At 38.8% G+C, this 60,948-nt stretch overlaps 1 protein-coding gene and 1 pseudogene across 4 annotated transcripts; one reads left to right on the top strand and one right to left on the bottom strand.

Moving 5' to 3' along the window:
* Positions 1-614: 614 nt before the first annotated feature.
* UBXN2B (UBX domain protein 2B) lies at positions 615-40,696 on the bottom strand. Of its 4 annotated transcripts, XR_010577299.1 has the most exons (9): positions 40,580-40,696; positions 35,120-35,223; positions 21,518-21,668; positions 18,977-19,060; positions 17,733-17,842; positions 17,292-17,382; positions 12,491-12,628; positions 5,995-6,156; positions 615-4,718 (listed from the first exon to the last, which is right to left on the bottom strand). XR_010577299.1 is itself a non-coding variant. In XM_005563369.4 (8 exons), exons 1-8 carry the CDS (start codon positions 40,661-40,663, stop codon positions 4,556-4,558), a joined length of 996 nt encoding a protein of 331 aa, XP_005563426.1. In that variant the 5' UTR covers positions 40,664-40,696; the 3' UTR covers positions 615-4,555. The 4 variants fall into 4 exon arrangements, 3 of the variants coding, with proteins under 3 accessions (XP_005563426.1, XP_073854936.1, XP_045254226.1); XM_005563369.4 differs by lacking the exon at positions 17,292-17,382; XM_045398291.3 differs by lacking the exons at positions 615-4,718; positions 5,995-6,156; positions 12,491-12,628 and adding an exon at positions 16,717-16,827.
* On the top strand, positions 25,162-27,503 carry LOC102131707 (tyrosine-protein phosphatase non-receptor type 11-like; annotated as a pseudogene).
* Positions 40,697-60,948: the final 20,252 nt, after the last annotated feature.

Raw genomic sequence — 60,948 nt, 5'->3', positions numbered from 1 at the left:
TGTGCAAGTGTGACACAGCCTCAGCAGGTCCTGATGACATGAGCCCAAGGTGGTCGGGGCACAGCTTGGTTTTAGACATTTTAGGGAGACACGAGACATCAATTAATACATGTAAGGTGAACACTGGATCAATACAGAAAGGCAGGACAACTCGAAGTGTGGGAGAGGGCTTCCAGGGCATAGGTAGATAAGAGAAACGGTTGCATTCTTTTGAGTTTCTGATTAGCCTTTCCAAAGGAGGCAATCAGACAGGCCTTTATCTCAGTGAGCAGAGGGATAACTGAATAGAATGAATAGGAGGCAGGTGTGCGCTAAGCAGTTCCCAGCTTGACTTTTCCCTTTGCTGAGTGATTCTGGAGTCCCAAGATGTACCTTCCCTTCACAGTGGTGACAAGGTTTTCAGAAATTCATTGTGGCAAAAAAGCAGCAGCTGAGCCTTTTTATTTGGGTAGAATAAAAACAGAAACAGTAACAGGAAATTCACCAGTTCCTTCTCTGTCCCTGAAAAAGGTGCACCAAGGGAAATTAAACCACAGGAAATGTTATTCATGTTAAAACAATCTATTCAGCCACTCAAAACTACAAATCAAAGAAAATTGGAAAAACCTTTCCAATGAGTTTCAGTGAAAACACTCTTTATTAGTAAGCAGACATTTCACACTTTCTGATTACATACATCATGCAAAATGACTTCACACATGGTTGTCTGTTCATTGTGACATCTTTTTTGAGATGATTATAAATTTAAGATGACTGCAGTAGTAAAAATAATTCATGAAAATGACTCTCAATGAAGCAAAACACTACATAGCACACATGAAATACTGTTCATCCCTCCTGGATGTTTAATTCTCTCCTAATGTAAATCTCTATTTTGGAAGACTATTATATACAAAAATGGCAGTTGTTTTTGTATGTGCATCTGTAGGCACTCAAATGATAAAAACAAGAAAATTTCAAATAATTTTACAAGGTTTAGTTGTTTTTCCTGTTTTGTTAATCCAAAACAGGACAATGCCCTTTGATTTACAATGTTCAATTCTTTTAAGAAATCATTTTCTTCGGAAGATGATTTTGATCCATGAAAAAGTTGTTTTACCCCTGGTAATCTTTTTAAAATGGGGCTGGCTGTTACATTATGCAAGTTGTTTTCAATGAGTGAAAAGGAGTAGAGCTTATTTTGAGAATTCCTCTCAATTATGGCTCTGAGAAAACTTCTCTGCAGTGGTGGGCTCACCACTTTCATCCTGTGGTAGTTCTGGTAGCACTCCCAGTATCAAAACCCTAGCACAGGTAAATTCACCTCTTTAAAATAAGTAGTGACCCTGGAGAAAGATGAATTCCAAATCTAGTAGCATATTCAAGTCATATGGCAGAGAAATAGGCATAAAAGACTTTTTTAGGTACTTGGGGTGCTGCTGTAACAAATACCTAAAAATGGAAAAGTGGCTCTGGAATTGGGCAGTAGGTAGAGGCTGGAAGAATTCTGAGGAGCATGCCAGAAAGAAGCTAAATTGCCTTAAACAGACTGTTAGTAGAAATATGGAATGTTAATGCTAGAGCGGCCTTGAAGGAAGAAAGGAGTATAATAGACAATACCTCAATTGCCCTACAGTATCTAAATCATCATGAATAGACTGTTGGTAGAAAATGAGGAATATGTTATTGGAAAACTGGAGGAAAGGGGTCCTCATTACATAGCAGCAAAAAGCTAAGCTGAATTGTGTCCTGCAGTTATGTGTAAAGCAGAACTTTTAAGTGATGACTTCAATATTTAGCCGAAGATATTTCCAAGCAAGCTGTGGAAGGTACAGCCTGCTGTCTTCTTGCTGATTATAGTAAAATGTGGAAGGAGGTAGATAAATTAAGGGAAGAATGTTAAATATAAAGAAACAAGGACTTGATGATTTGGGAAATTCGTGGCCTGTTCAAATGGCAAAAGCCACTAAAACTAAGAGATTTAGTCAGGCCAGCCTTCTCTAGAGAAAGTGATGAAGGTATGGCTGTATAACCTTTTGCTAATACTTCAGAAACATCAAAAGGTCTGAGTACCAGGTCACACAAAAGGCTCTTTGAAGACATTAAGGGTGTGAATCATAGATCCTCTCAGCTATTTCACAAAAAGCCAAAAATAGAGAGAGGATTTTCTAGGAAAGATATGTGAGGAGCCTCCTATCTAAATGAGTGCATCCCCATGACATATGTAAGAGACCCACAAGTTTCCTGACAATGTTATAGCAGCAGAAGCACCACCATTTTTAACAGAAAGCTGTAGAGAGTATAAAAGAAACTGAGAAGCTGATACACAGTTGCAAATGTGTGCTACCTTTTGTGAAAAAGATGACTCTGAGACAGTCACAAGCCCAGAGAAATGAGCAGTGAGCTGAAGATTACTCCTAGACCTTGAAACTTAAAGGAGGATGCCTGGCTGGTTTTGTAAATTGATTGCTGCTCATGGCTCCTTTTTTCATCCAAATTTCTGCTTTTTGAACAGGAATGTGTATAACTGTTACTGTATGCCTGTCATGCCAGCATACTTGGGAGCAGATAACTTGTTTTCTAGGTTCACAAGTGCACAGATGGAGAGGAATTATGCCCCAGAAATCACACCCCGATCCTCTCAAACTTAATTTAGATGGCTTTAATGTGAGATTTGAGACTTTTGATTGGTGAGACTCAGATAAGATTTTGGATTTAGAGTTGATACTGTAATAATGGTTTGTGACTTTTGAGCACCTATGAGTGAGGTAAATTTATTTGTGATGAATCTGAATCTTTAACACAGGGGTGGAGCTGGGGGTGGGGGCGAACTGTAGTAGGCAAGAATAATGTTCTACGTAAAATGTTAATGTCCTAATCTCCAAACCTATATGTAACCTTAGATGGTAAAAGAGATTTTGCAGACATAATTAAGGTTACTATGGATTTCAAGATGAGGAGATAAGCCTAGATTATCCAGTGGGCCTAATTTAATCATTAGTCCTGCAGAGAACCTCTCCAGGCTGGTGTCAGAGAGATGTGATAACAGAAGGGTCATAGAGATGAAACAGTGCTGGTTTTTAAGATGGAAGGAGGCCACAAGCCAAGGAATGCGGATGTCCTCTAGAAGGTGGAACGACAAGGAAATGATTCTCCTATAGAGCCTCGTAAAGGAATGCAACCCTGCCAACAAATTGATCTTAGCACCGCGAAACCCATTTGGACTCCTAACCTATAGAATTGTTAAGATAATAAATTTGTGCTATTTTAAGCCACATTTTGTAACTTGTTATGGTGGCAATGGAAAAACTAACCAGGAGTGATAACTAAGGATGAAATGGTGTCTGGGAAGAAGGAGAAGCTTCTGGCTTCAGCAGAAATGCAAACATTTATGCTGGTAATTCTTTAGATCTAGTCTATACGACAGAACTTACATTCCTATATTTCTACACTAGTCTTGTTCTGGAGAAGACATTCTAGGTTGAGCACATAAGAATAGTGTTTAGTGTATATAGTGAGTTTCCTAGAAAAATGTGTTGAATGAACAAATGAATGTGATCAAGGCAAGCTCTGGGAGGAACTGTAATTACTTGATTTTAAAATGTTGTTGCTGTTTACCATATCTTCTTAAGAACTGCTGACATTTAGGCTAGGCGTGGTGGCTCATGCCTGTAATCCCAGCACTTTGGGAGGCTGAGATGTGTGTATCACCTGAGGTCGGGAGTTTGAGACCAGCCTGACCAGCATGGAGAAATCCCGTCTCTACTAAAGCTACAAAAATTAGCCAGGCATGGTGGCGCATGCCTGTAATCCCAGCTACTCGGGAGGCTGAGGCAGGAGAATCTTTTAAACCTGGGAGGTGGAGGTTGTGGTGAGCGGAGATCATGCCATTGCACTCCAGCCTGGGCAACGAGAGCAAAACTCCATCTCAAAAAACAAAACAAAAAAAAGAATTGCTGACGTTTTATGTGTTTCTGTTTAAGTTCGCAACAGTCATAATTCTGTAAAATACAAGGCAAAACTGTAGTTTCTGATACTAGTAATATATCTAAATCAGTAAGTAAAAAGGATGTGTAAAATCTTAATAGGAGAAATAATTATTGTATGATCAAACAATTTCAAAATCAAAATAGACACGTTTCAGTATATATTACAGACAAATTTTCAACGTTATTTGATCAAAAGATTTCTTAATGGCTGTTGGTCAATGCTGCATCAAGAAACTTTAGTGCAAATTTTACCAAACGCATTTATCAAAAAGGGGTTTTGTTCATTCTTTTCTGCAAACAAATGTTACATTAACACTAAGCATGTAACAAACTGATTTGCCTAGAAATCCAAAAACTATCAACATAAAGCCAGTCTTTCAACTAAAAACTCAAACATACTTATCTCAAGGTCTATTCCTAATCCAAATTTGTCTATATTCAGGTTGGAAGACAGAATAACAATAAAACCAAAATCTATCTGTAAAAATAATAAAAATAATTTGGTTGTTTTTAGTGCTGGAAGTATTGTTCTTATTAATATGGCACATCATCTATTCCCACATGCTACTGCATGGACAGGAACAATATTATTTTAGTTGCTGGAGTAACACAGTGTTAAGAATATCCGCTTCTAGCAGTGTCAGGCTTTCATCTGTTAGCTCTTTATTTGGAAATGAAGTCACAAGAATAAAGTCAAGAGCCGCAAATTCAGGACGAGACTGTACAATAAAGTTCCGGACATCCAGGATCCTGAAGAAATGAGATAAAAAAAATTTGTAATATAAAAAACCATATTTTCATGTAAACTTAAAATTGAATCATAATAAAAATCACAAAATTTTAATCTTCATATAAAGGTGTTGTAACTTTCTTTAATGTATAGTATTTCAATTGAAGGATTTATCTTAGGCTTCAGTTAAAATGTAAAGTAACTTTAGTGTGTACTTAACATTTACTTTTCCTGTAAAATGGAAACAATCTTCAGGTAAGTTATGCATAAAGTAAGTGTACTAATGTTATTTTAAAAGTGCAGGTCCGGCTGGGCACGATGGCTCACACCTGTAATTCCAGCACTTTGGGAGGATGAGGTGGGTGGATCACTTGAGACCAGGAGTTCAAGACTAGCCTGGCTAACATGGTGAAAACCCCGTCTCTACTAAAACTAGAAAAAATTAGCTGGGCATGGTGGTGGCTGCCTGTAATCCCAGCTACTCAGGAGGCTGAAGTATGAGAATTGCTTGACTCTGGAAGGCGGAGTTTGTAGTGCACTGAGATCCCACCACTGCACTCTGGGGAGACAGAGTAAGACTCTGCCTCCAAAAAAAAAAAGTACAGGTCCTACTTTTTTCAGAGTATAAAATATGTTAGCAGCATAGGACCTGAAAAAGGTAACTATGATTGGCCTGTGGCAAGGTGAGTTTAAAACTATGAAATGTGTTGTCGTAGGAATAATTTTAAAAAATTACTCTCACATAAACACAGTAATTCAACCGAAATCATAAATATACCTCGTAGGGTCTTACTTCAATGGACAAATCAAATGTTGATGTATAAATCAATATTAAAGAAAAATTTAAAACTATCTGAAGTTCTTGAAAATAGTACAATTAAACTTGATTTACAATATACATTTATATTATGTATTTGCTATACAGAAAATCCCAATCAAAATTATCACAAATTTTTAAATGAATAAAGTCCCCAAAGGTTTTACTATGTTAAATTAAATCTGACTCTACTTCATATAGTTTTAATAACAACGTAAAACTGTAGCTCTTATTTTTGTATGATATCTGATATCACATTAGTATTTGGATAGTTTATAGAGACTGTTTAAATACCATATATTTCATTTCTTATACACAGCTATTGTCCTTTTAAGAATGTTTCTTCTGTCGAAAAGTTACTTCAAAAGTAAACCTAAAGAATATCATATTCTTCATTACTCATGTCACATACAGTTTACTTAGATAAGCAACCCAGCGTATAGAACAGCAAACAGGACACTGGTGGTAAAGAAGCTTACCTGTGTGTACTATTGAATCTTTGTATCAAACGACTCCCATCTGCTAACCTGATTTGAATTTTTGTTGTTGGCACTGAATCATCAATAAGAACAACTGCATTAAGTATTGATTTATCCTCCTCTTCTGGAGAGGAAGGTGTACTGACTATTTCAGGTGTAAGACTAAAAAAGAAGAATCAAAGAATTAGAACACAAATCTGAGTATGTAAAATATGACAAACTGAAGAAAGCAGATAAACACTTAGAACATGGCTTCATTTGAGTCTCCTATACTTCTTTCAACCTCTTTCATTATGTTAAAGTTATTTTGGATCCTATGATTCCTATTTGGTTTACCTAATCTCTCTTAAAAGCCTAACTTTGTATCCTTTCCTCATTTAACTGTTTGCAATTTCATCACATTTAGCAAACCAGTTTTATTTAGAAACATAAGCAACTCTGAGTTAGTGTCAAAGAATGACTAAGAGCAGACAGACATGGTTTCACATCCCAGCTACGTCAATTGTGTGAAGTTGAGTAAGTACATCAATCATTTTGAATCCAGTTCTATCATTTATAAAATGAGGGAATAATACTATGTTATGAAGGTATATTATACCAGTAAGTCCTTAATATTGTGCCTAGAACACAGTGTTTCAATAGGTGCCAGCTATTGTGTACATACTATCAGCACTAAATTCACTTAATTTAAACTTGGCTAATATTACTTAAAAACATCTGATTCAAGCACTGCTTTGCAAAACAGAAATAACTTCTAAGTACTAGTGAGGAATAAAATGTTATTACATGACAATAAATTCGTAATGAAGCTTGACAGAACATCTTACCATTTGAACTTGGTTACTAGTGACCCTAGCATTGCTGTCTTAGCCCTCCTAACATGAGCAGGATGATCAGCCAGTATATACCAAAAGTGAATGTCAAAAATAGAGGAGTGCTCTTTTGGTTAAATAATTAAAAGAAATTTAGCCCAATTTTCTCAGTCATCTTAAGGGATTTTTGATAACCTTCAAGTTTTTTCTCTTGAACACTGAGATTTAGATGGTTTCCTATAAATTATTTTCTTCTGGAAGAAAGACACACATGTATCTAATTATTACTAGTATAAAAGTTCTATGAGCATTTGGGCTTTAGTCCAATCTAAATCATCATGACTCTTACTCCCATTCAAAAAGTTTCTCTTTCAAGAGTACACAGTAAAGTGATAAAATTATCTGGTACTAACTGCTGACACTTTCTTTAGCTATTTCCTGATGATAATTTTAGAACTGATTTGAGGATACATAAAAATATACAAAAGGTTAAAATTATGACTTACAATAAATGATCAGATATTAAGGAATTTCTTTTTAATTTGGAATTGAGGGCCAAGAGTCCAGTGTTCCTTACACGAGGGGGATGAAAATACAAGAGAAAAGACACGAGACACTGAATGCAAAGGACCTCTTTACCTCTGCCACACTGATAACCAGGTATACACATTATCATCGTCACTACCACCATTACCACATCTGCCACATACATTGTTTCATTTACATCAGCCTGGAAAGCAGTGTTAACAGCATGGTTCCCGGAGCTGGATTACCTGGTTTCAGTCCCAACTCTGCACTTATTCTGTGACACCAGGCAAGTCACTTACCCTTATTGTGCCTGACAGACAACAGCAGCAGTGTTGTAAAGATGAAGTTAATGAGGACACATAAGCACTTCAAATGGTGCTTTTATATAGTCGGCACTACTAAAAGTTGGCTATTAGCATTATAATTATCCTAACAACTCTGGGGAAAAAAAAAAGTTACCCCCAATATTCCTATTGGTAAGGGAGAGAGTTGAGGTTTATCTTGGGCTCTTTCCACACATCAGGTTGCCTCCCTGTTGTTTTCGTAATCTACTGCTTTCTGTTTAAGGCAGATTCTGACCAGGTGTGCTTTTTCTCAAAACAGAAAATACAGGATGGGGAAGCTAGGTAAGAAAATGTGTGTATGTCACAATGAAACTATTGTATATGGAATAACAACATTTGAGAACTGGAACGGATGGACTTTCAACATAATTTAGGCCAACCATATCATTTCATCCAAGAGAAACTGAGTCACAGAGAGACTAAAAGATATGTTCAGAACTACACAGATAGATAGCTGGACAAGCTGGTAGTGTGGTATTAAAAAATCAGCCTAAAAAGTAATGTTATTTTACTTTATTTTTCTGAGATGCAGTGTTGCTAGGTTGCCCAGGCTGGAGTGCAGTTGTGTGATCTCAGCTCACTGCAACCTCTGCCTCCTGAGTTCCAAGTGATTCTCCTGTCTCAGCCTCCCAAGTAGCTGGGAGTGATTAAAGGTGCCTGTCACCACATGTGGCCTTTTTTTTCTTTTTCTTTTTTTGTATTTTTAGTAGAGATGGGGTTTTGCCATGTTGGCCAGGCTGGTCTTGAATTCCTGATCTCAAGTCATCTGCCCGCCTCGGCATCCCAAAATGCTGGGATTACAGGTGTGAGCCACTGTGCCCAGGCGAGTTATGTTAATTCTAATATTTAGCTGTCAAAATCACATCTGTTTGCTATTTAAAACTTTCTCTGTATCATTCAATTGATCAAGCCATAGTAAAACTTTTACATTAAAAAGAAATTTTTTTTTTTTTTTTTGAGATGGAGTCTCGCTCTGTCGCCCAGGCTGGAGTACAGTGGCCGGATCTCAGCTCACTGCAAGCTCCGCCTCCCGGGTTCACGCCATTCTCCTGCCTCAGCCTCCCGAGTAGCTGAGACTACAGGCGCCCGCCACCTCGCCCGGCTAGCTTTTTGTATTTTTTAGTAGAGACGGGGTTTCACCCTGTTAGCCAGGATGGTCTCGATCTCCTGACCTCATGATCCACCCGTCTCGGCCTCCCAAAGTGCTGGGATTACAGGCTTGAGCCACCGTGCCCGGCCAGAAAATTTTTTAAGAAAGAAAAGAGAAATTAATTGGTACAACAAGGTTTCCAGGCAAATGGCAGGAAAGGATGTAGGTTGTAATTCCCTGAGACAGGAGGAGAAACACCCTCTTCTTTAAACTTATGGCGGGAGAGGAGAATGGAAATGATCATTAATAAGCTTGAAGGCTGGAGGGGAACACGATAAGAATGTGAATTCCTGTCAGGTTCTATTTTCTCAGTGAAGCTGGAGGCAAAGAGATTTGCTGAGAGTGAGCGGCAGGGGTCAAGGAGGGGGTTTAGGAAAGCAGCTCAGGCCTGTGAGACTGGCGAGGTACAGCACTGCCTGCTCAGCACAGCTGAGACTGTCCCCAGAAGTACTGAGCCGCACTGGCTGACGACCCAGTCAGGCTTCAGTCAGGCCACAGCTGTTGAAGAGCTGGGATAAGGAAAGGCTTTGAAGTTTTAGAGAAGAGAGCCCTCAGGGTCTAGGGCCCCAGATGAAGACAAATCTCAGGTGAGTGAGAGTGTTAAGCAAAATCTTTTGAAGAGAACAGTAGGACAAACAGGCAGTGACTGTTGTGCAGAGAGATCAGCTTTAAATCATGATTTTTATCATTATACGCGCCAGCTCAAAAGCCTACCAAGAATGCCTGCTTGCTAGTCCTCCCTATTAAAAATGACTCCGTGATTTTGTAGGTCTTTTACTTGTTAGGCACTACTCTAGCTCACCAAGCTAATTTTTATTCAATAACACAGTTTGTTCTGCAATTGCAAATTTGCAGTTTTACACCTATGGTTTGCCTTCTTCTATTATGTGAGGGTACTATGTAATATTTTTACAGCATTTTGGTTTCCACCATAATTGTATATCACATAAAAAGATCTAGTTTCCATCTATGTAACATTCTGTGTGTAATCAGACTGCCATCTATGGAAGACAATAGATTATTTTCATTTCTGTTTTACTTGCTTCTTTTTATTTCCTGCTCGGTAAATAATTGTCTTGAACTCTTGAGAACCAAGCCATTTTAGAAAGTTACTTTCTAAATGAAGGTTAATTATTGAACTTTTAATATCTTTCTTAATGTAAATTTTTAATATAAAATGTTCTATGTAATTCTTCACTTTAGAATACATTTGCTTATTCGACATTTGGGTTTGTGTACACACAGGCTCACATCATCATGCTATCTCCTTCTATTAGAAGCTGAAAATTCTAAAGATTACATCTCTCAGACTCTCTGGCAGCTAGGATTTCATGATTCTACCCTTCCACCAGGCAAACAAACATATACTTGTTTGGTGGAAGTAAGCACTGCAAAGTCGAAAGTCTGTAGCTCTTCTGGTAACTAAGGTGGTAGAAGCATTTATTTCTTCTATGATGGAATGTTCTAGTATCTAGTCCCTAGTTCCATGGGCACTGAGCACCTGACTGGGGGACATAGGTGTTGTCTCTGGAACACTCTTCTATGGTGTTTGTTTCTCCTGGCTAAGGAAAGCTTGGTTTGCTTGTCTCTTCTATAAACTACACAAGATCCTCTAAGAAACCTATTACTACTGGCAAGTAGATTCTGTTTTCCATAATCAAAATCTTGATCAATATGGCTAGTAAATTAACATGGCATTATTACCACTGATCTCTGTCACTTTCTTCCATCAGTTTCTCCTTTGTTTTCTGTTATTTTCTCTATTTGCTTTATAAGGAAAATGACTGGCCTTTGTGAGATACTATCATCAGATAATATTCTTATTTTCATGAGTTTAATAATCACTGACTCTTCTCAGTTGCCTTCCCTTTATGCTACCTTCTTCAATTCCAAGTCTAGATTTACTGTAGGTCTACCAACAAGGATGTGCAGTCTAACATTAATTCTTGGTCATACATTTAAATAACAGAGAAGGAATATGTATATAGCAAAGAGATGTCTAGGCATTTTATCCGCATTCTAATTAAAAATCATAATCTCAATAAATATCAAATAAAAATGTGAAGTGCTAGAAAATTAAAAAGTATATATATATATATATATATGTTGATCACAACAAGAGGAGTAAAAACATAGTATTATACAATTCGAGAGAAGCCTGGCCAGAAGCCTGTAACCCAGGCACTTTGGCAGGCCAAAGCAGAAGAACAGCTTGAGGCCAGGACTTCAAGACCAGCCTGGGCAAATTGTAAGACACGTGTCTCTACAAAACCTAGAAATGAAAAAAAATTAGCTGGGCTCAGCAGTGCCTGTAGTCCCAGCTAGTCAGGAGAGTGGGGTAGGAAGCTTGCTTGAGCCCAGGAGGTCAAGTCTGCAGTGAACTATGACTGCACCACTGTACTCCAGTCTGGGCAACAGAGCAAGACCCCATCTCAAAAAAAAAAAAAAAAGAAAGAGAAGCCTGACATGTGTTGGTAGGAAAGAGAGATGAGGGAGAAAATTTCCAAGTAAACTTGTGAATGAAAATTGAAGAGTTTGTGTCCCAAGAAAAACAGGTCAACATAAATTCCTGTATTTCCACTATGTCCCCAGCACCAGTCTCTATCAGAAGAGAATACAGAAAGGGAGACTAGAGATAGCAAAGTATAAAGAAGCAATACTGAATTCTTTCCTATCTTGAAATATGAGGGGAGAACAGACAACTAGTGTGTACCAGGCAAACTGAAGGGGGCTTGGAAGGGAAGGAAATCACATGAAGAGAAGCAAAGGATGTACCAAAGCATACACCAGAAACATCACCAATGCGGCAATTCCACATCACCTGCAATAATGTGTGGACAAGTAGAGGGTAACTTTTACCAACATATTTTACAATTTCTAAGATTACATTAAGCCATGGCTTAAAGGAAACCACTCATACATTCTGCCATGTGCATTGGTTTTTAAATTGTGCTCTTCAGTGCTAAGGTTCTTCGGAAATGTCTCAGACACAATGCCTTCCTTCACCAACAATCAGAGGAGCTCAGATTTTACATACTTGGCTTCCATGACTTGAAAAAAGAGTTTGGCTGTTTAAAAACTATTGAAAATCACAAAGCTAAGCACACTGCTCCTGCTGCAAAAGCTTGGTCATTACTGATGGCAGACATGCATGCTTAAGTTGTGATGTAAGGTATCCATTATTTTATCTCATCAACAACCCTTTACAATTCTCTCCTTTGAAACCAGGTAATCTGAAAGAGGCATACAATATAGTGGTAAAAAGCACAAACTCTGAAGTCAGAGTGCCTGGGTTTGAATCCCACAAACTAGTCATTTCTTAGCTCAATAATCTTGGGCAAATTGTTGCATCTACAAAATGAAGTAATAACAGTATCTACATCAAAGAGCTGTTGTAAAGATTAACTAACACATGTATAGGGCTTAGAGGACCAGGAACATGGTAACTGCAATCTAAGTATTAATATTAATTATAGTATTAATATCACAATTAATATCATAATGATATAATGGTATAATAATATAACACTATTAACAGATTTATATATCTAATGTGCATGGTTCATATTTTTGCTTTTACTTCATAGGTCATTTGCTTTTCTTATTCTCAAAGAAAAATTCATGTTCAACAAAGGTGTTTTTCTCATTTTAGGATTTTTTACCTTCCAAGTTTTTGCCCTTCTCCACTAAAAGCCTTGAACCTCAATCTAGGTTTTATGTATTCTTGATCTTGATGATCCTCCATATCCAAATTCACTTGGCCACCATGAACAAGGCGCTGAAGCTCCAGAGGAATCTCTCTTTTAAAAAGGGGGAAAAAAGTTATCATTAAGTTTTTCAAGAATTAAATTACACTGTTGAGATTACTGTAATTATTTCATGAGCTATACTGGAAAACAGAAATTTTTGCTTAAATTATAACACAAAAATTTCCATGATGACTGATTAGTCCTTGTAGATCTTTTTAAAAGTCACTTCATATTACTCCTTACTGGTTCTCAACACAGGGATGCTTTGGTAGTCACAATTATCTTGGAGAGCTTCTGGCATTCAGAAAGTTAAATTTTAAGACAGCAATATATATGTAAATCAGCACCAGAAAATTCCTATGAAGATAAAAAGGTAATGTGGATATTTATTAATAAACTCCTTGGAGAAAGTTCTGAAAATTGATATGGGTGTTTTTGTTTGTTGGGTGTATTAGTCCATTTGCATTGCTATAAAGAAATACCCGAGGCTGGGTAATTTATAAAGCAAAGAGGTTTACTTTGGCTCATGGTTCTGCAGGCTGTAAAAGAAACATAGTACCAGAATCTGCTTCTGGTGAGACCTCGGGAAACTTACAATCACAGTGGAAGGCAAAAGGGCACCCAGCATATCACACGGCAAGAGCAGAAGCAAGAGAGAGACGGAGGTTCCCGGCTATTAACCAGCTCTTGAGTGAACTACCGGGGTGAAAACTCATTACCATGGGGATGGCAGCAAGCCATTCATGAGGGATCTGCCTTCATGACCCAAAATCTCCCACCAGCCCCACCTCAAGAGTGGAGGTCACACTTCAACATGAGATTTGGAGGGGACAAAACATCCAAACCATATAATTACACCACTGGCCCCCCAAATTTCACGTCCTTCTCACATCACAAAATACAATCATCCCTTCTCAATAGTCCCCCAAAGTCTTAACTCGTTCCAGCATTAACTCAAAAGTCCAAAATCTCATCTGAGATTTAAGCCATGTTCTTTCTACCTACAATCCTGTAAGATAAAAAATAACCCATTTACTTCTACTATAGAATGGTGGTATAGGCATTGGCTAAACATTCCCATTCCAAAAGAGAGATCTGCCAAAAGAAAGAGGCAACAGGCCCCATACAAGTCTGAAACCTGGCAAGGCAGACATTAAATCTTAAAGCTCCAAAATAATCCTTGACTCCATGTCCCACATACAGGGAATATTGGTGCAAGAGGTGGGTTTCCAAGGCTTTGGGCAGCTCTGGCCCTGTGGCTTCTCTCATGGGTTGGAGGTGAGTACCTGTGGCGTTTCCAGGCTCAGGCTGCTGGTGGCTCCACCATTCTTGGGTCTGGAGAGTGGCACCTCCCTTCCAACAGTTCCACTAGGCAGTGTGCCAGTGGGGACTCTGTCTGGGGGCTAAAACCTCACATTTCCCTTTGGCATGGACCTCTGAAATCTAGGTGCAGCCTCCCATGCCTCTTTCACTTGTGCATTCTGTGTGCCTGTAGGCTTAACCCCATGTGGAAGCCACCAAGGCTTACAGTAGTGGCTTGTGCCCTTCAGAGTGAGTGGAGGCCCAAGCTATACCTGGGGCTTTTTGAGCTGCGGCCGCTGGGATAACGGGAACAGTGTCCAGAGGCTGCACAGGGCAGCTGGGCCCTGGGTTTGTCCTCCAAAAACTACTTTTCTCCTAGGACCCTGGGCCTGTGATGGGGGATGAGGGGGTTGCCTTAAAGGTCTCTGAAATGCCTTCAAGGCTTTCTTCCCATCATGTTGGTTAGTAGCACTAAGCTAGGCTCTCTTCTATTTATGCAAATCTCTCTATCAAGTGGTTGCTCCACAGCCTGCTTGTATTCTTCTCCTGAAAACACTTTTTCCTTCTCTACTACATAGCCAGGGTGGGAATTTTCCAAACTTCAACTGGCTCTGCTTCTCTTTTAAATACGAGTTTCAACTTTAAGCCATTTATTTGCTCCTATGTCTGACCATAGGTTGTTAGAAGCTGCCAAAAAGCCTCTTGAATGTTCTGCTGCTTAGAAATTTCTTCCACCAGGGCTGGGCATGGTGGCTCACGCCTGTAATCCCAGCACTTTGGGAGGCCAAGGCAGGTGGATCACAAGGTCAGGAGTTCAAGATCAGCCTGGCCAAGATGGTGAAACCCATCTCTACTAAATACAAAAATTAGCCAGGTGTGGTGGCGAGCACCTGTAATTCCAGCTACTTGGGAGGCTGAGGCAGTAGAATTGCTTGAACCTGGGAGGTGGAGCTTGCAGTGAGCCGTGATCGCGCCACTGCACTCCCGCCTGGGTGACAGAGCATGACTTGTCTCAAAAAGAAAAGAAAAAGAAAAGAAAACAGAGAAATTTCTTCCACCAGATACCCTAGATCATTGCTCTTAAGTTTAACCTTCCACAAAGCCTTAGGGTATGGACACAATGCAGACAAATCCTTTGCTAGGGTGTAACAAAGCTGACCTTTACTCCAGTTCCCAATACCCTCCTCATTTCTATCTGAGAACTCATCAGGCCTTCACTATCTATATTTCTATCAGTACTTTAGTCACAACCACTTGAGAGGTCTCTAAGAAGTACCAAATTTTCCTTTGTCTTCCTGTCTTCTTCAAGGACATCCAAACTCTTCCAACTACTGCCTATTAACCAGTTCCAAAGATGCTTCCACATCTTCAGGTATTTTTAGAGCAATGCCCTACTCCTTGGTACCAATGTTCTGTATTAGTCTGTTTGCACTGCTATGAAGGAATACTCGAGGCTGGGTAATTTATAAAGCAAAAAGGTTTATTTTGGCTCACGGTTCTGCAGGCTGTATAAGTAGCATGGTACCAGATTCTGCTGCTGGTGAAGCCTCAGGGAACTTACAATTGTGGTAGAAGGCAAAGGGGGATCTGGTGTATGACACAGCAAGAGTGGAAGCAAGAGAGAAAGGGAGGTTCCAGGCTCTTTTAAACAATCAGGTCTCACTTGAACTGCCAGAACAAGAACTCATTCATTACCATGGGGATGGCACCAAGCCATTTGTGAGGGATCCACCCCATGATCCAAACACCTCCCACAGGCCCACCCCCAACATTGGAGGTCACATTTCAACATGATTTGGGGAGGACAAAACATCTAAACCATCTAAACATCATGGGGTGATCTGAGAACACTGCTGTCATTCAGTGTCAAGGTAGGGGATGTCAGATGCACTGCAACAGGGGATCTGTCTTATGTGAGAAAGACTCGTCTTGGGTTCCAAAGAATCATGATGTGCCCTCCAGGGAGTCACGTGGATAATACTGTCTGATCCTAAAACCTAAGTCTATCTCATATACAAGCAAAACACATTTTTTAGGCTACTGTATTAATATGCTTTGAAATCTTCAGGAATGTACAACCATGTAAAGTGAGGGAACACTGTACTTTGTTTTGTGTGGACCTTTACCGAGTCCTTGAACGCAAGCTACTTGCAGTAATTAAGCTGACAACCTCATATACTTCATTTTTCTGTTTTTATACCTGTCACATTTACATGGGAAGTGCTAGACTGCATAGAGGTACAAACTAACTGTTTCTTATGTGTGCTGTGCGGTCATATCGGGGCATTTATATATTAAAACATGTATCATTTTATAATAAATTATTTCTTCAATGTATTTAAGGTAGAATATTAATTTCTTTTGGAAAATCATGTACATAGATTATATTACCTATGAGTTCTTTGAGGATAGTGTAGATGGTTTTACAAAATATTTCTTATAAAAAGGAGACAACGGGTCTTACATAGCTGAGAACCACTACCTGACATTACTCATTTTCTTTAAGGAGTCTTTTCTAAAACTCTTCTTGATCATAATTTATATCTGCAGATATGGTGTGGCTCAAATTTTAAAATTCTTTTAATACACCACATTTGTTTAAACATTAGCCTACAAAGTTTATGGTTTATTTTCATTTAACAATAAATTAGTTTTTATTTAATAGCACATTCATTCTCAATATGTTGTTTCCACTATCTTGAAATTAGTATCAATTTCTATAATTATGTTGGTCTTCACGTAGCCAATGAAAACTTCCCCCACTTAGTTGCTTGCAGCTCTTCCCAGTGATTCTGCAGGTTTTCAAGTCCACAGCACTGACTTAAACCATTATATCCTGTATTTGCCACCCCCATATAGCGCCTCCTAGGACAGTTTCCCACCTTTTCCAATGACTTCAGCATACTTCTTACGGCATTTGTTGCCTTTGCTTGGTATCCTGACAGTATCTGTATAAAATTTAAATTCAAAATTCATGCTAATTAGTCTTCTAAAACACCTTTCCTTTGGAGTTCCTCTACTACTTCAACTCCAGTGAATTTAACCTCCACTCCATGTCAGCCACTCATCCTGGACATATTTCAACATTTGGAAATGCTCCACGTGCTATTCCTTTATGGAGTATAACCCTGTATATATAACTCCGGTTATATACAGTATAACTCTGATCCTTTCCTACGACTTAATTTCCCAGTTTATGCTCAACTTTATGTCTTTAGTTGTATATCTACTTAGAAAAAAACCCCACTTTCAGCTAGTTTAATCATAACACAGAAAAGCTTTTATTATCATAGCAAAATCACTTGATTCCTCATCCTTTAGCAAGAAGAGTTGGTAAGTTACAATATTCTTTGGATGGGTCAGAGCACTGAATATCTGAGTTTACTTTTACAAATTGTAACTTCAAACTAACCTTTTGAAATCTTCTGCCAGCAGTAATGCCACATTAAAAGATTTCTAACATAAGTTGCTGAATTTCAGGCATACATGCAATGAGAGTCACCCTGTCAACAGTAAGCAGGACAGTGGCTTAGTGGGTGGGTAGCTACATACTAATTAATTCACTGATTATCACATTAAGATGTTTCTTCTTGGAGCTGGGTTCATAGTTTCATCACATTTTAAAATGGGCCAATGTCCAATGCCCCTGGCCCACAAAGTTAAGAACCAGTGACTTACAGATAGCAGTATATCCTTTATAAAACTTAAGAATACCTATACCCCCAGCAACCACTTATTTAATATATTCCAGGAACTACTTCTTGAAAACCTGTAGTGCACTAATAATTAGTAGTCTGTTAAGAAAGTAAGTCCCACTCTACATAACAAATAGAATACAAATAATACATCTTACCCTCTCTTAACAGACTCCAGAAATTGAGCATTTGTTGGTTCATTGTAAGGTCTCAATTCTCCATCATCTAAACTGAAACCATTGCTCCACAGTTTAAGCAAAATCTGAACCTTTTGGGCATAGGAAAAAAAAAAAAAAAATATATATATATATTTTCACATATATATATAAGAATACATCTCCCCCCAAACAATTTTAAGTTCCAAATGTGATATCGCAAAATGTATTTACTTAATTTAAAATAGGGAGTTATTTCCATTATTCATAGTGAAAGACATTAATGAAACCACATGCATTTGTTTAGCTAGTTTGCATTCAGTTTAACAAATTGACAATGGTTGCAAATACCAAAGGTCCCACAGTTGGACCCTGGCCTTGAAGTACTATGGGTGGATGGTTCACTAGAAAATGAAAGCAATGAGAAGAGCTGCACCCCACGATTCCCACCATTTGCCTTCATCTGCACCCATACTCTTCTTTACTACAGAGCTTAAATATCCATGACAAGGGGAACAGAATTTCCAGTGACCTTCCAAGAAACTGTAAATGTCTACAATAAAATTAAAACTCCAAAATTTCAAAAGGCCACAGAAACAAAGAATGACTTTAGGTGTTCTACATTTATACCTCACCTCATTTTAGATTATGAGAATATGTCATTTATAATAATAACTATGTATTTGTTCATTTTTCTTTTTTTAATTGATTTTTTATTTTAAAGAGCCAAGGTCTCACTATGTTGCCCAGGGTGGTCTTGAACTCCTGGGTTCAAGCAACCTGCTCCCCTCAGTCTCCCAAAGTGCTAGGATTATAGGCGTGAGCCACTGTGCCTGGCCCAAGTTCATTTTTTTAAACACTTTTTTTTTCTTTATTTTTGAAAGAGATAGGGTCTGGCTATGTTTTCCGGGCTGGCCTTGAACTTCTGGGCTCAAGTGATCCTCCTACCTCAGCCTCTGGAGTAGTTGGGACTCCAGATGCACGTCATCACGCCTGGCTGCAAATTCATTTGGACAATGAATCACATATTCTTTCAACAAATAGTTACATATCTCTAAGTGCAAGGCATAATTGTGATACAAAACATAAAAATCAGACTGAAACTCACACATCATTGGTCCTTTTAACCCCTGTTTTAAAAAGTAACAAAAATATTATATTTTTATTATCAACTCTTAATTTTAAAACCAAGTTTTAGTAACTAGAAGCAACTATTTATACTTTTTCATTTTGATTATTGTACCTACATCTTGCAGCTGATTTTCTCCATAGATATATTCAGACCGCTTACAAAAGGAATTACCCAATCTGTATCCTCCACCTGTAAATGACTAAAATACACAGCAAATGAGTTAAAATTCACAAAGGATTATTCAGCAAAAAGTTATTATGTGATATATATTTTAAAGCTACATGAATTCTAATTAGCCAAAGTGGCTCATATTGGGGAACCTTCAAGAACCAAAACTGCCATAAGACTTGACTAAAAGATAATTTCAAACCATTGACGAATAATGAAATGAAAACCAAAATTTAAGTTTCATTAGAGCAGTGGTTCTTAACAATGGATGTCAAAATGATCATAGAAGCTTTTTTAAAAGACACGTTTCTAGGCGTATCCCAAATCTATTGAACCATAATACCTGAAGCCATCAGATAGTTTAGATAACCTCCCCAAATGATTTTGAAGGAGAAATTCCAGGATGAGAAATGCTACTTACAAGAATGTATGAAATTATACCACAAAAGACACATAACTGTTGGTCTTTAGTATATCAATATTGTGTCAGATGATAACAATTATAAAAGCTCATGCCGGTAATCCCAGCACTTTGGGAGGAGGAGGCAGGCGGATCCCAAGGTCAGGAAATGGAGACCATCCTGGCTAACACGGTGAAACCCCATCTCTACTAAAAACACAAAAAATTAGCCGGGCGTGGTGGCAGGCACCTGTAATCCCAGCTACTCCAGAGGCTGAGGCAGGAGAATGGCGTGAACCCGGGAGACGGAGCTTGCAGTGAGCGGAGATTGCGCCACCGCACTCCAGCCTGGGCAACAGAGCGAGACTCTGTCTAAAAAAGAAAAAAAAAAAAAAAAAAAAAAAGAAAGAAATTTAGAAAGGTACAAAAGCAATTCAATGAAGAAAGGAGTGCCTTTCAAGAATTGATGCTGGAGCAACTGGATATCCATAAGTAAAACAATAAACTCTGGTGTCAACCTCACACCTTATATAAAAAATTCAAATAGATCATAGCTTTAAATGTAAAGCTGTAACATTTTTCTAGATAACAAGGGAGAAAATATTTGGGACCTACAGTTAAGTGAAAAGTTCTTAGACAATACAGAAAAAGCATGATCCATAAAACAACAACAAAAAGGAATAAATTGGACTTTATCCAAGTTTATTTCCTTTGCTTAGTGAAAAACCCTGCTAAGAGGATAAAAATACAAATGACATTCTGAGAGAAAATATTTGCACACCATTTAACTGACAAAGAACCCATATCCATTAAAATATACAAAGAATTCTCAAAATTTGACAATAACAAAATAATCCAATTAGAGAATGGGAAAAATTAATGAAGAGATATTTCCTTGAAAAGAATAATACAGATAATGGCAAGGAAGCACATGAAGAGATGTTCATCCCTAGCCATTAGGAAAACGCAAATTAACATCCTTAGTTATTAGAGAAATCAAATAAAACCACAGTGTGTTATCACCACACACCCATCAAAATGGCTAAAATTAAAAATAGTGACAACACCAAATGCTGAAAAGGATGCAGCGAAGCTTGCTCTCTCATATATGTGGGAATACAAAATGGCACAACCACTCTGGAAAATAGTCTGGCTGTTTCTTAAACTAAACATACACTTAATGTATGACCTACCAATTGCACTTCTGAGCATTTATCCCAGAGAAATAAAACCACATGTAAGTAAAAAAACCTGTACCCAATTGCTCACAGCAGCTTTATTTGTAACAGTCAAAAGCTGGAAACTAAAATATCCCTCAATAAATGAATGGTTAAACTGTGGTATATCTAGAGCATAAAATGCTACTCAGGAAAAAGGAACAAAGTTGTGATATAAGCAATAACTCTGATAGATTTCAAGGGCATTATGCTGAGTGAAAAAAGCTATTCCAAAAGGTCACATACTGTATGACTCCATTTGTATGACATAGGAGTTTCACCATGTTGGCCACGCTGGTCTTGAACTGTGATCTGCCCATCTCGGCCTCCCAAAGTGCTAGGATTACAGGCATGAGCCACCACACCTGGCCAGTGTAACATTCTTAACATGATAAAATTATAGAGATGAAAACCCAATTGACCGGTATTGGCTAGAGGTTAGGGATGGTAGGAGAGATGGGGTGTGAGTGCAAATGGGTAGGCTATGAAGGAGAGCTTCAGTTGGGTGATTACACATGTGATAAAAGGACACAGACACAGAGAAATGCCAAATTCCTGGCTTTCATATTATACTATAATCATGTAAAATGTAACCGTTGGGGGAAACTAGGTGAAAGGTAGGTGAAACCTCCCTGTATTCTTTTTGCAAATGCCTGTGACTCTACTAATTATTTCGTAATTAAAAGGTAAATTAAAAAGTTGTTCAGAAATGTAAGAAATTGTCTCAACTTTCAATCATTAATAGAAATAATTTTATAAAAATGAAACAAATATTTAAAACAAATATACAATTAGAAAAACAATGTTTGTAAATAATATAAAAATGAAAGAGGAGGTAAAATACAGAAACAGTGTATTTAGTTTCACTGACCTTAGATTTATCATCACCTGAAGCTCTTGTGGCTTCATTCAGAGGGACAGCCCCATGTTCCCTTGCCTCTCTGAAAAGTTCATTCACAATTTTCCCAGTTGAAGGTCGAACTATATTTAATCCACTGTATTCATGTTCACTTGAGTAAAACCTTTAAACATTTTAGTTCATCAATAAAAACTTAGGATAACAGACATAAACTAAAGTAAAAAGCTACATAGTCTTATGAAAATAAAAGTATTTTATTTAAAAAGAGACATTCTTTTGACTTCTAAGAGAATATTTAATTTTTAAAATGGGATTAAGGAAAAGAATAGGAAATAGATCACATATTTTCTCACTGAGTTTGCAGAGATTGATTCTAAGGGCAAGTTCAGGCTCCAGTGTGATAACTGGCTTGCCTGCTGATCCCTCAGCCTTCTGTAACTGCTTATCACATACATCTCATTCACTAATTCAGCACTTCTGATGTAGAAGGGAAAGCAGTGTCAACAATCAAAAGATAGTCCCTTCTCCCTAAGAAGGCCACACTCAGTAGAGACCTAGTTAGTGACGAGATCTCTAGCTTTAGATAGCATAAACAGCTAATTCTAAACTAAAGGGTTATCTATAGAGGATTTATTTTTCAGAGATTTTTGGATTTAAAAGAGACCTACTCCCTTATAACCCCCTGTGTTTGTTAAAAGTAAATAATTTAGACTAATTTTTTGGCGACCAATTTCTACTTTGACTCCAACTTTATAAATGGTCCTAGGAAATATAAAAATTACCTTTACATAAGATTAATAACCTCCTTTCATCTTTCAAGATTTTTTCTATCAAGAATATCAGAAACTATAACCAATGAAGTATCAACATGGAGACTTCCAGGGTAAGAAGACAATCAAACATCATTTGTTAAAATACTTACAATTCTCCAATTCAGTCCTAAATTCACATTGAACTGACACACAGAACAAAACAACGGGGGGAAATTATATCTGCCTTGGAGACTAGGAATGGAATTCACCTTCAAGGCTTTCTCCTAAATTAGAATATATGCAAAACTGAATAAGATAGAGGAAAGAACAGACCAGCTCTCACTTTGCAGTAAAGGAAGGAAAAGATCCATCAGGATGGAGAACAAGAAGACACCAGGAGAACCCTACTCAACCCTACGAACTGCAGAAGGTGGAGGTGGGGCTTCATCCTGCCAGTGCTCTGGAGAAGTACACTGGGTCCAAATTTATCTAGAGCAGGAGCCTATGGAAGCCTTCCTCCCAAGCTTACACTCAAGGGTCCAGGGTAGCAAGCAAGGTTGAACACTGCCCTAGTTGGCTTTTAAGACAAGCCTTAGTGTTAGAAGCAAATTATTTTAGGTAGCTACGACAAACACAGAAAAGCAAAGCAAAGCAACGCTTCCTGCTGCAGCTGTCTGCTGCTGTAACACTCCTCCTCTCTCTGGAGTGCCCTGGAAACGAGGAACGGAAGTCACCTTCAAGGCTTTCCACATCTCTAATCTGGCAAAGTGAATAATCATTCCTTTTTATTTCAGTCTTAGTGAGAAAGACCTTACTGCAAAAATCAGTCATAGCAAATGATTTCCTATCTCCTTTATGGTTAATGGTTTTTATTATTTGAAATCTTTGCCTACTCTAAGGTCACAAAGATATTATATTTTCTTCCAGAAATTTTATTGTTTTAACTTTCCCATATGCAACTGACATTTGTAGGTGGTATAAGGTAGAGGGCAAGAACTGTTTTTCATCCATATAAATGTCCATTTGTCCCAGTACCACATAATGAAATTCTGTCCCTCACTGGTTTGCAGTGTCATAAATCAAGTTGCTATTTATGTGTGTCTATGATTCTGAGTTCTCTTATTTTGGTCCATGGTCTACTGTCAGTTCTTACTCTCTTAACTATTTCAGCTTTACAATAAGTCTTTGCATACAGCAGTGTAAGTCCTCAACTTTAATTCTTCTTGAATATTTGGGGCAACGATATTTATTGATTGCTGAAGTAATTCTCTATACTCATTCAAACTAACTTATTAAATATAAATGAAAAGGAATAAAAGATGCCTAGTACAGAACTGGCACTTAGCTGGGCCTTAAAAGGATTTAGGACATTAGGACTTAGATAAGCACAGAAGGGACAAAATTCTAGGAATGAAGAAGAACAGGTACATAGGAGGAAAAAATCAAAATGACCAGAGGAATCAGAAAAAGAACCAGAGTCTTTCATAGTTTACTTTGTATGCAATTATATCATTGCACATAATGAGCATTATTTTATTTATTTCCAATCTGTATACTTTTGTTTTTCTCATGTCATTGTGCTGACTAAAACCTCCACTACAAGTTGAATGAAAATGGTGATAGGGGTTACTCACTGATAATGTTCCCAACTTTAGAAGAGCTGGGCGGTTTCAATCTTTTTTAGCTCCTAATGATGACTACCCAAACCTTAAACATATTGACTGTGACTGGTGCCCATATTTCCCGTGCATTTACTCCCTGCGGTAAGATTTTTGCTCCCATTTTGCTACTGAATCTCAAGGTTTGCTACTGAATTCTCAAAGGTTCTGAGTTATCTTCTCATTGCCAAACACAAAAGACTTTCCTCAGTTATTACCCCACTTTCTGAAACATTTGATCCTTTTGAGCCTATCCTTCTTCTCCCTTCCGTTGTTTCATAGTTGAACCCTCTCCTGGACTTCCATCATACCAAAATTGCTTGTTTCTTTGCCCAATGGGATCCAACATCTCCTTCTCTATTTTACTGAATTTCTTCCTCCTCCTCTTACATAAATATGCCTATATCCTTGACTTCAATTCCCCTCTATTTAAGCTCATTTGATCATCAAAATATTTATCCACCGCCAAAGATAACCTTTTCTATACAGATGACTCTCAAATATATGCTTTTACTACTCACTTATGGTCCAGTGTTGAATTTAAAAGCACCTGCCAGATAGTTCTACTTTAATCAAGTTCATCTCCAAAACTGAAGCTATTTCTACACATAAGCCCTCCCATTAACAATTACACTTTTTCCTGTATCCCAAATTTAAAACATTTTTCTCTCTTTCCCATTGGCTTACTCCCTATATCCCATGTCATTACATTTCTATAATAAACACCTTGAAAATATCCTGCATTAATTTCACCCTTTTCTCTCCATTCCACTGACACTACCTCAATCCAAAATTTATTTATATATTTTTTGAGACAACATATGGCTCTACTGCCCAGGCTGGAGTGCAGTGGCGTGATCTTGGCTCACTACAACTTCCACCTCTTGGACTCAAGCTGTCCTGCCACCTCAGCCTCCAGAGTAGTTGGGACTACAGGTGTGCACCACCACGCCTGGCTATTTTTTGTAGAGACGAGGTTTAAGCCCTGTTGACCAGGCTGGTCTTGAACTCGTGAGCTCAAGCCATGTGCACTGCTTCAGCCTCCCTAAGTGCTGAGATGACAGGCGTGAGCCACCGTCCTTGGCCTTGAATCCAAAATTGTTTACCTCATTCCTTAGTTTACCTCAATTGTTTCTGTCTTGATTTCTTTCCCTCTTTATCCTGTTCTCCCATCATCATTAACTTTATATAGTATTGCCAGTCCTATTTTCCTAAATGAATAGTAACAGCTAACATTTATCAAGGGATGACTATGTGTTTAGTTAACCCTCCTAACAATGGTATTATTCCTGTTTTACAGGTAAGAAAACTAAGACTGAAGAAGTTTAAATAACTTGCCAATTGGCAAAACCTTATGAGAAGACAGAGAAAAAAAAAATTACAGGGAGGAGGAGCGAGTCAGCCCCGGGGGGCAACTGCAGTCTCCAGGATCCCCAGGCTTGGAGTGAGGTCTGTGCACAGCCGGCTGGCTCTGTCCCACGTCTGGTCCTGAGCGGGTCTCCCTCGGGCCAGCCTGATGTGACCGAGCCCAGCGGAGCCTGAGCAAGGAGTGGGTCCGTTACAGAGCCGGAGGGCAGGAGGAACACGATATCGCAAAGATGATTTCACTCAAATATCACTGGGGTGGAGGCAGAAAACCTACTGCTGACAAGAGGAGCTGATGGCAGTTTTTTGGCAAGGGCTAGTGAAAGTAACCCTGGAGACTACACACTTTCTGTTAGAAGAAATGGAGCTGTCACCCACATCAAGATTCAGAACACTGGGTCAGGCGCGTTGGTTCATGCCTGTAATCCCAGCACTTTGGGAGGCCAACGCGAGCGGATCACAAGGTCAGGAGATCAAGACCATCCTGGCTAACATGGTGAAATTCCATCTGTACTAAAAATACAAAAAATTATCTGGGCATGGTGGCAGGCGTCTGTAGTTCCAGCTACTCAGGAGGCTGAGGCAGGAGAATAGCATGAACCCAGGAGGCGGAGCTTACAGTGAGCTGAGATTGCGTCACTGCACTCCAGCCCGGGCGACAGAGCGAGACTCCATCTCAAAAATAAATAAATAAATAAACAAGTAAATAAAAAGATTCAGAACACCGGTGATTTCCATGACCTGTATGGAGGGGAGAAATTTGCCACTTTCGCTGAGTTGGTCCAGTATTACATAGAACATCACAGGCAATTAAAAGAGAAGAATGGAGATATTATTGAGCTTGAATATCCTCTGAACTGTGCAGATCCTACCTCTGAAAGGTGGTTTCATGGACACCTCTCTGAGAAAGAAGCAGAGAAATTATTAACTGAAAAAGGAAAACATGGTAGTTTTCTTGTATGAGAGAGCCAGAGCCACCTTGGAGATTTTGTTCTCTCTGTGCGCACCGGTGATGACAAAGGGGAGAGCAATAACAGCAAGACTAAAGTGACCCATGTTATGATCTGCTGTCAGGAACTGAAATACAACGTTGGTGGAGGACAATGGTTTGATTCCTTGACAGATGTTGTAGCCCCTTAACACGACTCGTATAAGTGCTGCCGAAATAGAAAGCAGAGTTTGAGAACTAAGCAAATTAGCTGAGACCACAGATAAAGTCAAACAAGGCTTTTGAGAAGAATTTGAGACACTACAACAACAGGAGTGCAAACTTCTCTACAGCTGAAAGAGGGTCAAAGGCAAGAAGACAAAAACAAAAACAGATATAAAAACATCCTGCCCTTTGATCATACCAGGATTGTCCTACACGATGGTGATCCCAATGAGCCTATTTCAGATGACATCAATGCAAATATCATCATGCCTGAATTTGAAACCAAGTGTAACAATTCAAAGCCCACAAAGAGTTACATTGCCACACAAGGCTGCCTGCAAAACACGGTGAACGACTTTTGGCAGACGGTGTTCCAAGAAAACTCCTGAGTGATTGTCATGATAATGAAAGAAGTGGAGAGAGGAAAGAGTAAATGTGTCAAATACTGGCCTGATGAGTATGCTCTAAAAGAATATGGCATCATGCGTGTTAGGAATGTCAAAGAAAGCGCCGCTCATGAATATATGCTAAGAGAACTTAAACTTTCAAAGGTTGGACAGGGGAATATGGAGAGAACGGTCTGGCAATACCACTTTCGGACCTGGGCAGACCACGGAGTGCCCATTGACCCCGGCAGCATGCTGGACTTCCTGGACGAGGTGCACCATAAGCGGGAGAGCATCATGGATGCAGGGCTGGTCGTGGTGTACTGCAGTGCTGGAATTGGCTGGACAGGGACATACATTGTGATTGATATTCTGATTGACATCATCAGAGAGAAAGGTGTTGACTGCGACACTGACGTTCCCAAAACCATCCAGATGGTGCGGTCTCAGAGGTCAGGGATGGTCCAGACAGAAGCATAGTACCGATTTATCTATATGGCAGTCCAGCATTATACTGAAACACTACAGCGCAGGATTGAAGAAGAGCAGAAAAGCAAGAAGAAAGGGCACGAATATACAAATATTAAGTATTCTTTAGCGGACCAGACGAATGGAGATCAGAGCCCCCTTCCGCCTTGTACTCCAATGCCACGCTGTGGAGAAACGAGAGAAGACAGCGCATGAAAGTCCATGAAAGAGAAGACAGTCCATGAAAACGTGGGCCTGATGCAACAGCAGAAGAGTTTCAGATGAGAAAACCTGCCAAAACTTCAACACAGAAATAGATGTGGACTTTCACCCTCTCCCTAAAAAGATCAAACTTTCACAAGAAAGTTTATGTGAAGACCGAATTTGGATTTGGAAAGCTTGCATTGTGGTTGACTACCTTTTGATAAGCAAAATTTGAAACCATTTAAAGATCACTGTATTTTAACTCAACGATACCTGCTTCCCAATTACTCATTTCCTCAGACAAGAAGAATCATCTCTACAATGTAGATAACATTTTATAGAATTTTGTTTTAGATTGAGGAAGCAGTTAAATTGTGTGCTATATTTTGCAGATTATGGGGATTCAAATTCTAGTAATAGGCTTTTTTTTTCTTTTTATAACCTTAACCAGTTTAATTTTTTTTTCCTCATTGTGGCGGATAAGATGAAATGATTTGGGAAAATTAAGTAACAATGTCCTAGAAAAGTGAGAACAATCTCATTTACCGTCATGCATCCAATAGTGGATAATTCATTTTGATGGCTTCTATTTTTGGTTAAGCCACTGCCTGAGACTGTCAGAAGTTGACTGGTCTACCTTTGCATTGGCATTAAAGAGTGATAGAAAAAGAATCACAGATATTTATGAATTAAGAGGTGTGGCTTTTTTTTTTCCCCCCCAGCCGATGACCAATTATAGTTAGGCTGTTGACTGAGAAAGTTGTGGTGGGAAAACGTTTGCTATATTTTCTTTGCATCTGAGTAACTGTCTTCTACTTAGGAAAAAGGTATCTATGAAAAACCAGTGTTTTTGGTTGTCAAATGTTGCTGACAAACTTACCCTAAAACTTTAGTGTCTTAAAAAAAAAAACCAACTCCCAGCCAGGCACAGTGGCTCACGCCTGTAATCCCAGCACTTTGGGAGGCTCAGGCGGGTGGATCACGAAGTCAGGAGATCGAGATCATCCTGGTAAACACAGTGAAACCCTGTCTCTACTAAAAGTACAAAAAATTAGCTGGGCGCTTGTAGTCCCAGCTACTCAGGAGGCTGAGGCAGGAGAATGGCATGAACCCAGGAGGCAGAGCTTGCAGCGAGCTGAGATCACGCCACTGCACTCTGGCCTGGGCGACAGTGTGAGACTCTGTGTCAAAAACAAAAAAAACTGCACCCCCAACTGTTTTCAATCTGAGTTGAGCTCAGCTGGGCTGTTCTCCTGCCAGCCTGCAGGTTGTCACTCATGTGGTCAGCAGGTTGGCGCAGAGACTGGGATGGCTGGGCTTCTCTCTCTGCCTGCAGTGCTGAGTCTCTCCTTCTTTGTGTAGTATCTTTCAGTGGCCTGGCTGGCAGGTAGCTAGACCTCTGACATGCAGCTCAGAGCTCCCAAGAACTCAAAAGCGGAAGTGGCCAGGCCTCCTGAAGACTGAAGTCCAGAATTGTCGCAGCTTCCCTTCTATTGCCCTCTATTGATGATAATGATGATGATGATTTTTTCTAATCAGAAGAGAGCTGGAGTATGCCCTCTACTTACTAAACAAGTCACGTGCCCAGCCCAGATTCAAAAAAAGAGTGTGAAGTGGAGGTGCAGTTAATTGGGGGGCCACTAGTCTAACAGACAGTCACAACCAGTGCCATGGAAAACCAAGGATATTAGCAAAAGTAGAAGTTGCTAGTGACCTTGGGAAGCCGAAGCTGCTTACAGTAGCTGAGACAAGCTGAAAGTCAGACTGAGAAATAAGGCTTCAAGAAGCTTCCTGAATGATTTCTGCCGATCCTGAGCCTATTTTTGGAACCAGCACTTGTAGAAACTGATCTTGTGAGGATGGATGTGTTTAGGGACACAGGGCTTTTGAGAGCAGCACCACCCACTGGGGCACCCCCAGACTTGGGAAATGTGACTCTTTCTTGATGCCACTGGTTTTTAGTCAGGCCACAGTGAGAAGGAACAGCCCTAACAGGCCTCCAGCAAGGTTGAAAGAACTCATTTTTGTTTTACCCAAACGGTAAGATTTGCTAATGTTCCACCTTAAGTGCCTTCTCCAAAGACATCCCTCTTTGCCTCATGTGTTGAATCATCATTCAGTGCGGCTATTTCAATGAAAACATCATTGGTTGACTTTTGTGACAGTAATGAAATGCTATGGCATCTTTGCCGTGAAGTTATAGTCTCCTTGGATTCTTCTGACTTTGGCTCCTGAAAGGAAGGCCCAGATCCAGCCTTGGTAGTAGTTCCTTTCTGAGGTCTCTCAGTCTCTTAAGACTCTGAGTTAGTTTGGCTGCTATTCTCACTGACAAAATGTATACCAGCCCCTACTCCCGCACCCCAATATTCACTGAACTTTGAATTGCTTCAGGACACAGGTGTGGCCTAAAGGTATTCCCTTATTAGGGAAATGTCATGACTGCTGTCTTCCAGTCAAACTTGTAAAGAAAAAGATTCCAGTTCAGTACCTGCAGCAAGAAGCTTGAATCCTGGTCTTTTCATTGCATTGTGACACTGACCTCATTCTCCATTTTGCTTTGGTTTTGTTTTGACTTGACTTTGCGGGTAAAGTCCTTCACCAGTACACAAGAGTTTGATTGTACAAATATATCTCCTGCATTAACATCTCTGCCTGCTGCTTAAGATCAGTTGCTTTTATACTCATAATGGAAATACTGATCTTGGCCAGCTTTGTTTGTTATATTGATTTCATTTAGATTTCCCTCCACGAGGTCAGCAAACTATCATGTTCTTATGTAAACTCAGGCCAAGGCCAGAGTTATCATAGTCCCTAGGTTGCTAAGGCTAATCATGTGTTTGGTAAAAGGTGATTGCAAGTTCTCAGATGAGGTTACTTTACATGGGATGGAATCAGGCAGAGAGGCTGGGATGATGGAGAAAGCTCAAGGTGCAGGTTTAAAAAAAAGTTGTGGATATTCAAGTTCCAAAGAGGTGGTTTCTGAAGAAGTCAAGAGAGCTCAGGGCCAGAGCAGTCAGTGATGGGTGAATCAGGTTATTTGGAAAGTTGGTGTGACAAATACATGGATGCCGTCTACTTGTAGGTAGCTGGTAGGTATTAAATATCCACAATATTCCAGAGCTCACTGAGGATTTTTAAATTATAAGCATAGGATTTTATATTTTGGGGTAAAAGAGTTATCTGCCACAAGGTATTGGGGTTTAAAAAAAAGACATTTCACAGTCTTAATAACTTAAAAAAAAAAAAAAAAACTAAACTAAAAGGCGCTTCATGTCTAGTGCGTGGCCCTCCTGAAACTTACAGTCATCTCTCCCACTGAAATCAAGGTCTTTTCAAATGTGGCTAAATGGGGATGAGAAAACGTATAGGACTTTCTTGGTGTGTGTGCACTCTTTAAAGAGCCCAGTTGCTTCGGGGAAACAGTCATGAAAATGGTCAAGACAGTTTTTAGAGATTATTTTATTGGGGATTTTAAGAACTAATAATTTCTTGAGTTATTTTTAGTACAGGGGAATGTGGGAAGGTTTGCAACTGTAAAGTGTTTTGTTGTAGCTTAGTATCTATAAGGGAAACATAGACTGTAGACATAACTACAAAGCCAGTGCAGTTTTTATTTTCTGTATGTTGTTGGGGGAATCAAGTTTTACATATAGCAAGCACATGGCCTCCCTGATGTCAGAATGCCTTTGTTAGGATCTGTATTTGCCCTTAATTTTGTTGAAATATTTTTTCCTTCTTCCTCTTAAAAAGTTCCAAAATATAGTTTATTGTATCTTTCATCATTAAAAATTTGTTCCTTTTTCACTACAGGCAGTTCACACGAGGCAAAAACTAATGAACAGTTGGTTTTAGTGGGTCGTGTAACTTTGCTGTATATCAAACTAATTTTGACAGTTTTTATCCTAAGCCTCAAATCATGTAATTAATAATTTGCCTGTTTATGACCTAATTGTGATTCTTTTATTAATAAAAGCTAATGGGAAAAGAATCCCTGATTAAGCTGATGACTAGACCTACAATTAATTTTCCTGCAGTATATGAAGTACTGTACCAGAGTAAAAGATACGTAATATTTTATTGATAAATCTATCCTTTAAAAGGAATACGTTTTAGGATGTTATCATTTTGATGTGAATCATGTAAATGTTGATAATATGCTGTTTATTATACATTTAATGTTTCAAGAGATTCACTTAATTGCCTTTTTGCCCACGTATATTATGTAGCCTATTTGCAACTGCTTTTTAAAAAATGACATTAAAAGAATACTTTATGTAGAGAAACATTAGTGGATGTTAATTGTCTCCCCACCTGTATTTATGGGTGTTAGAGCAACTGCTTTGCTAGTTGCAAAGCTGTATTGTCAGAGTAAAAGTGTATTTGTAAACTGTATGGGAACTAAAAATTAGGAATAAAACCATTTTCTTATATGAAAACAAAAAAATTACAACTGAGATATGTCTATCTCGAGTCAAAGCTTTTAACACACTGTACTATAGTTTTGTCATTAAATTTTTATTAAAAGAGGAACTGACTTTCCACTGCCTTCTACACAGCTGCAACTTATCTTCTTGGTCTTCAAGGTTGTATCCAGAACTGGCTACATAATTTGTGGCACCCAGTGCAAAGTGAAAATGTGAGTCCCCTTGTTCAAAACCAATTAAGAATTTCAAAACAGTAACAGCAAAGCATTACTCCAAGCACAGGGCCCTTCTAAGCATGGGGCCTTGTGCAATAGCACAGGTCACGTGCCTATGAAAGCCTTCCTGGCTGCACCCCCATCTATCCAACCTTATTTGCTACTAAAGTTCTGCTGGTTCCTTTTCTGGTTCCTCTGGTCATTTTGACTATGTGACTCTCTGTTCCTGGAATTTTTGTCCCTTGTCTTCTGTGCTTATCTAACTCCTAATATCTTAAATCCTCTTAAGGCCCAGCTAAGTATCAACTCTGTGCTAGGCATCTTATCCACTTTATTTCATTTAATTCTCAAAGCGATACTACTATATAATGACTTGTAGAGGACATATCTAAGTTCTGATTGTGATATGTAACTTTTCATGAATGAATATGTCAAAACAGGCATCAGACTGTATCCTAAGGGTCTTTCTGTAGATTACGTAACTCCTCCTGTGAATTAAAAACACAGACCATCTTATGTCCAGAGTTTCAGATAATGAAACTATCTTGGCTTAAAGTGACAATGAGACAATAACTGTTTTGATTTCAAATATAGACCAAAGGAGGTGGACCATGAAAACAAGCACTGTTTTCTATACCAAACAGATTCGTAGAAATACAATGAAACTGGGAAAATTTCGATATTGAATATGAAATCAAAGGAAGTGTACACTTAGCATTAGAAAAAATCATACTTAGAAAAAAAGATTGCGAACAATTTGCTATACATTGTATTATAAACAGATTCAACACAGTTTACGTCTCAACCTGTATATTTTAAGGAAGCTCAGTTCTTTCGATAGATAAATTATCCTAGAGATCAAATGTGAGGCACAAAATCCTTAAAAACTGGATTACTGAATTATACCTATTAATGATGACATTGTTTCAGACAGCATAAAAGAAAACCCTTCACTGAAATATCTTAGTGATTATATTTGAATAGCAAGGAAAATATTAATGCAGCAATCTTATAAGAACTTGAATATTAATTCATCCAATTTATGTTCAAACGGGGGAAACAGTGGCCAAATGGTGAGTAAAATGTAAGTACACAGATACATATTAAATACTTTCAAGACTTGGGAAAACATACAAATTAAAGCAGCAGCTAAAAACACAGTATTTTGTATGTATAAAGAATTAAAGAATAGGATGTTCAAACAGTGTCAAGATACCAACCTGCTGATTACAAAGGACAAACAGTATTCTACAATGGAGTGCTGTGGTGGTCAGCACCTTGACCAAATGAACATATCACTAATGGTGGAAAATCCTGAAATTATGACCCCTGTTGTCATGTAATAAATAGCAGACAATATCACTTATCTAGCATCCTTGACAGAAACTCTAATAAAAATCGAATCATGAGGAAACAGTGATCTAGAATGTTAGAAATTTTATAAGACATCTGGCCTAGACTCTCTAAAAAAGTCAACATAATAAATTTTAGATTATGCAGCTGAGCTAAAAACAACAATAAAAAGGTGGGGGGAATTCTCTGTATTCAGAAATTCAAAACAGGAATAATTAAATGCAATGCAATGTCCTTGGTTGAATCCTAAATCCAAAGAAAAAGCTGTAAGAGATATGTGACTACAGACTATACATTAAATGGCATCATAGAATTACTATTCTTTTTTTTTTTTTTTTTTTTGAGACAGAGTCCTCCTCCATCATTGAGGCAGGAGTGCAGTGGCACCATCTCGGCTCTCTGCAACTTCTGCCTCCCAAGTTCAGGTGATTCCTTTGCCTCAGCCTCCCGAGTAGCTGGAATTATAGGCCCACATCACCATGCCCAGCTAATTTCTGTATTTTTAGGAGAGATGGGGTTTTGCCATGTTGGCCAGGCTGGTCTTGAACTCCTGACCTCAAGTGATCTGCTCACCTTGGCCTCCCAAAGTGCTGGGATTACAGGCATAAGTCAACACTCCCCATCTCGATTATTATTAATTTTGTAAGGTGTACTGTGTTATCAATTTTTTAAGTGTGTGCTTCTTCTTAGGAGCCGCATGCTGAAGTATCTAGAGGTAAAGTGTCATGATGGCTACAATTTCCTTTCAAATAGTTGAGTAAAAAAGAGAGAGAATACATGTGTACACAAGTTCAATGTAACATTTTAACAACTTGATGAATACAGGTGAAGTAAACACAGTATTTACTAGTCTTGATTTTTGATGAATTGAAAACTTACAAAATGGACTTTCTGAAAATAAGATATAATGGGAAAACTGACATTTCTTCCCCAGGGATGATACTTACAGTACTAAAAAGATGTAAATGAAAATATTCCTGGCAACAAGAAAACTCACAGCAATAAAATACACCTGATTCTCATCTCTTAAATCTTCATAGTTGGCTGTTTTTATACTTCAGGGATTTTAATAACAACAAATACTATTTAGGATGTCACACACTGGAGGAATCATCACCCAAAGGAGGAAAAGACAGACTTCAAAAATCATAGATTCTTAAATGGAGGACAAAAGACCTGCAGAGGCTCCATGGAGTGGCTTCAAGTGGCTTCAAGAAACACACAGACTCTTAAAAATGAATGACAAACTTGCACATGAAAGTTGTTTTGAGAGGAGAATTCTACAGCTTTCATCAGACCGTTAGTGAGTCCTACAACTCAAAAAATATTAAAGAACCACTGTGCCCAACAAAAATAGTATTCAGGATATAATTTCATATGATATGTACCAAAATATTAGATATTTTAAGGTAATTTTTCCATAAGTTTCTTTTAGCTTTCTGATTGTAAAAGTTCTTAAAATAGTAACTAAATGATATTAATCTTTTCTTTTTTATCCAAATCTGCCTTGCCCTTGGAATAATTTTTAAAAATTACTGAAGAAACCTTGAAAAAGGCCATTTAAAACAATTTGAAGTTAGTAAAATTTTAGAAAGAATTGTAATTTCTTTTTACAACAAAACAAAATAAAACTTACCGTTGAGGTGGTGTCCGTGGGCTCTTGAAGACTGCAGCTTTAGGTCTGTTAGACTTGGAAGATTTGCACTTCACTTCATCTTCATACAATTCTGCCAAGGCCAACTACATAATAACAGGCTTGTTACAAAGTATAACACTAGGAATAACCTCTTAACTACAACTAGAAGTTATGTATAGAACATTAACTTAAAATTGAGTGGTAAAGGCTTTTCATGAGAAAAGCTGCTGCTTCAGATGATTCCTTTCTGAGATAAACTTACCACATCTCATTTTATGGAACTAACCAAAACGCCACATCTATTAGAATAACTTTAAGTTATAATAATTACTTGATTATTTTCAGTTAACTATTCAACAGTGTCAAAATCTGTTTTAGGTAACAAACCATTTTCAAATTTAAACCTAAAATTCATGTGCAATTCTTTTAAGAATTCCTGAAGATGTTCACACTAATGTCAGCTTCTTTCATCAGATCTCATAAAATAATTTCATTCAGCTATTCAAGTTTTCAAACTCCAAGCACATAAAACAACTTCAGAAGTATTCTATTTAAAAGTCTACCAAACATATATATTTCAACCTGTTTAGGAAAACAAGTTTCTGAACAATACAAGACCATAAATTTTATATGGTTTATATACCATTTAGAAAGTAATATTACCAAATTATACATTCTAGATATTGGCTGGATAGTTTATTTCAAAATGAAATAAAACTATATTTGTTCTTGAAATGGAATTTTAAAAAGTAGTAAAATATTTCAGTATTGTATAGAATTTTTTCCGACTTTTGACATCTTTGGATAACTCAACAACGTTCCTTAATGATCCTGTGGCTATTCAATTATAATTGGCATTACCATAATCTCTGGGTTGTTTTTTAAAAAAAACCCAAAACAAAAACAAAATAGATTAAAATGCTCCTTTTAGACACATAAATGATATTAAAACTACCTCCAAGAAGAACAGGGCATTGGGGCAACATTAATTCTTTAAAAATTATCTTAGTCAACTTTTAAAATATACACAAATAAAACAAAATGAAAGACTTCTAATTTTTTTCCCCCTACCCTCTCACATTCAGTAACATTCATATTTGTACCAGATTTGCTAGAAATATGAATCATAAAAGTGTTTGGTAATCTAAAAGGACTGAATTTAAATCCTAACTTAGGCACTTACTGTGTGATCTTGGGCAAATTATTTAATTTCTCTCAGCCTTAGTTACCACATCTTCAAATGTCTATAAAAAAATCACCACAGAGTCATTTGAAGGATTAAATAATGTATGGAAAGCACATTCACATGCTTTGTGAATATCTTCTAGTGATGGAAGAATCATATCTTCCATCACTAGAAGATATTATTCTTAAGTGTTTGGCAATGATTTTATCAGTATTTCCTTTTCCCCAAGATTTTTGTTTCTTCCCACAGTGTTGTATCTCCTTATGGTCCTTTATTACCCCATCCCCTCCAAAAACACAAAACAAAAAACAAACAAATGACAGAGGAGAGACAGACAGACATGCACATACAAAGTCTGATGACTAGGGACAAAACTTTTCAGAAATTTTACCTCCCTGAAATTTCTTTAAAGTAATACTATTTTATGGATTTCCTTCTGAGTTATGTCAGCTGTATGAATTACTTTTATGATACTCCTACTCTCATCAATGAAAATGTCATCTGTATTTCAAAGGCCCATTTCAGCTCTCCTTCACAAAACCTTTTCTAATTTTCTTAATGTCTTTTTTCAAATACTCATGGCACGTGAAACCCCAGTGACATTCATATTAAGCATTATGTTGTCATTACTTGTGTACTTTTGCTGTTTTATTTCCCCAAGTAGATTTTAAGTTTCTCAAATTGTTTCTAATATTGTATCTAAAAGGCAACAAATTCACGTTGAATTATATAAAGAACATAGTATAAACGAATCAGAAATAGATATAGACAGATTGATTTTAAATTGGGGTTATATTTGCTATATGTTTTTTGCTTTAACAAGATTTAAATAAATACTTTCAATCAAATAACAATTTTCTTTGGTGACATAAATTAAAAAAGCAAAAATGCCTCTGACCCCATGGAATGTGGAACACACATTAACAAAAGAGGAATATGAGGAAAATGATATTGAAGAGTCTACCTGGCTGAAAGATCCTACTTATTAATGGTACATCATTAAAAACTTAGAAAATGAGTGGTATTTAGAGGCAGTTGATGCCATATGGCATCATATGGCATAAGTTCATTAGTAAATACTACAAAGAAATTTAATTTATATTATTTAACATAGCAGATGATACTACATCAAAAGAGGAAATGATAATTTAAATTGATAAATATTAATTGAAGTACTGGTCAAAACTAACACAATAAAATCTCAAAACATTATTAAGAAAATGTTTCAATAATATGCAGAGGATAAACTATGTAAGTAAAGTATTGATAATTTTTCCTCCAGAATTTGAAATGTGAAGAACTTGAAACCTGAAAGCAAAGGAATTGGGTAAGAAAATCAAGTATACAGCATTAAAAGTACTGGAATTCTCAGCCTTAGAGTAACCAATTCTAGAAGCCGTAATAAATGATTATTATACAGACACCTGGGACCTTGTAGGAAATACATATACTTAAACCCTACTCTAGAACCAGTGAATCACACTCTGGGGTAGGGCCCAGCAATCTTTGACAAGCCTTCCCAGGTCATAGATGCACACTAGAGAATCAACAATACAGAATAATGATATTCAATAGGATTAGGGTCCTTGTGGCAACAGTTATCAGGCATTTTAATTCTTCGCCTTTATAGTGCCCACTATTGAGTCCATCCTAACAAATCCAAATCCTAACCCTGGTAATACTGAAGTTATCCCTGTTCTCACTTCCTACCTGTCCAACCTATACAGAAACACATAATATGTGGAGCAAAACTGGGACAGAGTATACAACTAAATACCTTAATGAACTTGTGTGTGGATGGGCTGAGGGACACCAGAAGAGAAAGCAATTCAGAAATACTATTGAACACTGATGAGGTTTTGGGCTTAGTTTTGCCACTAACAATCCCACCCCTAACTTTCCCACTGACCGTTTCCTTATTTGAGGTGGATGAAGGGAGCTATGAAAATCTACTCTGATATGCAAAAAAGAGTTCCAAGTCTGCAGTTTGTAACTTGGGGGCTCCCAAGGCTGGGAAGCCTTTTGGGAAGCAACTATGTAGCTTTTCTCTGGTGGTACCTGGAACACTCCCTCCTGATTTAGATACTGAGAAACCCTACACTGCATGGGGCTAAGATACACTTACTTAGGGGTAATTCTGCTTGTTCCAATTAGTAATATGTTGCCCCTTTACTCACTCTGAAAGACTCTTACAGCAAGCTGTTAGAGAAGTAAGAAATATCTACTGAAAGCTGCACCAACTGGGTAACTCTTAAGATAAGCATGTCTAGATTAAACATAACAAGATAATCTATAAATAATCAATATCCAAGATACCATTTGGGAAGAACATTATTTCTTTTAAACTTTTGATACATACTTTATTTCTTGATATGTCATCCCTTTGGCTGTTTTCAAGTTTCTTTGCAAGTTCTTCACATTCATATTAAGTTCTAAAGGAAAGATTATCAATACTTAGATACTGTACTTGATACACCAAATCACATTCATAAAGAAATCAGTTATCTTCCTACTGTCCTAACCTACCAGAACTAGACAGGAGATGAAAAAAAAAAAAATCCCCATCATAACTTAGGGTGGAAATGAAGGCATTCTCACAATTAGCAACATCTACCAGAGTATCTCCAAACATTAATCATACTTTGATCCACTGGATTAAGTCTGCAAATAATTTGCCAAGAATCAGGTGGTCATTAACCAAGCTATTCTCACTTTTCATATAAAAAGAAGAAATGGATTTAAATTAGAGAAAGGACATTAAGTTACATACTGCATTAACTTTAATGATATTAGAAGTGACTAGCCAGGGAAAGTTACAGCATCTTTCTCCTTTGAGGAAAAAGGAACCAAATATTTGCCCAGCAACAACTTGACCAGGATAATGTAGGAATTTTGCATAGGCCCTTTACAACACTATTTAATCCTTACACCACCACCAGCACCCCGACCCTCCTCAGTTTACAAATGAAGACATATGAGGATCAGACAGGTTAAGACTTTTCTCCTAAGTTCACAAAACTACTAAGTAGCAGGACTAAGAGGCAAACCAAAATTGGTGGGACTACTAACTCTATGCTGCCTCTCAGTGATGTGGGTTTATAATAGGAAAGATGAGGTACACAATAGCCTCCTAACTCTTGATACTGTTTACTACTACTGAACCAACTATGTGAGCTGGAGCTATTCTACATTGAGTTCACCTTCTAAACTTACACTGATCTCTGCAGTCTTCAAATTCTTCGCTTTATGCACTGCTTATTTTGGCACCCAGTCATACTCCATCTTAAAATGTTATGCTAAATGTATTCATATCCTATTTCTCCGAAGAAAACTGTAGGTTTCCAAAAGGTAGACATGTCTTTTACACTTACATACCCATCAACAGAGCTCAGCACCGACTAAGGATTTGATGTCCTTATTTCCACATGCCCAAAGCTCAGCAGTATGTTACAATGGATGGTGGTTTGTTCACATTAGAATGAAGTGTGGTTGTAAAGTAATACAGTAAAACTGTTCTACCAAAATTCTCCTTAGTATCTCCTTACTGATATTTACTTGTTAAATTTTTATCAATAATCTTATAATGAGACACAAAAAAGCCGAAAATGAGAAAAGCGGCGTTAGTATCTGATAACACGGGATTTGGTGCACTAGTATTTAGCTAACTAATACTAGTGTCCTACACGACATTACGAAGTTTTATTTCCCTGTTTCTTGTGTGCAATGTTTTAAAGACCACAGCTTAGACAACTAGGCTGTATGGGCATAGCGTGCATCGCTTTCCTTAACCCCTTTAAAAGAAAAAGCCACCTGATAAAATGGAACCATTTTTATATTTAAGTAAGCAAGTCAGAAATAGCATCCAAGACAAAAAAGAACAAATTACGTATCATTACTGTTCAGGTGATTGCCCACTTCCCTGCGGCCACAGCAACCTTTCCTCTGGAGTAAGTCTCAAGAAGAAAGCATCAACCCGTGAACCAACCAACTGACCTCGCAAAATGTCATTCTAAACGAATAGCTATTTTTACATCGTACTTGGGGTGGAAGGGAGACGAAGCACCAGCGCTGGAGGCTCGGGCACTTGTGTCCGCTACCATCACAGTGCTAAGCGCCGACCTCGGGAGACCGGGCGCCGGAGTCACGATTCCATCCCCAGACTGGGTCAGGGAAAGGCTCCGCCGAGGCCAGAGGCGGCCTCCGACTCGCACCCGCCCGCGCCATCACCAGCCCGCATCCACCGCAGCGCTCCCTCCACGAGCTGCTCGCCTCACCTGCAAATCCCGCGCGCTCGGAGGCCGCGGTCCGGAAGACCTCCTTTCTTTCTCGCTGGGGTCAGGGCCGCCGCCCTCCGCCATCTTCCGCTGGCTAGCGGCGCCCGCTGCGGACGCACCTCCCGCAACTTCCGGAGCTGGTTGCCTGGCAACCGCCGGAGGGGCGGAGACGTGCAAGGTGCGTGCGCGTCCCCGCTACCCGAACCCGCGCCCCCATTTCCGGTGCTGACCCACCCGTCGGGTTTCCCTTTTTCCATTAAAGTAAGTTGGATCGGGGAATTTCTCCGCAGGGAAACATCTATTAAGTTTTGCGTTGCTCCTGCTACCCACCTAAAGGCACTGTAGGCCGCCCTAGAGGGCAGCGTAGACTCGCAAGTTCATTTAGCTCAACAATGAAAACATCCTCTGGATTTTTCATCTGATGAAAAATTGCAACCTCTCCTTCTAGTCTTGGTCAGATTCTCTCATCTTTCGTATCAAGGATTGGATGGTACATCGTCACCACAGCGTGAATTGGCATTGAGAGTGAAAAACACCGTAAAAAGTGCCTGGAATAATTTAAAAAGCAGAACTCTGCCGGGCGCGGTGGCTCATGCCTGTAATCCCAGTACTTTGGGAGGCCGAGGCGGACGAGGTCAGGAGATCGAGACCATCCTGGCCAACGTGGTGAAATCCCGTCACTACTGAAAACAAAAAAAAAAACGGAAATTAGCTGGGCGTGGCGGCGCATGCCTGTAGTCCCAGCTACTTGGGAGGCAGAGGCAGGAGAATCGCTTGAACCAGGGAGTCGGAGGCTGCAGTGAGCGGAGATCGCGCCACTGCACTCCATCCTGGCGACAGTGGGAGACTCCGTCTCAAAAAAAAAAAAAAAAAAAAAAAAAAAAAAAAGCAGAACTCGGGACTATTAAGCCCTCCTCATTCAACTGAGATTGATTTACACTCCGGTCTTCTTATCCTAGGCACTTACTTTTTTTTTTTTTTTTTTTTTGAGACAGAGTCTCGCTCTGTCGCCCAGACTGGAGTGCAGTGGCGTGATTTCGGCTCAATGCAGCCTCCACCTCCCGGGTTCAAGCAATTCTCCTGCCTCAGCCGCCCGAGTAGCTGGGACTACAGGCGTGCGCCGCCACTCCCGGCTAATTTTTGTATTTTTAGTAAAGACCGGGTTTCACCATGTTGGCCAGTATGGTCTTGATCTCCTGACCTCATGATCTGTCCACTTCGGCCTCCCAAAGTGCTGGGATTACAGGCTTGAGCCACCGCGCCCCGCTTCCTAGGCACTTTTATGCCCAAGGGATGCAAAAGTAAAAAGAAACAGTCCCAGTGATTATGAAACTCAGTCAAGGGGGGAAAAGAGAAATGTAAACGGGTAAGATGCAGCGTGCAGTAGAGCTTTGCTGGGAGAGTTACAAAGGAAATGTGAGCCACGTGAGGGGGGTATACTCGGTTGGTGTCCACTGTGTGCACCATGCTAGGTGCTGGAGTTGACAGCTTGCCACCCGAGCTTTGGCATACTGATCGTTTTGATATATAAAGGCATTTGAGGCTGGGCGCGGTGGCTGACGCCTGTAATCCTAGCTTTTTGGGAGGCCGAGGCAGACGGATCACTTGAAGTCAGGAGTTCCAGACCAGCCTGGCCAACGTGGTGAAACCCTGTCTTTCCTAAAAATACAAAAATTAGCCTGGAGTGGTGGTGCGTGCCTGTAGTCCCAGCTACTTGGGACGCTGAGACAGGAGAATCGCTTGAACCCGGGAAGCGGAGGTTGCAGTGAGCAGAGATGCACCGTTGCACTTCAACCTGGGTATCGCAGAGAGACTCCATCTTGAAAAAACAAAACAAAACAAAACAGGCATTTGATAAACAGCAGGTGCAAGAAGAGCACTGTGACCTTTTCTTCCTGAGAGCAGGAAAAGAAACTACCATGTGATAGATGCCCTCTCTACACCAAGAGGAAAGATACTCATCACCAGACAAGGGGAGTGGAGGCGGGGAGACATCTGTACAGATATTGTTAAACTAACCGGTATCTTCCTAGATACTCTTCCACGATTGCCTCTCTTTGTTCAACCCAGTATATAAGCACTTAGGCCTAGCCACTTCTTTGGGTCTTTATTTTCCCGTGTGGACACCCACTTATATGTAAAGTTTTATTAAATAAAATTTGTATGCTTTTTCCCTGTTAATTTGTTTTGTGTCCGTTTCATTCTTGGACCCAGCTGGAGACTCTGAGAAAGTAAAGGAGAAATTTTTCTCCCCCTAGCTGTGCATTCCCTGTGTAATTTCATTTATCCCTCTACTAGGTAGTTATATTATCTTGTTATACCTGAGGAAACAAGATGATAAAGACTAACTTCACCCTGTAGTAAATGGCAGTGCCAGGCATCAAACTCTTTTAGCACCTAATACTCTTCTAGCACCAGATTCTGCCCTAGAAATCTCTGGCTCTTTAGCAAGAAATGCCTCATAGAGCCAAAGACGTTTTAGCTGAGTTTTGAAGGAAAGTACTTCCAGTAGAAGTATTGGACCAGAAAGAATCTTGGTAAAGGCAAAGATATTTACAAAGGCACTGAAATTTGAAATATTATATTCATGTCAGCAAACTACTATATGGTTGCAACTTAGAAATGACAAAAGATGGTTATGGAATGGTGGGGAGGAGACAGATCTAGACTGGAGGCTTGAGACAGATTCTGAAAGATCTTACCTTAGGTTGGGGATGGAATCCTGTGAACCAGTGATTCTCTAACATTCTTGTACTTTAGGATCACTTCTTCTCTCCCGTCTCCAGGTACTCAGATTTATTAATAATTGGTACAGAGTGGGACTGAAGCATCATATTTCTTAAGATGTTCACAAAGTGGATTTTGCTGCTGGCAATGACAGTATACCTGGTATTGGACTTGTCCTCACACTCTTAACAACTAAAAACAACAGTTTTAAGGCATTGAGCAACAGGCAGTACAGGTCTTTGATATCTGAAACAGAGAAAACTAACAAGGTGACTCTGTTTACCCAGGTTCTTTATTTTTATTTATTTATTTTTTGAGGCAGGGTTTCTCTCTGTTGCCCAGGCTGAAGTACAGTGGTGCAATCACAACTCACTGCAGCCTCAACCTCTCTAGTTTGAGCAATCCTCCCACCTCAGCCTGCCGAGTAGCTGTTGCCCTGGCTTTCTGCATGGAACTCTCATACACTGCTAGTGGGTCCTAGAATGGTACAGCCATTTTGGAAAACAGGTTGTCAGTTTCTTCTAGTGTTAAGTATTCCGTTATCATAAGAACCAGCAATTCTACTCCTAAATATTGACCCAAGAGGGATGAAAGTATACATTTATAAAGTATTTCTACCCAAACGTTCATAGAAGCTTTATCCGTAATAGCCTGCAAATGGGAAACAATCCAAATGTCCATCAGCCAATGAATGGATACAATTTCGAAAATTCATACAATGGAATACTACTCAATAGTAAAAAGGAAGAAATTATGGATTCACATGTCTTGAATGAATCTCAAAGATACTATCTTGGGTAAAAAAAAAAGCCAGCTGCAAAAGAGTAAATATTGTCTGATTCAATTTGCATGAAATTTTAGAACAGGCAACACCTTTAATGACTAAAAGCTGGTGGTAGCTTGGGGCTGACTGTCTTTTGGGGTAAGGATTCAATTCCCCAATTGTAGGACATGTAGGAACTTTTTGAGGTGACAGAAGTGTTTTATAACTTCATTGTGGTGGTAGTTACACAGGTATATATTAATACGTTTGTTAAAAACACACTGTATACACTTAAAATGCATGCATTTTATTATATGTAAATTATTCATTTATAAACTTGATTGAACAAAATTCTTGCTCAGCTGATTCTGTTGTGCAGCTATGTTTGAGAGCCGCTGCTCTAAGGCAACTGGGAGCCATTAAAGGATTTGTGATTTACAAAGATTACAGATGCATCAATGTGTATGATGAGTCGAAGTTAGGGAAGATTATTACAACAGTTAGAAGTAATTAGGACTCAAGTTTTATCAGTGGCAGTGAGAATAGAAAGAAGCAATACTTGGTAGAAATATTAACATCGAAACCAACAGGAACTGGAGTCTTCAATGTGGAATACATGAAAAAAAGAGGAATAAAAAATGACATCTGGGGATTTGGCTAGGTGATTTGGTAAATGGTGCTGCTTGTAAATTATTGAGTTGAAAGGGGAAAGCAAATTTCAAAGGAAATAAACAAGTTTGTTATGGACATTTTGAGTTCAAAATGTATGTGAAACACTCTGGTCAAAATGCATCATAGAGCAATTGCAAATGTGGGTCTAAAGATTAGAAGATTAGGCAAGAATTTTGGTTTGGAGATACAGATTTGGGTGTTGACTGTATGTAAATGATAGCAGAGTAGATAAGGCTTCGCAGGAGCAGCGTGAAATGTGAGAAGATACGAGGATTAAGAACTCTCAGAAATACCAACATCGAAGAACTCAGTGGAAAAAGGAAAGCTTTCCATGTAGCCCTGAGTAATAGAGAGGTGAGAGGAACACAAGAGACTGGAAAAACTCGTGATGAGGCAGTTTCAACAGGAAGACCAATGATGTCATTTACCACAGATAATCAAGAAAGATTAGAACTAAAAAGTATCCACTGGATTAAAGGAAAAGGAGATGCTGTCCCAAAAGTTATCACCAATTTCATAGTTAGTGAAGAAAATCCATATTTTACTAGTTTCAGAGTGACAAATAGGACAGTGAAGGCTACATATTCAATGAACTTAATGTCAATGATGTGCAGAAGTTGCCGTGCACTGCCTCATGAGAGCCTAATGTGAAATTTTTAGGAATTTTGCAAGGTAGTTGTTAAACAGGGATTATTAAAAATTAAATAATGTAAATTTGCAACTAAATTATACTAAAAACTCATGCAATAAATATTCAAATCTCATCATTTCCTAGTTATTTGAATACATTTTGCTATTATCTATGCTCCTGAGGGGATTTGCATCTATTGGATTTATATGGTGGAGATGCTATTGCACACCTCTTCCCAATTCACATTCAGTGACAACATGTTAGTAGCTTGAAGTCTACCATGGTGTAAGTATTCCCACCTCAGAAAGTGGTAAGTGCTATAAATAAAAGTTCAATTTCTGTTTGGTTGATTGTCCACTGTAGATTTAAGGATCTGTTGGAGAAAATGTTTATAAGGCATATAAGACTTAAAAGTATGCTGTGCCTAAAGCTGTTATGCTGTGAATAGCAAAAGAAAAAAAATGTAAATTTTCCTCTAGTATTTGAAAATTACTAGCTGATTCTGGAAGAAGTTGCTCACGTCGTTGAGTTACTGTGGATGTTTGTGTTTCACTTGCATCTTATGTGTATCTTGTTAATGTGAACAAAAATATCAACAAACATTCAAGTGGGTCCCCTTGAAGTCTCCTTTCTTTTGGCTTATGATGAAAGTGACATCTTTCCCCATTCTTCTTCAAAGAACTATGACCATATACCTCACTCTCCTTGATTCTCTATTTTCTATTCTCAAAGTGGGTGAGGAAGTTCAAAAATCATGACATTCATCGTCTATGAAACATTCTCCAGGAGCATCTTTCTCACACCCATTTTGACCTATCGTATATATTATGGGGTGCTTAAACTGGAAACTTAATGTTAAACATTTTATTATACTTATTTTCTCCTTCCATTAGACTAAGTTCATGGAGTATGTGGGCCAGGACTTCATCTCTAGTGCCTTAACATAGAACCTGGAATCATAATATGTACTTTTAATAACTATTTGCGTAAGTGAATGAATGAAAGTGGTAGGGATCCTGTATTGGTCCGTTCTTGCGCTGCTTTAAAGGAATACCTGAGACTGGATAATTTATAAAGAAAAGGAGTTTAATTGGCTCATCGTTCGTCAGGCTGTAGAGGAAGCAGAGCAGCTTCTGCTTGGCTTCTAGAGGCCTCAGGAAAGTTATAATTATGGCAGAAGGCAAAGGGGAAGAGAAGCAGGTAGGTACATCTTACATGTCTGGAGCAGGAGGAAGTGCGGGGAGATGCTATACACTTTTAAACGATCAGATCTTGTGAGAACTCTATCACAAGAACAGCACTGGGGGGATGGTGCTCAACCATTAGAAACAGCCCCTGTTGTCCAATCACCTCCCACCAGGGCCCACCTCTAGCACTGGGGATTACATTTCAATCTGAGATTTGGGTAGGGGCACAGATCCAAACCACATCAGATCCATAACTCAAACCACATTTGACTATCTCCAAAGCCTATTTTCCATTCATGGAAAGTCAAGAAATAAGATCTATCAATAGATATCTTCATTAGATACAGACAGCACAGACAGTATAAAATACAGGCCTATTTGTCTTGCACTTCTAAACCACATCCAGCTCTGACTTCACAACCTGAATGAAACTCACATTTGTGTAATTTTACATATGCTGGACATCACTGAGACCAAGATCAGAGGTCACTGTAATACATAATGGCCTTGTTTCATCCTTTAAAACATTTTTATCTCATTCTAAAACTAGAAATAGAATATTTACAGTTGGTAATTTTCATGGATTGCACATTATTTCATGTAATCTACAACAACTTTCTGGGATAGGTATTGTCTCCATCTTACAGAAGTAGTTGAGGACCAGAGAAATAAGATGGATTTCCTCATGTCACTCAGCTATTAAGTAGCATAACTAAATTCTAAATTCAGGTGCATTACACTCAAAAGCGTATGCTTTTTTTGTTTTGTTTTGTTTTGGTTTGGTTAAAACATACCATCTCTGTGTCTCCTGGGAGCTTTTTGCAGCCTCTGACTCCTGTGATTGTACCTTTCCCGAAATTTCCTCATGATACTTCTTAATATTGCTCTTCTTACCTACCTGACCATTCCTTTTGAGCTTCTCCTAACATTTTATCTTCTAACATTTTATCTTCTATCCATCCTCTAAATAATGATGTTCTTTAGGGCTCTGCCTTTGCCACTCTTATTTGCTCACTGTGTATATGCCTTCGCTATTCAATATCTTCTGCTCTCATACCTACTATTTACACACGGTCAATTCTCATTGTTTACAGTAGTTATGTTCTTTAAAGTCTTCAAGAACAATGAGTTATTGAATACTGAATCATTGCTGCTAGGAGAAATAGAGAGTAGTTTCCTGTGAACTTCTTACATTTTCACCAACTGATCAATGCATAACCTTGTTTTATGTCTATTTCTGTTGAAGACCCCATGTTTAATATGATCATTGATCCACTCACATTGAACTCACAGCCACCAAACACTATAACTCCTGCTTGAAGGAAGTTTATCTAACACATGCATTTTCTCCATAAGGCACATCACAGCCTCTTGTACTTAGGAACACCAGACAGTACTTCAGCACTACCCTTGGGGGCCATCTCAAACAGCAAAATCACCAACAAAAAGCACAAACATGTGAAAAACATGGTGCTAAATAGCCTGTGCAAGGACACTTATTTAAAGTTTAAAAGCTGAAATAAAAAGGCAGAGTGTCACCTTGTTTGAGCTCAGTTGGGAATGTGCTCACAGGGCAACAGAAATATTTTGCTCCTTTGTGTCTGGGCTTGATCACAAAGCACTGCAAGTGTTGGTTTGGGGGTTACAAATACATTTTGTGAGTAGGTGAACATGCAAATATGGAATCTGCGAATAATGAGAATGGACTGTATCTAAGATTCCCAAATCTCTTCTTCCAATACCCAGGTCCCTCTGTTATTCCACATCTACATTTCCAATTGTCTTTTCAACTGATATTTTCATTTGGATGTCTCAAAAACATTTGTGTCTCCAACTAATCCTCTGTTTTTGTCCTGCAAACCCACTTCTTTTTCATTCTATAATTTATTAGATCAGCACCTAGCTTCAGCTAGAAATCAGGGTCATTTTAAATTCCTCTTTTGCCTTTAACCTTATAGTTTATTGTTTACCAGATCTTCCATTTTTCATCCAAAATCTCTGTTCGATCTGTACTCTCCTCTTCACTCTTGCCTCCCCTGGCACAGTTTACGATCTTCAGACTTCCTGCCTTGGTTGTCACCCTGCCTCCCAACTGGGGCCTCTGCTTTCATTCTGCTCTTTGTATCGCTCTCAGAACTATTTTTTAAAAGCACAAAGACTATGATGTTGCTGCTCTGACCATAACCCCACCAATTGGAGGAGGGTAAAAACCAACTCCTTGTTATGGTACATAAAGCTCTTCTTAATCTGTACACTTTTTGTTTTACCACCTTTACCTCATTCCCTTCCCATGTGCTTTAGGTGTTCGAAGCCACTGATGGATTTGCAAATATACCATGTCATTTTACACTTCATTACTGTTTCCTTTGCATGAAACTTTCTTGTCCTCTTTATACCCAGTTAGCATGTGTATTCATCTTTCATGATCATGAATTCTAATGTGATATTTTGTCAAATCTTTACCACCTTCCTGAGGCAACTTGGCTATGTAACTGCAGAACTTCCACACAGTTTTTGTGAGACATTTTTTCAGTGTACGTTTTGTTGTCTGGTGTCTCTACACTATGAAGTTTTCAAAGAGCAAGGATTATGTTTAATTCTCTCTGTATCTCCAATGGTTGGCTTATAATAGAGGTTTGATAATATGTGCTGAATAAATAACACACACTCATATGCAATTAGTTGGGTATGCTCATTTTCAATGTTTAGTATATTTGAGTTTAAATTTTAAACATAAATTTCTTATTTTTTTCTCAAATCCACTTGGTTATCTATTTCCAACTTCAAGATGCACAGGATACAGGTTGTTATTAATAGGCCTAAATTCTGGTGAAATTTACCAGCAGCATGTTCACTAATTGTGGTGCCTAAGCAGGAATGGGCTCTTTCTGGTTAAATGAAATTATTCCTCTCAAGTCTCCTGGGCAGAAAGAGTCTGTAGGGCACTTACACTTGAGTCAGAAGGATAGGCTCTATTATCTGATTAGAAGTTTACTGTGTGAAATTTCATTAAGTATGAAAACTTCTAAATTTTAGCTGCAATAATCTTTATTACTCATCTACCTAAATAAATGTGTTTTGTGCTGTGGGGAGACTCAAAATTAAATAATCTAGCGTTTGTTCTCACACTCCTAATCTCATTGTATAGAAATAATGCTTGTAAAAATCTAAAGTTAAATTTGATACTATTAAGAAAAGGACTATAGAAATGAAAAGGGAGAAATTCTGATTGAGAGTTGGTAGTAGAGAGGGAGGCATCTGAACTGACCATTAAAGGATTGGGACATTTCAATAAACGAAGATGGCATGAGGGCCTTCTAGGCACAGGGGACAATAGCAAAGTTCCAAAGAGGAGAATGTGTGGAGCATGTTTGGGGAATGGTAAAAAGATTCGGCTTCAGTGGAGGATCTATGCAGTGGAAAAAGGACTTGGACTGATCAAGACAGGTCATAAATGCAATGCTAAGGAGTTTGGCCTTTATTTCTAGACATTGTGAAAAATATTTTTGATGCAAGGAAAATATTATCTGCTTATTTTAGCAATTACACTTGGTATGTCAGATGGAGTAGGGGAGTAGGAGACTGGAAGTCAGTGGATGCCAGTGGAACATTCTGAGGCAACTTCTGGGTAAAAGCTATGAGGCCATAAACAAGATCAGTGACAGTGAGAATGGAGGGGGACACATGGATTCGGGGCTTTAGTTGAATTGTGCCAGATTTACTCCTAAATTATTATCAGGATGATATTTTCTATCTTTGGATCTGTGAATATTCTCTTTAAATCTCAAATTGTATCTCTTGTTTTTATAGTTAAGCCCGTCTGCATTATTATCCACCCCTGACTCAAATGCTTTGCTTGGTTAATCATGAAACCTATGCATTCTGTTTCCTTGTACCAGAATTTAACCCACTGAAATTATTTTATCCCCATAAATTGCTTATTAATCATCATTTTATTCTCTTCTATTTATAATTTAAACTTTGTTGTTAAGCTCTTTCTAGGTTGGGAGATACTTGAGATAGCACTCTGGACAGTCACCTATAGGTCGGCGACGGGGAAATTGAGATGGTCTTTGTTGTTTATGGGTGAACGAGTAACTTTTGTAAACACAACCTCCAACAATAGTTCCTATAGTAATTTTGTTTTATTGCTTATACTCGAATGAGCAAAAATGGTTTGTGACCCCATAGTAGATGCTTTTAAGCCAAACTGAATTTGTTAAAACGTATTTTTATAAGTTTTACATTAGAAAAATTATAAGTAGCACATAGGAAATCTTAAAATTATTAGAATATAAGATTACCTCTGAAACAATAATAGATTCAGCTTCAGGGTATGAGAAAGTGTTATTTTCATGAGATGGGTACAATATCCTCTTATGACTTTATGTTATCTGTAAGAACCATAATGATACCCCTTTTTCATTCTCAATTTTGGTTAATTCTGTCTTCTTTCTTTTTCCCTATATTAGCTTTGCCAGAATTATATAAATATTATTTATTTTTAAGGAAGCAAATTTTGACTTTGTTTATTCTGTCCATTATATGTTTACTTTTTGTTTCATTAATTTTTTCTTTTTTCTTTCTTCTACATTCTTTGCATTTAGTTTACTATTTTCTAACTTCTTAAGAAAGATGCTTAATTTATTGACTTTTCGGCCATTCTTCATTTCTCCTATATGCATTTAAGGCTATAAGTTTCCTTCTAAGAATGGTCCTGCTTCAAATCTTATGTGAAAGAGAAATACAGTTGTATTTCATTTCAGCCATCAAAGATATTTTTATCTAGGGAAATACAACCAAATTACATCATAAAAAAGTGTAGGGACTCAGTTTCACATGTGAGCAAAAGTTAGACTGGCGACAAAGCAACAACTGTAGTATGTAGAGTAGAAAACAATTTCAGTAGAGCCTGGAACCCATGCCAAATGACACTCTGAGAACATAACCCATGTTTCTGTCTCCACATCTCACCCAGGCAGTTCACAAACTCTTGAAAAGAATATTTGACTTTCCAAAGGAGTTTAGGACATTTACAGCCACTCATATCAGGATCTTAAGCACTCAAGTAACCCTGCATGGCGTTTGGGTACATTTTGCCTTAGCTTTGCTAGGATGAGTGTTGGGTTTTTCATATCCGTTCATAATTTTATCCTGAACCCACATATGGAGTGTTCTGGATCAGAAGCAGAATAGTTATTATTTCTTATATTATGATAATTGTGTCAGCCCCCTCCCCTACACACACCAATGCTTACTCCTGAGGTGTCCGATGGCCCAAGATGCTCCATAGGTGAGGGATGGGGAAATGGATTTTCTTTGCTTATGTACAGGACCTCCTGTTTCCATCTTGAAAGGAGGGAGAGAAATGTTTGTTCCCTGGAGAAGGGATGGAAGGGTCCTGGGCTCTCACTTTAACCTTTTGGACTAGACAGACATCTCTCAAGGGCCTCAGGAGCCCTGGTGTCTCTGTCATGACCTAGAGATGGCTCCAGGGTCTTGGGTCTCACTTTCCCTTGAAATGTAAACACATTCCATGAGAATCTCTGGAGTCCTCTCACTACAGAGTTATAAATTAACTTCTCAAGACTTACTGTTAGCTCAGTGATATGGTTTGGCTATGTTCCCACCCAAATTTCATCTAGAATTGTAGTCCCCATAATCCCCACATGTCATGGGAATAACCTAGTGGGAGGTAATTTAATCACAGGGTGGTTACCCTCATGCTGCTCATGCTGTTCTCATGACAGTGAGTGAGTTCTCATGAGATCTGATGGTTTTATAAGGGGCTTCCCTCTTCACTCAGCACTCATTCTTCTCCTTCCTGCCACCATGTGAAGAAGAATGTATTTGCTTCCCCTCCACCATTATTTTAAGTTTCCTGAGGTCTCCCCAGTGTTGCAGAACTGTGAGTCAATTAAAGCTCTTTTCTCTATAAATTATTCAGTCTTGGGCAGTTCTTTATAGCAGCATGAGAACAGATTAATACACTTGGGATCCAAATTTTTGAGTAAAATTTATTCAGAAAGCCTCAACTCTGCAGAAATACAAAAATATTTTCTCAAAACCCCACCATGACTTCATGCCAAAGCAAATGCCATCATCTTCTTTTGCTTGCACCTCACCTCCTACATGTTCAAAAATGTCAGAAGAGTGCATATGTAAGTTCTAGGTTTATGTTTATTACATATACTTTAGGATTAATGCAAAGACTGCTATTTTCCTGTCATTTGATTTGCTTCCCTTTCTACTCCTAACATGTGGAATTATCTTTTAAAATGTATCTCCAAAAACATGATTAGGTATTTACATATTCTTGAATCTGAAATTTCATCATTGGCATAAAGGGATACAAAGTAAAACCACTTCCATTAGAAATTTGACTGGGGAAAATTTGAGGGGTTGGATGGTTCAAGACCAGTGCACCAAAATCGTGGATAATGTTAGAGTCCACTAAGGTATGTAGGTCTGTGGGCTTCTGATAAATAACCTGATTGATATACTTTCTTTCCCTTCTGTTATAGTTTCTATAAATTCATTTTGGCCATCAGCTGTTTTCTTTTAAGATATGTAGTAGATCTACCTACAGAAGTAAGGGCCTTATAATTTACTGAATTTTGTGTATTAGATAATCTAGGTTTGCATGACCATGTGAAGATAAGACACCCTTTGAGGAGTGATATTGGACTTCTTCTCCATGTGCAATTAGGGTGTGCATATGTATCAGTAAGGAAAGCATAGTATGGTAACAAATAATCCATGAATCTCAGTGTCTTACAAGCAACAGGGATGCTGATACATTGATGGGAAGCTTTGTCCCATGTTGTCTTCACTCAGAGATGGAGACTGATACCACCTACACCCTCCAGGAACAATCCCTGACGCCACACGGGGGTGAAATTTGGCAAATTATGCTGAGGCCTTGACGTTTTTGACTGGAAGGGACACATTACTTCCATTCTTATTTTTTGACGAGAGCAAGTCACATGGGCATACCTAATAATCATGGAATTAGGGAAGTGCAGCCCTCCCAAGGGCTCTAGAAGGTAGAATGGGAAATGTCAGTAGCACCAACAATGATTTCAGTGTAATCTACACATTCAGAGCTGGGGAATGTTAAAAGTTTTTCCTGCAGTGGTCCTGAAGCACTGGTCCTGGGACTTCATCTTACTCTGAAGTTGTAACAAGGATACTACATGGCCGACTAGAAAATGCGCCTAAGAAAAAACTACAGATGCTCTGGGACTTACAACAGGGCTATGTTCCAATAAACCCATCATCAGATGAAAATATTTTAAGTCAAATATGCATCGAATGCCCTTAGTCTACTGAACATTACAGCTTAGACCAGCTCAGAACAGTTAAATTAGCCTGCAGTTGGGCAAAATTATGTAACACAAAGCCTATTTTACAATAAGTTGTTGGATATCTCATGGAATTTATTGACTACTGTACTGAAAGTGAAAAGCAGAATGGTTGTATAAGTAGCATTATAACGTTGTAAAGTTGAAAGTGAAACACGGTAAGTTGGGGACAGTCCATACTTACAAAATTGGGAGTAGTAATCCCTAAAAGATTCCCAGAAAACTTGTTTTCATCTCTAACACTGCTAATGTCTTCCTTCTGTCATAGCAGTAAAAGGAGTTAGAATTGTTCTCAGTTCCCAGCTTCAGAGTTATACAAACATCACATCAATCTTACACATGGACTTTGCAATATCTATTTTGGCTGTTCAGAGGCATTTTTCTTCCCTTTTTGCTTACTTCCCAGTTCTCAGTTGTGTAATGTGTTACTGTCTTTGTGTCAGTGAAGTGTTCAGACATAGAAAAATTACCAGATAGAGCAGGGATAAAAACAAAGAAAAAGTAACAGACACCAGAATGGCAGCGTTTCTATTCATCACTATCTAAGTATAGAGCCATTGAAGGAATTTAAAAGCCCTGTGAAAATTAGCCAGGCAGAGGGCAATGCAGGACTAGATTCCAGTATGACAGGATGGTACAGAACAGGAGAGCACAGACAGGCGGATTTTAGAAGACGAGCAAGGCCAGGCGCAGGCTTGAGACCCGGCTGCTTCCCAGAGGCTTATTGCTGCTCCTCTCACTCCAGTCCCACACAGCCCACCTACTGCAGGACCTCCTGTTGGTGTGCGTGGAGTCAGCCGCGGTTGTGCTGACCTGTTGCCTCTCAGCGCTTAAGACGCAGTGCAAGGACAAGGTGGCCAGACGCTATTAACATTACTTCTGTCAGCGAGCCGGATACATGTCATTTCCTGTGGTTACCTTCTTGTGAAAAAGATTGCTTAACAGTGACCTATAGCATTGCTTTTGCCTTTTCTCAGCGGCTTCCATAGTGCAGATCCAGAGATATTTAAGCTTTCTGGATTCTGAAACCCCTCCGATGAAGGACCACGGTGCTTTGTATGGTAACACGGGTCTCCTGCATTCACCTGTCCTTTCAGCCTTTGGATCTGTGTTTCGGCCAACCCTCTTCAGCCCCTGGCTAAGTCCGCCACCACAGCAAAGTACCACACACTGGGTGGCTTTAACAGCTGCAAGATTTACTGAGAGTTCTGGAGGCCGGAAGTCCCAGATTAGCATGCCAGCCAGCATGGTTGGATTGGGTGAGGGTCCTTTTCCTGGTTTGCTGATGGCTGCCTTTTTGCTGTGCCCTTACATGGTGGAGTGGAAGAGACAGACAGAGAGAGAGGTGGTGCCTCTTCTTATAAGGGCATTAATCCCATCATGAGGACCCTACTCTCACAACATAATTACCTCCCAAAGACCCCACTTCCCAATACCATCACCTTTGGGATTAGGGATTCTTATGTTGAACTTCCACATATTGGGAGAACACAGGTCAGAACATTGCAACCCCTCAAATTACATGAGACATAGAATTAAGCCTCTGCCATTTTCCATGGTAGGACCTACACATACCTGCTGAAGACTTGTAGGGTGCCAGGAACTGCTCAACATGTTAGACTGCACAAAGCATTTCACTAGAATATTCTCTCTTCAACATATATTTTCTCTGTGGTTCGTACTGTTCTGTGCTATACTGTCCCAAGGTAAGGTTGAAATTTCTTCCTCCCCAACTCTCAAATCTAAATTCCCCATCCTCTATGAACCAGAACTAACACTGTATTTATTTATTTACTTTTAACTTTTATTTTAAGTTCAGGGGCACATGTGCAGGAGGTGCAGGTTTGTTACAGCGGTAAACACGTGTCATGGGGGTTTGATGTACAGATTATTTCAGTACCCAGGTATTAAGCCTAGTATCCGTTAGTTATTTTCCTGATCCTCTCCCTCCTGTCGCCGGGCCCCAGGGTTTGTTGTTCCCCTGCACGTGTCCATGTAGAACAATCTTTCTAAAAATCAACTATTATAAACGAGCCATTTCCTGCAGCTTTATGAAGTCATTTTTTCCTTCACAGATTCTCTTAGAATTCTGGTGAATACAATCAACTCAGTGTCATTGAACACATGCATTTTTGACCAGGCAGGGATGTTTTGAAATTACTTCCTGATTGTTCTTGGCTTTGCGAGATATTTCTTGGGCTATGAAATGCTCCTGCAACTAAAAAAAAAAGAAGAAAAAAAAGAAAAAGAAAAAGAAAGAAGGAAATTTGCAAAGTGGCAAATTTCCACCAGAGGGAGCGCCAGGCCACAGAGTTCCAGTGTAATGTGACCTGAGAATTCAGTCCCAGCCCCAGGTTCCTTCTAATCTTTATTGGGCACTAGAAGATGAAATCCGCAGAAATACAGTATTATCTAAAATATACATTAGTAGAGGATTGACTATATGACTGTGACTGCTGTTATGTAGAAATGGAAAGTTGAATTTGGCAGAGAGAGAGAGAGAGAGAGAGAGAGACTGCTGATGTGAAATTCTGGCTGCCGTTTTCATTCATTTTCTAACAGCCTAGGAAACAACATTTAAAAGCAATCTTTAAAGAACCTAGCATAATTGGATTTTGATTTTATTAAGTGATTTGATGGAAAATTGTAGGCAGATGATTCTTTACATCGTCATCTCTTTGTAGAAACGCTGGAGGTATAATGAATGTCTGACTTTTTGATTCTCCATTTTCCCAAGGCCCCCTCAGTTTCCACCCGTCACTCCTCTTCCTCAGCCTCAATACAAAGACAGCCACTCACTGTCCTCAGAAGTAAGGACCAGCCAGAGGCAGGGCAGTGAATAGGAACAACAAGAATGCAACAAATGAAATTGTACCCTGAGTCCCTACTCTTACGCCAGAGCTCCCCTGCCTAGAGAGGTGAGCCTTACAGCTGAATGCACATTTCACAGAACCCAAGAGTTTACTCGTCATTGTCCAAGTGAAGCATTAGTCTTATAAAATTAAAAAAAAAAAAAAAAAAGGCCATGTTTGAGTGAATAATGAGATACTTGCCTTAATTTGATTCTTAATTATAATGATATATCTGGCCTTTGAAATTGGATGAGACTGGCTTGGGCCTGCTGCCATTTGACTCTGACTTTAGCCAAGAAAAACTATGTCCAAGGTTAAACCGCCTCAACATTATTCCTGTCTATATTTTTTTGATTTTGATAGTACAGAAAAAAAGGAAGACACTTTTTCTGATTTCTTAAGTGTTTCTCTTTCATTTTTTCCAGGTAATATGAATTAATTTGATATCAATTAGGTTTCAGGCTCCCATTGTTCACTAGCCATCAGCAGAGGCATCAGTGAGTGCCTTCATACAAAGCATAATGATATATGCACAGTGGTCACCCTATGGGGTAACAGCCTTAGGCAGACAAGTAATTAACTAAATATGGCCGGTTGTAAGTGGATGTATTATGAAGTGGCAGTCACGGCTATTTCCCTTTGTTTTGGCCCAGTCACAAGACCTAGATTTTCAAAGAGCATCACTGGTTACTGTGAGTATCACCCAGAGAGATCAGGAGGTAGTAATTCATTCCAAAAAACATATTCTAAGGGTTCTTTGCTTTAAGGATACTTAAGTACTAAAGTCCATACAAACAAAAGAGATGAATAAGGAAATAATTATGTGTAATTTCAGGAGGATCTTTTACTTTCAAAAGGATATTTTCTATGGGCCTTATAAATTAAAAACATTGTATAGCATGTTTATATATAATATAAACATATTTATAAAGATTGATTTATGCATGTTTTTAGAAATATAATTGCTGTTAAAGAAGTGATACTGTGTAAATATTTTTATATTATAGAAATTAAATTCCTTTTGAATCACTACCCCTAGCCCAGTCCTAAGCACACATGAATAGACATCATGGATATTTGGTTGATTGAGAGATGCTAAGCTCCAACTCCTGCAGTACAGGAAGACCTTGGGGATACATATCTACGTATTTCTTAAGGTTATTTGGATCTTTGAGCAAATGTGCTTTGGCTTGTGTTTCTTCAGGAGAGACTGATTTTATGTACAGATAGAATAGGATGGCTACTTTGTCATTCATAGGGTGGCTATTGTGTCATTCAAAGAATGCTAGGTCTTAGCATCTCCATTCTCCCAACCTTCAGCCTCTGCTGATCAGCTATGCTTCCTAAAATTCCTTTGGTTGAATCATCGGGCCATAGACTTTTAGAATTGAAGGAAACTTCAGCAATCATAGTGCAATTCTTTTATGTAACAGGTGAGGAAGAAACAGAAATATCAGGCATGCTACCAGATAGCACAGTAACAGAGCTCAGTTTTGGGGTGCCTCCTAGTTCATAAACCATCTCCCCTTCCCAAGGATCACATCCCACCTGGAGATAGGTTATGGCAGCCATGCATAGGACCCTGCCTCCTGAATACAGATCAATGTGTTGGTGGTTGTCACCCAAGCTTGGCCAGTCTGGTTCTCTCTCCCAGAATATGGAGTTAAGATTCAGATGCGTCAGGTAGACAATGTCTCAGAAGCTGGAATGGGAACATGCAAGCCATGAGGCAGACATTTTCTGCCATGGAGACATGAAGTCCCAAAGGACTGCTGGACAGAGAGAGATAAAGGGAGCAGACCTCCAGGGAGAAGCAGAGGTGTAGTCACAGCACCTTCTACTTTCTGACATCTTTCCTCTTGCGAGTTCCAGTCCCTGCCTGTCCTGTAAGCACACGCGAACTTCCCCCTTAGTGTCAGGCACATGTGCATGCGTCGTGCCATCAGATTCTCACAGCATCATTGTAAGGTGAGTAGCATCATCCCCACGATGTCCACACTTGGAAACGTGCTTAGAGCAGTGGAGTGTTGGCCAAGGTTGGCCACCTAGTTGCGTGAAAGAGACAGACTGGCCAAAACTCCTTGCCGTTTTCTCCACACTGTAAACTGCTAGTACAGCACATCCTCTAGCTTAGCTTCTCTGCTGTGGAAGGGCCAGCAGCCCAAGGGCTCCAGGAGGAAGGGGAGAGCAGGGATGGTGTGGGACATCCAGGGAAGTCAGGGAATGGGGACACGAGAATACAGAAGAAAGAGACATTCTTCCCCCTTGAAATGTGACATATCTTTTTAATTTTTTATATTATATGTAAACTAGTTTTTTCAAGCTATGAAATACATGGTGATGGTTAAAATTATTCAATCAGTATAAGACTGAATAAAGTAAAAATAGGATCCTCTCTCTCTCTGTGCAGGGCACGCCAAGTCCACATGCCATAAATAACTACTGAGTGTCACAGAAGAGTCACAGGGCCCTACAGGTCCCTGTTCCCTCAGTGCAAGGGGCATCCGAGGCTCCCAAGTTGCAGCCTCCAGGCTGGGGCATTTTGGAGACATCTGACCATGGCGAGGCCTGGTGCAGGCCCAGAGAAGATGGGGAGGAGCAGGAGGGCAGCATGACTGAGACCTCTGTGGTCCTGGCACTGGCTTCTGCAGATAGGCCTCCAACTCCCTGGTGGGCCTGGGCCCATGGAGCTTCCAGAGGCCCAAAGCTCCAGATTCAAATACCTGAGAAGCCTCAGGGGAAGAAGGGGACAAGGCTGTTGGCATATGCTGGGGCCTCCAATTTTTTGTCTCCATACGTATTCATGTTTTAGGGCTGCCATGACAAATTACTGCAAACTGGGAAACTTATTGACATGGTTCTGGAGGCCGGAAATCTAAAGCTGAGGCGTGGGCAGGGTTGGTCCCCTCTGACATCCCTGAGTGTTAGTCATTCCACGGCTCTCTCTGAACTTCAGGTGTCACCAGCCATCCTTGGCACCCCTTCCCCTGTAGACACGTCGCTGCAGTCCCTGCCTGTGTTCACATTGCCTTCTTTGTTTCCCTGTGGTTTCTCCTTTTCTGACTCTATAAGAACACTCATGGGATTCAGGATCCACCCTAATCCAAGATGATCTCATTTCACACTTTCACCTTATTACATCTGTAAAGATCTATATTACAAATAAAGTCACATTCTGAGGTTCCAGGAGGACCCGAATTTGGGAATGGGGACACTATTTAACCCAGTACACTATATCATAAATATCGTGTCTCTTTGGGGATGCTGTGCCCTTTTAGGGGCATCCAGACTACTTTGAGGATGACTGCTATAAAAGGCAAATTTCTTTTAAAAAATTAGAGATTTGTTAGATTGTGAAACCCTTGGTATGAAAATGTTTGATTATGTTGGAAATCTATTCACCTCATTTAATACAGTTTAACATTACATTTATCAATGAAAAAAAAGGAAAAGACATTCAATTAAAAAACAGACTTTCATTTATATTACAATTTTTGCAAGTTGTAAGGTAATTAACATTTTAATTTATATAAAAGTGCAAATAAAAGTTTTGCATCAATGAAGGCCATGAAGAATTAGGCTAAATTCTTTTTAAGAACATTTTTATTTATTTTTAAGCTAAATGGATACTTGATAGATGTACATATTTATGGGGTACCTGTGATGTTTCAATACAAGCATACAATGTTTAATGATCAAATCAGGGTAATTGGGACATCCATTACCTTAAACATTTACAATTTCTTTGTGTTAGGAATATTCCAGTTCAACTCTTCTAGTTACATTGAAACGTACAATAACTCATTGCTAATAGTAATCATCCTATTGTGCTACTGAACACTAGATCTTATTCCTTCTATCAAAGTACATTTTTGTACCCACTAGCCATCCCTTCCTCATCCCTTTCTCCCTGCTGCTCTTCCCAGCCTCTGGTGACCACCATTCTACTCTCTACCTCCATTTGATTAACTTTTTTAACTCCAACATATGTGTGAGAACGTTTGATATTTATCTTTTTGTGCCTAGCTTCAATTAAATCATTTTGGAAGAGTTTTGACCAGAAATTGCATGTAGCCATTTGTAGAATAAAATCGCCCACTAAAAAATTATATTGGAGATAGCAAACTTAGAAATACATCAGTATTTAAAAACAACTTTTCAGAAGTTTAAATC

This window comes from Macaca fascicularis, chromosome 8 (assembly GCF_037993035.2).
Source record: "Macaca fascicularis isolate 582-1 chromosome 8, T2T-MFA8v1.1".
NCBI lineage: Eukaryota > Metazoa > Chordata > Mammalia > Primates > Cercopithecidae > Macaca > Macaca fascicularis.
This window is presented reverse-complemented; position numbering and strand designations above follow the sequence as displayed.

Coding starts and splice junctions, on each gene's coding strand:
- UBXN2B (XM_005563369.4), bottom strand. CDS start 40,663: ATGGCGGAGGGCGGCGGCCCTGACCCCAGCGAGAAAGAAAGGAGGTCT. Junction 21,669..35,119: donor CCACGGACACCACCTCAACG/GTAAGTTTTATT, acceptor AAATGTTTAAAG/GTTTTACTCAAGTGAACATG. Junction 6,157..12,490: donor GAAGGGCAAAAACTTGGAAG/GTAAAAAATCCT, acceptor CTTCTTTTTTAG/TCTTACACCTGAAATAGTCA.